Genomic DNA, 72,089 nt, shown 5'->3' on the forward strand with positions numbered 1-72,089 from the left:
CAAGCTTAGATACTAAATCTTTGAACTATGTCGTTTTAACTTAGTAAATATACTCAATTCAGTTTTCACTTGGTAAATATATCATCCCCATAGAATTTCTTTCCTCTATTATCGTTTAATCATCAATTTTTTCTTTCCTCGATTATCGTTTATTACTTCCCCCAATTGAACATTATTATTTTCAATCGTCACGCAGGTCGAAGATAATCAATATTCTTGCTTCCCTATCAAAATTATTGCTCCAATTTTGAATCTACAACTTCAAGGGTTAATTGTAAATCATCCGATTGCAATCATTAGCTAATAAAACAACATTTCATAAAGTTTAGTATCTAGGCTTAGGTGGGGTTGTAATGTATATATTCACTTTTCCCTAATTATAAATAATATTATTTATAATTAATGTATTTTACATTTAATTATGGTAATATTTCTTATAATTAATACTTAAATTAATGTTTCTTATATATGTCCTTAAGACACGTATTAAAAAATCCCATAAATTTAAAAAGCCAAACAATAGGACTACACCCCGGGACGAACAATAGTTATCCTAAGGTGACACGTATAACTCCTCAAATTTAACAGTCGCCATCGAAAATACGTTTTTTTTCGTAATATTTCAACGGAAAATCTTCGAAAAAGTCTCAAAGTTTTTGGTTCAATTTACGATCTAGTCCTAAATTAAATTTCATTAACGAAAAAGGACAGGTTACCGCCTAATGTAATCACTTTAACCCTCTTTGACCATTTCAGTAGGTTACTTGATGAGGTGGCGCACCAAGTGGACTTTTGGCTAACGTGGCAGCTGATGTGGCATTCCTCTATTATTTGAAAAATCAAATTTTTGGGAGAAAAACGGGAGGAAGGTGTAACAACGTAAATTTCCAAAACAATTTTTCATTTTTAAAACATACTTTTATTCATAAGGTACTATCAAAACATAATGTATCCAATGTTATCATAACAAAACATATCCCAGAATCTCAAGACATAAACTTCATGAGTGTGTACGGATCATGCCGGCGCCTTCCCGCGATCCTCGCTAGTACCTGAAACACATAACACAACAACTCTAAGCATAAATGCTTAGTGAGTTCCCCAAAATACCACATACGCACATACGCCACTCAAGGCTATAAGACCTTCTGGTCGCTGTGTCTCAGAGGACTTCCGTCCCACAACCCTGGTAGACCTTCCGGTCCTACCCATAATGACCTTCCGGTCCATATCATGTTGACCTTCCGATCCTTAGCATTCATAACATACATACCACATCCATATCATATAACAGCATACAACACATACATCTCATAGCATATAAGACCTTCCGGTCACACATAGGTAATACTCCAGGTACAGTATAGTGAGAAGACTCACATCGTATGGTATCGGATAACCTCCCGTGCTCGGATACCCGATCTAGCCTCCTCCTATCAATAGAATAACATCCCTGATCAATACTCTCTCATCATCTCGTCTCTAATGATGGGTAGAAGACCATTCTACCCCTCCCAGAACTCTCTTGAATCAGCTTGACCAAAACCCTAAGGTCAACTGAAGTCCATGGGCGACTCGGTGAGTCCATGCGGGTCCTTTGAATCCTTCTAGCCTCACTTGGAACGTCGAGTCATCCCTTCACTCGACGGGTTACTCTGTCACGAATCACGGGGCAACCCCGACTTGACTCGTCGAGTCCACTTATGAACTCGGCGAGTTGCTTCCATGGCAACACTCAAATGACCTTCTGAGGTCAGATCTGCTTCTCTAACCTATAGATCTGACCTTCCCAAACACGGTAACCACGTAAAGGCTCAGTCTTGACATTCATGCAACGCACACAAGGCTTTCCTTGGTGAAATGGCTTCTAAAATGGCAACATAGTCTCATTCCCTCCATGAACCAACATAAAGCAGAATGGATAAGGCCCTCTGGACCTCTAGAGGTCCAGATCCAGAGTCTAACACTCAAAGGGACAACATACTCAACATTTCAAGCCAATAAAGGGTATAGAAAACCCTAAAATTCAAGGATCTTAAACCAAACAGAGAAAGGATCGATTTGCTACCTCAACACTGTAGATCCAAGCTTGGAAACCACGGATTAGCAACCCTATTGTCCTCCTCTAGCTGGAAACACCTTCTTCTTTGCAAAACAACACCAAAAAGGGTTGAAATGGCTTTCTCTCTCACACAACTCGTTCAAGCTCTCTAGGGTTTCTCTCTCTGGACTGTTAGCCGCAATTGAGGGATATAACGACCCTTAAATAGGGCACAGGCCCAAAGATTTAGGGTTTCTGTCCACAGCGCGGACTCGTCGAGTCCACCCATCGACTCGTCGAGTCCCTTCATTAATCCAGTCAGCAAATCGCGATCCTACTCGACGAGTCTAGGCGTCGACTCGTCGAGTCCCTCCTTATAACTCAAAAAGAAATACTCAAATCGTCATGCCTGGAAATCCGGATGTTACAATTCTCCCCCACTTGAAATAAATTTCGCCCTCGAAATCGCTCCTCACCCACATAGATAAAAACCAAACACTCGAAAAGCACCACTGAGAGGTTCTCACACCAAAACGATATCCTTCCCCATGAATACCTGGATCCGACCAGGAACTCCAAATTTGGAACAAAACCGGCCCCTCTGTTGCTAAAATACCCCTTCCTGACCTTCCCAGAATCGGGAAACTCTAGTGGCCTGGCCTGCCGCCAGACCCTCCACTCACGCTATCACCATGATATTCGCTCTTCGAACATCAAACCCTGATAACTCCCTGCTCCTCTGATTCTCACAAGACAAAATCCGACAATCGGCTACCGATCACTCATACCAACGTACCAAAACAGTCCGAATCACGCCCCAAGAAACGAAAGGGTTTACATCCCACCAGGGCTCATCCACTGAACTACTATCAGAATCCATCCGAACAATAAACTTTCAACATCCTGTTCTATGACACAAGAGAATCGTGCTCGCTCAGAAGTCCTCAGACATCTAAAATCATAAGCCTCGGCTGCATCCCTCATATCCCTTTTTAACACTGAGTACCAGATCTGATCTCGACCCAACAGTTGAACCTCCAGGGTCATCCATTGCATTATCCCAACCGTCTCCATGGTTTTCTTCTTACTATAGCCACATCGGCCCAATGTGACACACAAATAACGAAGTTCACTTAACCCTAAGCGAATGCTACCTCCCTAACTGGAGATCGACTCAACCCCGACCTCTGTCATATGTTACTCATTGTTCCATGCGACTTGCGGTACCTTCCGTACCTGAGTACTGACCCACACAGGTCTAAGACATCAGATGACAAACAATACTCCTCAACATGGAACTCACCTCCGAATCCAGAATCTCATCTCGCCTATCCAACGCACCACCAGAGTCAAACTCAAACTCGAGAGTTTGGTCCGACCCAGAGTTGGAACCACTCGTCCCAACGAAGCACTCAACTCAGAACTCATTTCCCGTAACCCATGCGTACCTCACTTATCCCATTATTTCGGATTGCGATGACCATACCTTACTCAAAACATAATGACTCCCTATCATTGAGGAGACCCCGGTCTCGCCCCTGGTCCGACCACCAGGTTCCCAAAAACTCATAAATTAGGGCCACCCCATGCCTAAAACTCTTCTGCGCCATGCTCTGATCAAAGAGTACCTTATCATGACAACTTCTCGCTGACTAGTGTGTACTACGTCTTCCCGTAGCATCACATCAACTTCTCACTGACTGGTGAATACTACGGCTTCCCGCGGTATCACCACAACCTCTCACTGACTGGTGAGTACTACGGCTTCCCGTAGCATCACAACAACCTCTGACTAGTGAGTACTATGGCTTCCCGTGGCATCACAACAACCTCTGACTAGTGAGTACTACGGCTTCCCGTGGCATCACAACAACCTCTGACTAGTGAGTACTACGGCTTTCCGTAGCATCACAACAACCTCTGACTAGTGAGTACTACGGCTTCCTGTAGCATTACAACAACCTCTGACTAGTGAGTACTACGGCTTCCCGTAGCATCACAACAACCTCTGACTGATTCACAATCTGGGGATCAATCATAGATAGGTGCATGCACTTACCCAAATGATGCATCACTATATATGGCGGCAACCGTCATAACAAAACACCCTTCCCTGCTACGATCCATATTCTTGGACAATCTCACTTGCTGTCATTAAGCGAAAGGGCTCCCACTGGAATCATCGATGCTTGACCCACCACTTGCCGTCTCCACTCAAGACTCAAAATTATCCGAAATCCAATGCATTAAATTTGGATACCTCGATACACCTCATAGGACCTCATGACGTCTCGTCTCATCCATTGATCTTCCTGTTCCACAACCTGAAATTGGTTGTCTAATCAACTTCTGCCCTTTCCAAGCTGAATAACAACCCTATTATTGAACCAGAATTTCTCAACCGCCGAACTCACCCTACGAGCCAACCATCTCGAATTCACCATTATGACCTTGAAGAATTCTCGTTCACCCCAAGGTCTCCGATCAACGGCCACTTGCCGTGGAGGCACTCATCCTTTTCAAACATAACACATGCATTATCTCGCTCTGCACCTCGTCTCAATCACCAACAACCTTGGGCTCAATGAATTCGCACCGCCGGTCTCTATATCCAGATCTCTTAACCATTCTCGATCGAATCTCTGATCCCCTCAATAAAATACCCGGTTCTCCCCCACTTAGGGTTCGAACCATCCCCAATCGGCGTGCCAGCAACCAATCACACCGACTGTTTCCACCAGTAATCACCGCACCTACTCTTGGAAGGTGCTACGCAACGCTCGATGATCTACCGATAGAGATCGAGCAGCTCCAAATGCCCTGAAACTCAAATGAAATCCTCAGAACTTCCCACCATGTCTGGAAGTAATGATCTACCGTACTCCTCATCATCGACTCCTCAACCAACGTTCCATCACGCCACTTATCATAAGAGCAGAAACCATATTTCCACTCTTAATACCCATCAAAGACAATAAGGGCCACCGCCCTGATATACTCCTTTGGATCGTCTGACGCTGCAGCTAACACATGCCCTACTATACTCAATTAGGGTGTATCCTGGTCCTTGACCATCTCAGCCCCCACTGACGACCTGTTCAAACTATATCTTTATCTCGCGGCAGATCTACTGCCATATACTCTGGTTGGAGATCACCATCCGTGCAATCCCACAGGGCTCACCCCCAAACTCAAAAACCGAAATCTCATTACCTCTTACGTCTCCCACAGGAAACGGAAATAGCACCACTCGGGTCACAGAAAGTGACCTCTCCACCATCGGCCGGTCGCCCAGCCCAGACCGTATTCTCCCATAACGCACCATCCCTACTCATCCCTGAGTCTTGCGACTTCAACTGGCATATCACCAACAATCCCTCGGAGCTCACTCGATTTCCCTTTTCAAGGGATGCTCCACTAAAACTAGTTCATCAAGGCCTTCTTGTGACATCCGCCTAAAATGGATTCGGGTCAACCCAACCCAATTGGAAATTTAATAAACCCTACTCAAGATTACTTGACGCTAATAGGATCAAAACCCACACACTACGATATAAATTGATGTTAATAGCAACATAGTATAGTACAACGTTATAACTATAATCAAATTAAATTTTGATACCATATTAAAATCAAATCAAAGTATAATGCTCTAATTAAATTAAAAGAATCAAACTTGAATGATATAATTAAACTTCAAATCAAAGTAGATTGTTATAATCAAATAATAACCTATCTTTTATAAAACTCCATTTTTATAAACTTTCCATTAAATTTTATAAAACTCTATTTTTATAAACTTTACTTTAAATTTTATAAAACTCTTATATTAATTATATAAAAGATGCTTGTGTTAGTGGGAAATTATGAAGACCACCAAAAGCAAAAAGATTATTCCCATTGTCTCCCACTCACACCTCCCATCCACTTTCCTTTCCTTTTTCTCCCAACATATTATTCTCTTCACCACTTAAACCTTCTCTATTCTTTCTCTCACTCTCAAACTCGAAATTCATCCAAGAGATACTCATATTCCAGCCAAGAACAATCTATTATACTCAAATCTCCATCCCTCTTGAAGCATTCATCAAGGTATGTTGTTAAAAGTTTCAAATTCATACAAGAAATAAATTAAATCCACCAAAATATCTAAAACTCATTTTATGCATAAACCTGATTTTTCTCAGAATACCATCAATAAAATAAGAAGTTCTGGAAATTTTCAGAAAATAACTTATTTTTATTGAATTATTATAATTATTGCAATAAAGTAGGGCAATAATTCACATAAAATACTTGTTGCATTCAATAAATTATGAGAAAATTCTGGGATGACCTATATATTGATTAAACATGATATATGAAGTTTCATGCATTTATATTACTGTTTACTATTATTTATGATTTTATTGATTAATTAATAATGAAATATATAAAAAATACTTCCCATAGTCACAAATATCTGAAACTTATACACGGGGCTCTATATCATGTTATAAAACTATGGTTAATTTTACAGAAGTTTTGGGAATAATTTACTATTTTTCCCGAATTTTGTGTTGTTTAATCATTAAAATATTAAATAAATACTAAAACAGTTCAGAAAAATATAAAAATTTTACAGTAATTCATATTGTATGAAATAATTATTTCCTAATAATTTCAAAATTTTTCAATACTGTTTACTATTTAAAACCATTTTCCTAAGTATTTAAGCATGTAAAAATGCATTTTAATGATTATTTCATATAAATAATTGTTAAAATATGTAAATAATTATAATTGGGCAAATTATTATTTTAATAAGAAATTATTAAAATTTGGCCTAAATTGAAAATATAAATTAATTATGCAAAGTAATTAATTCAATTTAAAATTCATTTAACAAATGAATACCTTAATATTCTCATCAAAATGAATTATTGTTAATTCATCTAATATAAGAATATGTGTCTAATTATTTGTATTAATACTCCATTCTCGTTTAGCAGTTCCTAAACCAAAACTATTAATTATATTAGGTTCTACGTCATTTTGACCCGAACCGTCTATCGTACGACACACGCATTTCGTTTTGGGACTAAAGTGAGTAATCTACCCCATATTTTATAATTTTCAATACTTTTGGGGTGTATCATGTGGTTCTAATATGTTCCAACTTCATTTTATTGTTTTATCACAATTGAGACATTGTTGGGACATTTATACGTGAGTCATTAATTGTATAACTATTGTTTGTTTACGCTACATGTACTTGTAGTGCATTATCATTTTTAGTCTAATCTCTATGACTATGCCCGTATTCTTGAGGTACGTTATGGACAATAATAGCGCTATTGGGTTGACCACCCCGCCTTGGGACGCTAAGGTGATTGATCGCACGTGGTTGAGTGTGTTTGATGATTAGATGCTCCATCCTATATATATATTTATATATATATATATATATATATATATATATATATATATATATATATATATATACATATGTATATATAGGGTGAGGACTTATTGTTGTTGTTATCATTTGTTAATCAATTTTTGATTTATAAACCGTTATCTCAAATACAATTGTTTGTCGACTTCAAAAGAAAACAAATTTCAAATTATAAATGTTTCAACTTCACAATTTTCTCTACTAAAATTAGATTACTCACCAACTCTCGTAGTTGACCTGTTTTTACCCATGATGCAGATTTGAAGAATGAAGATTGATGAAAAATAGGTTGTGCCTTAGAAATCCACAAGACAATTTAAATTTGATGTAATAAATGTTGTTCGTATTTGGATTTGTATTTGTATGTTGTGGATCTTGTTTGCATACTTAGTACTTAATTGAATCTAATCATATTATAACATAGTTGTCATGAGACTTTGAACAATATATCACGCCTTGATCGATTCCGACAAGGATCGGGGTGTGACAGATTGGTATCAGAGCCCTTGACTATAGGGAATTAGGTTAATTGCCTTGACCTAGTCTATAGCCTCTAGGGTCCTCTCGTATGCTAGTTTATAAAATGCACACACAACTGCATGCAATTTGCACTTAGAAACTCCTAGGAATACCTTTGTGTGTTAATTGCTCCCTTAAGTGCATACGTATTACTCCTGACACTTATATGTGTGCATACACTGGTGAATATTCTCGTCTTTCTCTGAAAATCGTACACATATTCAAGTAGTTTTGTATATACATATATATTCCTTAGAGCTCATAGGAAATTCAAAGTCATCCACTCTAGTTGGGTAGGATCATAGTAATGGACGCGTAGTAACTGGAAGGGGGAGGTGCCGGTAGCCCGAAAGTCCTGACTAGGTAAGCATTCGTATACATCCCAATCAACCGAGGGACCAGTTTGCTTATCTGGGGACCAAAGGCGAGAGTTCCCAAACCTATAGGCCAAAGCGCGTCATTCACATTACTTTTGAGCCATCAAAATACCCGACCTTATCAAACGTATCCGAAAAGATACACTCCAAAATGGCCAACTCATTGGACTATTAAGTTCCCTAATGGGCCTAGTAGTGGGAAAGACATGTGAAAACTTAGTTTTGTGGGGGCCCACGCAAGTGCTACATGTTTCACATTTAGTAACCATGGAAAGCCCAAAAAGGTGCCCAACACTCCTAACCATGGCCCAACAAGTGTATTACAATTATTTTACCCAACAATGTCTAAAAACTTTATTTCCATAATCAATTTACAAATAACTCACAAGTCCGTATGCGTGTTTCTCGTAGATGGCATTACGACCCCCATACGCTGCTCGCAACAACCGAAGGCTAGCTGCCCTTATCGCCAAGGAGGTAGCAAACGTCATCCCAACAATTGCAACCCAACTTCATTCTCTTCAGCCACAAGCTCCAGCAACCACTCCTCGTTGCTCGTTCAAGCACTTTTGTAACTGCAATCCGCCTTACTTCAAAGGCATCGATGGTGCCACCGCACTCCTCACATGGATTGAAGAAATGGAGAGTACTTTCATCCATAGCGAGTGTCATGAGGACCTGATGGTCCGTCATGCTACAGGGTGCCTCCAAGGTCATGCTCTCACATGGTGGAACCTAGAAAAACGGGCAAAGGGAGAGGTTGTTGCCTTGGGAATGACCTGGTCAAAACTAAAGGAACGCATGATGGAGAAGTTCTGCCCTGACAGCGAATTGCAAACTCTCGAGGATGAATTCTGGAATCTGAAACAGGTGGGAGGCGACAACGCGACCTACACCAATAGATTCCATGATCTCTCGAGACTCCTACCTCACATGGTTCAACCTATGAAAACTGCAATACGTCGCTACATCAAAGGGTTACCACGCCAGATCCGTGATTCGGTGACCAGCAGCAGGCCATCTACCCTAGAATCCGCCATTGAAATAGCAGGTCAACTCAACGAGGACAATATGAATGATGGTGTCCTCCCACGCAAGGGTTCAAAGATGTCAACTGAAAAGCCGACCCCTGAGACCCCCCTAATTGTCAAGTCCGAGTCCTCCCACCGACATGACAAAAAGAAGCGGAAAAGTCATCACCACAACCATGCTGTTATTACCCCTGCTACTCCTATCACCCAAGTCACCCCACAAGCCCAACCGAATAAAAAGCCGTATACCGGACCTCACCCCCTCTGTAACCACTGTAACTATCACCATATGACCACCAGCCCGTGTCGCCTCTGTACGAATTGTGGTCGCTATGGCCACTTGGCGGACACATGTCGTGCACCAAAAACTCAGCGACCACTCTATCTACCCTCAAATCAGCAAACACAAACCCGGTATCCAACTGGAACATGCTTCAACTGTGGTGACCCCACCCATTTCAGAAACGCGTGTCCTAGGCTAGTCAATATCATCAACACCCAAGCCCAGGCAAATCCAACAATGCAGGTTCCAGCTCCCAAAGGCCGAGCCTTTGTCATTACCGCAACCCAAGCAAAGACCGATAACAAGGTCGTAAATGGTACGTTTCTCATAAATAACTGCTACGCGTCAGTACTTTTTGATTCAGGTGCCGATAAAAGTTTTGTGTCTTTGGAATTTGAGCCCATACTTCACACACCTCGCACGATTCTTGATGAATACTTTACCGTAGAAGTCGACGATGGAAAATACATTTCACTCAATGCAATCATCCAAGATTGCACTTTCGATTTTTGCGGTCATAAATTTTCTGTCAATTTAGTTCCTATGGAACTTGGTAGCTTCGACATCATCGTAGGAATGGATTGTCTATCCCAAAACCATGCTGAAATAGTATGTTACGATAAGTTCATTCGTATTCCTCTCGCCGACGGTCAAAGTCTTCGTATTTATGGCGAGACTCATTCGAAAAAGCCTAGTCTTATGTCATGTACTCAAGCTCGATCATATCTACGAAAAGAATATATGGCTTTCTTAGCCCATGTGGTGGAAACAAAGGTCAAAGAAAAGAAGATCGAAGATATTCCGATAGTACGAGACTTTCCCGACATCTTTCCTGATGATGTATCTGGACTCCCTCCAGTACGTGAGCTAGAGTTCCGCATCGAACTTGTTCCTGAGGCTACTCCCATAGCCAAGTCTCCATATCGGTTGGCTCCAGCCGAGATGCAAGAATTGGCAAGTCAGCTCCAAGAATTAACCGATAAGGGATTTATCCGCCCTAGTACTTCACCCTGGGGAGCCCCGGTTCTCTTCATCAAAAAGAAAGATTGTTCGTTTCGTATGTGTATCGATTATCGGGAGTTAAATAAATTAACCATCAAGAACCGATATCCGTTACCTCGGATCGACGACCTTTTTGATCAGCTTCAAGGAGCTTCATGCTTCTCAAAAATTGACCTTCGCTCGGGTTATCACCAACTTCGAGTACGGGAAGAAGACATCCCCAAAACCGCTTTCCGAACCCGCTATGGTCATTACGAGTTCACTGTTATGCCTTTCGGCCTAACAAATGCCCCTGCCGTATTCATGGACTTGATGAATCGGGTATTTAAACCTTATCTCGACCGTTTTGTTATCGTCTTTATTGATGACATCCTCATTTACTCCAAGACAAAGGCAGAGCATGAAAGACACCTTCGCATAACTCTCCAAACGTTGCAAGGAAATCGGCTCTACGCCAAATTTTCGAAATGCGAGTTTTGGTTAAACGAGGTACAATTCCTTGGTCATATTGTAAGTGACAAGGGTATTTTAGTCGATCCCGCAAAAGTTGAAGCAGTCCAGAATTGGAAAGCCCCACGTACCCCCAAGGAAATTCGGTCCTTCCTCGGTTTAGCCGGTTATTACCGGCGTTTCATTTCAAATTTCTCAAAGATTGCTTTACCGCTTACTTCTCTCACTTGCAAGGGTACACCATTTGATTGGGGACCCAAGCAGGAATACGCTTTCCAAACCCTTAAACAAAGTTTGTGTAACGCTCCGATTCTTACCCTCCCTGAAGGATCCGAAGATTTCGTGGTATTCTGCGATGCCTCCAATCTCGGTCTAGGTTGTGTTTTGATGCAAAAGGGAAAGGTTATAGCTTACGCATCACGACAGCTCAAAATCCACGAAAGAAATTATACGACTCATGATTTGGAGCTCGGTGCCGTGGTTTTCGCTCTTAAAATTTGGAGGCATTACCTTTACGGCACTAAATGCGTAATTTTCACCGACCACAAGAGCTTGCAACATATTCTTAATCAAAAGGAACTCAATATGAGGCAAAGACGATGGGTCGAGCTCCTAAATGATTACGAGTGTGAAATACGCTATCATCCGGGCAAGGCAAACGTCGTAGCCGACACGTTAAGCCGAAAAGAACATGCCCATGCATTTCATCTAATATGTTCTCCTATCTTGTCCAATCTCAGCGACCGAATTCGAGGAGCCCAACACTCGGCAATTACCGAAAATGACATGCCCACGGGAATTGATGGGGAGTTGGAAACTAAATCTGATGGTATTTTCTATTATCAAGATCGCATCTGGATCCCAGATCGTGACAATCTTCGTATATTCTTGATGGAAGAAATCCATAAAACCCGATATTCCATTCATCCGGGCACTGGCAAGATGTATCATGGCCTGAGAACCAATTATTGGTGGTCGGGAATGAAAAAGGATATTGCTTTATTCGTGGCCAAATGTCTTACATGTTCCAGGGTCAAAGTAGAACATCAACGACCCTCTGGATTATTGGTCCAACCAGAAATCCCCAGGTGGAAATGGGAAGCGATCGCCATGGATTTCGTAACCAAACTTCCCCGTACCACAAAAGGACACGACAACATTTGGATAATCATTGACCGTTTGACCAAATCCGCTCATTTCCTTCCCATCCGTGAAAATTTCAAAGTCGAAAAACTTGCTCGGATTTACATCAACGAGATAGTTAGTCGGCATGGCATTCCTCTCAGCATCATTTCAGATCGTGATGGGAGATTTCTCTCTCGGTTTTGGCAATCACTTCAAACAGCCATGGGAACCCGCCTCGATCTCAGTACCGCCTATCATCCTCAGACCGATGGTCAATCTGAGAGGACTATTCAAACACTCAAAGATATGTTGAGGGCGTGTGTCTTGGATTTCAGAGGAAACTGGGACTCTCATTTACCGTTGGTGGAATTCTCCTATAATAACAGTTATCATTCTAGCATCAAGATGCCACCATTTGAGGCATTGTATGGCCGTAAATGCCGATCTCCTATTTGTTGGCATGAAATTGGTGAGTCCCACGTGATACGCGCAACAGTGGATTCTCCAATCGTTGGTCCTGAGCTTATCCAGGAAACAACCGACAAAATCACTCAGATTCGCGATAACCTTCTCGCAGCTCGTAGCCGACAAAAGAGTTATGCCGACAAGCGACGCAAACCGCTTGAATTTACCCTGGGTGACATGGTCATGTTAAAAGTGTCCCCATGGAAAGGTGTGGTTCGATTTGGACGCAAGGGTAAATTGGCACCACGTTACGTAGGCCCGTTTAAGATCATAAAAAGGATCGGACCAGTAGCCTACGAGTTGGATCTACCAACAGAGCTTAAGAAAGTTCACCCAGTATTTCATATAGCCAACCTCAAGAAGTGTTTAGCAGACGAGAACCTTCATGTTCCTCTCGAGGATATCCAACTCGACGAGACAATGCAATTTACCGAGAAACCCTTGGAAATTGCCGACCGAAAGGAAAAGCAACTCAAAAGAAGTCGCATTCCCCTGGTTAAGGTCAGGTGGCAGTAGGCACGTGGACCTGAGTATACATGGGAGCGTGAGGATCATATGCGTACCAAATACCCACAACTTTTCTCTTAAGGTACTCTCTTCTTAAATTTCGGGACGAAATTTCCTAAAGTAGGGGAGACTGTGACATCCGCCTAAAATGGATTCGGGTCAACCCAACCCAATTGGAAATTTAATAAACCCTACTCAAGATTACTTGACGCTAATAGGATCAAAACCCACACACTACGATATAAATTAATGTTAATAGCAACATAGTATAGTACAACGTTATAACTATAATCAAATTAAATTTTGATACCATATTAAAATCAAATCAAAGTATAATGCTTTAATTAAATTAAAAGAATCAAACTTGAATGATATAATTAAACTTCAAATCAAAGTAGATTATTATAATCAAATAATAACCTATCTTTTATAAAACTTCATTTTTATAAACTTTCCATTAAATTTTATAAAACTCTATTTTTATAAACTTTACTTTAAATTTTATAAAACTCTTATATTAATTATATAAAAGATGCTTGTGTTAGTGGGAAATTATGAAGACCATCAAAAGCAAAAAGATTATTCCCATTGTCTCCCACTCACACCTCCCATCCACTTTCCTTTCCTTTTTCTCCCAACATATTATTCTCTTCACCACTTAAACCTTCTCTATTCTTTCTCTCACTCTCAAACTCAAAATTCATCCAAGAGATACTCATATTCCAGCCAAGAACAATCTATTATACTCAAATCTTCATCCCTCTTGAAGCATTCATCAAGGTATGTTGTTAAAAGTTTCAAATTCATACAAGAAATAAATTAAATCCACCAAAATATCTAAAACTCATTTTATGCATAAACCTGATTTTTCTCAGAATACCATCAATAAAATAAGAAGTTCTGGAAATTTTCAGAAAATAACTTATTTTTATTGAATTATTATAATTACTGCAATAAAGTAGGGCAATAATTCACATAAAATACTTGTTGCATTCAATAAATTATGAGAAAATTCTGGGATGACCTATATATTGATTAAACATGATATATGAAGTTTCATGCATTTATATTACTGTTTACTATTATTTATGATTTTATTGATTAATTAATAATGAAATATATAAAAAATACTTCCCATAGTCACAAATATCTGAAACTTATACACTGGGCTCTATATCATGTTATAAAACTATGGTTAATTTTACAGAAGTTTTGGGAATAATTTACTATTTTTCCCGAATTTTGTGTTGTTTAATCATTAAAATATTAAATAAATACTAAAACAGTTCAGAAAAATATAAAAATTTTACAGTAATTCATATTGTATGAAATAATGATTTCCTAATAATTTCAAAATTTTTCAATACTGTTTACTATTTAAAACCATTTTCCTAAGTATTTAAGCATGTAAAAATGCATTTTAATGATTATTTCTTATAAATAATTGTTAAAATATGTAAATAATTATAATTGGGCAAGTTATTATTTTAATAAGAAATTATTAAAATTTGGCCTAAATTGAAAATATAAATTAATTATGCAAAGTAATTAATTCAATTTAAAATTCATTTAACAAATGAATACCTTAATATTCTCATCAAAATGAATTATTGTTAATTCATCTAATATAAGAATATGTGTCTAATTATTTGTATTAATACTCCATTCTCGTTTAGCAGTTCCTAAACCAAAACTATTAATTATATTAGGTTCTACGTCATTTTGACCCGAACCGTCTATCGTACGACACACGCATTTCGTTTTGGGACTAAAGTGAGTAATCTACCCCATATTTTATAATTTTCAATACTTTTGGGGTGTATCATGTGGTTCTAATATGTTCCAACTTCATTTTATTGTTTTATCACAATTGAGACATTGTTGGGACATTTATACGTGAGTCATTAATTGTATAACTATTGTTTGTTTACGCTACATGTACTTGTAGTGCATTATCATTTTTAGTCTAATCTCTATGACTATGCCCGTATTCTTGAGGTACGTTATGGACAATAATAGCGCTATTGGGTTGACCACCCCGCCTTGGGACGCTAAGGTGATTGATCGCACGTGGTTGAGTGTGTTTGATGATTAGATGCTCCATCCTATATATATTTATATATATATATATATATATATATATATATATATATATATATACATATGTATATATAGGGTGAGGACTTATTGTTGTTGTTATCATTTGTTAATCAATTTTTGATTTATAAACCGTTATCTCAAATACAATTGTTTGTCGACTTCAAAAGAAAACAAATTTCAAATTATAAATGTTTCAACTTCACAATTTTCTCTACTAAAATTAGATTACTCACCAACTCTCGTAGTTGACCTGTTTTTAACCATGATGCAGATTTGAAGAATGAAGATTGATGAAAAATAGGTTGTGCCTTAGAAATCCACAAGACAATTTAAATTTGATGTAATAAATGCTGTTCGTATTTGGATTTGTATTTGTATGTTGTGGAACTTGTTTGCATACTTAGTACTTAATTGAATCTAATCATATTATAACATAGTTGTCATGAGACTTTGAACAATATATCACGCCTTGATCGATTCCGACAAGGATCGGGGTGTGACACTTCTGGCCCCATACTCATTCACCTCTGATCTCAGTCTAGACAATCCCCACGGGATAACCGGTAAAAACCAGAAATACTAACCGCCACATATCATGGTACTCAAACCGCGTGGCCACCTCTCGATCTGCTATGAATCATGGTACCTGGACCATGTTATCTCCTCTTAATCTTCTACGAGTCATGGTACTCGAACCATGTTCCCTCTTCTTATTCCACCTCACATCATGGCACTCGAACCATGACATCACCTCTCGACCTGCTACAACTCATGGTACTCGAACCATGACGTCACTTCTCAATCCGCTACTTATCATGGTACTCGAACCATGACATCACTTCTCAATCCGCTACTTATCATGGTACTCGAACCATGTCATCACTTCTCAATCCGCTACTTATCATGGTACTCGAACCATGACATCACTTCTCAATCCGCTACTTATCATGGTACTCGAACCATGACATCACTTCTCAATCCGCTACTTAAAATCCTCCGGATTAGCCTTCCGGATCGCCACGGTCATCTCGTCATGAATCATACGGCGAATCTCATCATTGCTAACACCGCTGCTCTCCGGTGTGTGTGGTGTACCAACCATGATGTCTCTGAAACACAACACGAAGATACCAGAGACTCGATCGAGTATACTCGCACTCGATCACCCAACCCTACTTGTTCCTTGGTACCCTAAGGATTCTTACTTGGATTGCTCACTGATCCGGTGTTTTCAGTAGTACGGGCCCTATACTACCTTTCACACCGCATCAATATTCATCCCAAGTCCTCCTCCTAGGATCCCAGATCACAAGTACTCTACACCTCGCTAAGCATAGGCTACCCTTCGGTAGACCTCTCATAAGCTCCTCACTGCTACCTACTCACTTTCGAAGCATCACATAGCAGCAGTAATTTCCTAGGCTAAGGCATCACAAATTAGGCAACTCTAGTCCTAATATGAATACCTAGCCTACTCTAGCATGCATAGCATATCATATCATATCTCATAATACATAATGTAAGGGTATTTTGGGAAATCACCGTTCGGACGATGGCTGATCGTACACACTGCTCCTTTCTGCTTTTCTCAAAGTCTTTTACTCTTTTAGAAAAATTGTTCCTTTTTATGAAAAACCTTCTCAAATCCTCAGTTTGAGTTCAGATACGCCCAAAGGTGCATCCAAATCCTTCAAACCAAGGCTCTGATACCAACTTGTAACAACGTAAATTTCTAAAACAAATTTTCATTTTTAAAACATACTTTTATTCATAAGGTACTATCAAAACATAATGTATCCAATGTTATCATAACAAAACATATCCCAGAATCTCAAGACATAAACTTCATGAGTGTGTACGGATCATGCCGGCGCCTTCCCGCGATCCTCGCTAGTACCTGAAACACGTAACACAACAACTGTAAGCATAAATGCTTAGTGAGTTCCCCAAAATACCACATACGCCACTCAAGGCTATAAGACCTTCCGGTCGCTGTGTCTCAGAGGACTTCCGTCCCACAACCCTGGTAGACCTTCCGGTCCTACCCGTAATGACCTTCCGGTCCATATCATGTTGACCTTCCGGTCCATACCATAATGACCTTCCGGTCCTTAGCATAATGACCTTCCGGTCCTTAGCATTCATAACATACATACCACATCCATATCATATAACAGCATACATCACATACATCTCATAGCATATAAGACCTTCCGGTCACACATAGGTACCACTCCAGGTACAATATAGTGAGAAGACTCACCTCGTACGGTATCGGATAACCTCCCGTGCTCAGATACCCGATATAGCCTCCTCCTATCAATAGAATAACATCCCTGATCAATACTCTCTCACCATCTCGTCTCTAATGATGGGTAGAAGACCATTCTACCCCTCCCAGAACTCTCTTGAATCAGCTTGACCAAAACCCTAAGGTCAACTGAAGTCAACGGTCAAACTTTGACCCGACTCGTCGAGTGCACATGGGCGACTCGGCGAGTCCATGCGGGTCCTTTGAATCCTTCTAGCCTCACTTGGCACGTCGAGTCATCCCTTCACTCGACGGGTTACTCTGTCATGAATCGCGGGGCAACCCCGACTCGACTCGTCGAGTCCACTTATGAACTCGGCGAGTTGCTTCCATGACAACACTCAAATGACCTTCTGAGGTCAGATCTGCTTCTCTAACCTATAGATCTGACCTTCCCAAACACGGTAACCACGTAAAGGCTCGGTCTTGACATTCATGCAACACACACAAGGCTTTCCTTGGTGAAATGGCTTCTAAAATGGCAACATAGTCTCATTCCCTCCATGAACCAACATAAAGCAGAATGGATAAGGCCCTCTGGACCTCTAGAGGTCCAGATCCAGAGTCTAACACTCAAAGGGACAACATACTCAACATTTCAAGCCAATAAAGGGTATAGAAAACCCTAAAATTCAAGGATCTTAAACCAAACAGAGAAAGGATCGATTTGCTACCTCAACATTGTAGATCCAAGCTTGGAAACCACGGATTAGCAACCCTATTGTCCTCCTCTAGCTGGAAACACCTTCTTCTTTGCAAAACAACACCAAAAAGGGTTGAAATGGCTTTCTCTCTCACACAACTCGTTCAAGCTCTCTAGGGTTTCTCTCTCTGGACTGTTAGCCGCAATTGAGGGCTATAAGGACCCTTAAATAGGGCACATGCCCAAAGATTTAGGGTTTATGTCCACAGCGCGGACTCGTCGAGTCCACCCATCGACTCGTCGAGTCCCTTCATTAATCCAGTCAGCAAATCGCGATCCTACTCGACGAGTCTAGGCGTCGACTCGTCGAGTCCCTCCTTATAACTCAAAAAGAAATACTCAAATTGTCATGCCTGGAAATCCAGATGTTACAGAAGGGGACTCGAACGTGTGACCTTCAAATTGAAAATCATGCTCTTAACCAATTGAACTGAAAGACTTTTATGAATTTATTCCATACAATTTACATTTAATGTAATAAATTCTGAAGTCAAATTAAATAAAAAGGATGCATGTTGATTCGAACCAGTGACCTCCACCTTCAAAACCAAACTCCTAAACCTTACCTCCCCACCCCATACCTTCCTTTTTACAAATATATATTTCTCCCTATTCTCTTAACACTGGAAGAACCACCACCACTTCCAGGCAACCAATATCAGAGCACGTCCCTTGAAGTCAAAATCTGGCCACTTCACATGACCTTTTTAGGAAACTCTTCCCCCTCTCTTAACGTACATAAATACAAAATCCTGATCTCCACCAACCCTAAAGAAACCACCTGAATCTACAGTGATCCCTTATCTGTCTGCATTGTCATAAAAAGCTCCTCATTCTTTGGATTTTTCACGATAGTCGTTGTTGTTGTCACTGTGTTTTGAATCGCGTTACAGAGGAGGACCATCGACGAAGACGATTTGGGATTTGAACCTGCTTCTACGATTTGCATATCCCTCTTCTCTGATTTACCGGTTTAGGGTTAAGTTATGTTTTATTTGCATGTTTAGGGTTCGATTTTTGAGGTTTGAGTCATTGAGTGATAACTGGTGGTGGTAGCAGGAGGTGTTAGGGTGATAGGGGGAGGTGTCAGACTTTAGAAATAGGATAGAGAAGAGAGAGATGGGTCTGTGAGATAGATAAAGAGCGAAGGAGATTACCGATCTGGTGGAAGACAAGAAACCATACTTAGAAGAAGTAAAAGCAGATGAAGACGAAGATTGTGGAGGAACAAAACCTACTGGACAGATGCTTCATCGGATTTGTTTCTCTCCGACGATATCATTAAATTTACAAATTCACAGAAGCAGAAAGGAAACACGGGAAAGGAAAGGGGGGATATTTTTTATTTTTTTAATTTAAAAATTATAAAGAATAAAAGAAAATTATAAATGAAATTTGTTTCCACGTCAGCCTAGCTCGCCACTTGGCATGCCACCTCAGCAGTAACCTGCTAAAAAGGTAAAAGAGGGCTAAAGTGATTACATTAGTCGGTTTTTTGTTAATGAAATTTAATTTGGGACTAGATCGTAAATTGACTCAAAATTTTAGAACTTTTCTGGAGATTTCTCATATTTCAACTATTAAAAATTTGTGAATGTTGATATTTCTTTTGTGTATAAAGAGCCCTTTCAATTGACACTTGATATTTTTTCATTATAAAGAGAAAAATAAAATTACCATTATAGCCCCCGGCGAGGATCGAACTCGCGACCTTTCACTTACGAAGCGAACGCACTACCACTATGCTACGGAGGCCTAGGACGCTCTAAACCAAGAATCAAGGAATCTATAATGGATGTATAAATACCACAGAATTAGAATGAGTGTTGTCCTGTCAAAACCCCCGTCTTCATCCCCTAGGGTTTAGACAAAGACGCAAAGAGCACCAAGATATGTGTGGAATATCGCTTATTATCTCCGGTGTTCGTATCGATTTATCGTCTCTTCTTCCAGATACAACCATTTGCTCATCTCTTTCTGGAGAAACTGCAAATGTAAGCAATTTGTAAACATTAACTGTTTTTTATGATTCATGTTCAAGGGTGTAATAAATTGGGGTTTTTTCTGTGATTTGATAAATGCATGAAACAAGCATATTTGATTGTTGGCCGTCGTAGATTATATCCCAGATAGTTTGCTATATTTTCATATCAGTCATTTCAAGAACACTTTGCAGAATTGGGAATACGACCACATGGTCCTGACAAGTGTCATTTGATCGAAATGTAAATACATTCTTATTTGAGTTCACTGGTGGAGCTCCAGTTTTTATTTTCTGTAGATGATATCAAAGCAGCTCTGAGGAGAAGGGGCCCTGATAGCTTAGGTAGCAAATCGATATTCCTTCATGCAGATGAGGAAAGGACTCTTCAATCTTCAGTAGAAGAAGAAAAGGCAATTGAAGGATCCCACTTTATAGAAATTCCTGTATCGAATAATACTTCATTTGGAAAACTTATATTTGTTGGTGCTACATTGCAATTACGAGGAGTATATCCCATCACTCAACCTTTGGTGGACAAATCTGGCAATATCCTAATCTATAATGGTACACTTTCTTATGATCTTATCATCTACTACATAATCATCTAATTGCTTGGTTATTTAAATCATATTGATGGTTGTCAATTGTTTATTGTACCTCATAGGTGAAGTGTTTGGAGGAATTGAGCTCAATAGTGATACCAATGACACTGAAGTTCTCATGCAGTCTCTGAAGGAATGCTGCAATTGCCTTTCTCATGAACATGAAGGCACATGTGGGAATGGGAAATATTCTGTTCCAGAACTTCTTTCAAAAATCAAGGGTCCATGGGCTTTAATCTACTGGCAGGTAACTTTTGCGTGGTAAGTTCCATTTGTGTTAAATAGTACTGAAAGATGTAGTTTATGCCTTCATCTGACTAATACTTTATAAATTCTTTCTTGAATTTTCGCATCCAGGAAAACTCAAAGACAATATGGTTTGGTAGAGATGCACTTGGAAGGCGAAGTCTTCTTGTTCATTGGCCTAGTATAAAAGACTTGCGGTTCATGCTTTCTTCTGTTTCACCACCTTCTGCCATTGATGAACTCAACTTCTGGGAAGAGCTACCATGTGGGGTCTACAGCCTGGCCATGAGTGCTTCTAAAATGGATGGAAATCTGGTGGGTGAAGTGAAAAGACATAATTGGACTGATCCCTTGCTGGAAGAACTGATTGAATGGGAGAGAACTTTTTTTGAACCCAAACCTGAAGATTTAACAAAAATGTTTTCTAGTGAACGAGGTAAAGTGTTTTTTTTTTTCTTTTTTAAAAAAAAAAATGCTTCCAAACTTGAGTCGGTATCATTGCAACAGGGCATCTGCATCAGAAAGTTCTTGCTGCACTTACAGAATCTGTGAGGCGACGAACAATATTTTCAGAAATTCATCTGGTTTGTCTATGAATCTTTTTTTTTTTTTTTTTTTTTTTTTTTTTTAAATTGTTATTATTGTATTTAATATTCTGGCTCTTTATGTTATTATTATGTTTTTTCAATTTGCTTTTGATTTGCAGGGTAATTCACCAGTTGCTGTGCTTTTTTCTGGTGGATTAGATTCTATGATACTTGCAGCTTTATTGGATCAGTGCCTGGATTCAAAATGTAGGTGTGATTAGCTTTATGTTCAGTATAATAAGAACTGGTTTAGGGATTTTCTTTTTATTTTTTATTCACCATGCTTGATATCTTATCATACCTCTTTTGGCAGTTGAAATTGATCTGTTGAATGTAAGTTTTGATGGTGAATTAGCTCCTGATAGAATCTCTGCTATGGCTGGTGTGAAAGAGCTGAGAAAAATCGCCCCTTTGAGAAGGTAATTGGTGCTTTGACTTTTTTTTTCTATTGCCCTCTGACTTTGACTTTCTTGTAGTTCTTTCATAATACAAACAGCTTTTGAATGCAGATGGAATCTAGTAGAGATAGATGCAGAATTGTCGAAATTGACCACGGAGACAAAACGTGTCTTGTCACTTATTTATCCTTCAAATACATACATGGTACATTGATCTGTTAATTGCACACTTTTTTTAGTTTAATATTATTGTAAGGTTTCATGAAAGTGTTAAACTTATTTTTGGTGTTACAGGACCTTAATATTGGGATTGCCTTGTGGTTGGCAGCTGGTGGTGATGGGTGTGTGAGTGAAGAAATAAATGGAAATAATAATTCAAAGGTTAAGTACAAGTCTGATTCCAGGATCCTATTGGTTGGTTCTGGTGCAGATGAGCAATGTGGTGGCTATGGGCGCCATAGAACTAAGTTCAGAGAAAGCAGGTTACTTCCTATCAGTCAGTATCTCATACTGTAAAACAATCAAAGATAAAATAGTCAAGTAAGTTTTGATGATTATCTGTGGTGATGTGTTTAGTTGGGGTGGACTAAATGAGGAAATGAAGTTAGATATGCAGAGAATATGGAAGAGAAACCTAGGTAGAGATGATAGATGCATTGCTGATAATGGCAAAGAGGTACCACTTGCTTCTTTGTTAAGTCGTTAAAATCAGTTCTTTATGTATTAAGTCAAAAAGAAACACATTTACTTGAACTGAATTTGAATGGACATGTTTGGTTTGTTGACTTCAGGCTAGGTTTCCTTTTCTGGATGAAAATGTAATAAGGATACTGCTTGATATTCCACTATGGGAGATTGCAGACCCTGGCCAACCAAGTGGAGTTGGTGATAAGAAGATCTTGAGAGAGGTATAATAAGTGTTTACTTTTGTTTTTCCCATTTAATTAGATTTTATGGAATCTATTATGTGTGTATTTTCATTTAAAAATGCAAATATGGAGTCTATATGTGTTATATTTTTCATTAAACCATTAACTTGTTTGTTTGTTTTGTTTCTTGAAGGTTGCAAGAATGCTTCATTTGAATACAGCAGCTGTTCTACCTAAAAGAGCTATTCAGGTAGGTTGTGTTGTGTTTGACAGATTAGCTGAAAAGCTAGCTTATAAGCTGCTTTAGTGGTCTCACAAAATACACACTTTGATGATAAAGATATTGTGTTTACTTTATATAGTTTGGGTCGAGAATTGCACGAGAATCGAACCGCAAGAATTATGGAAGTAATCGTGCTGCAAATCAAGCTTCAGCTGGAAGTGCATCCATTCAACCCATCTGATGTTTGTGGTTCTTTAATATTATTAAACATGATATAATAGGGCCATAGAGTTGAATGCATTATGCATTTTGGAGGTTTGAAGATTCAAAACATTTTGTATACCTGTATAATTTCTTCCATCCTATCTCATACATTATTAATATTTTTCAGCAAAGCTTGAATCGAGTTTGATTTATTGATTTTAGTTTTGTATATTTTGGTTATATGAGTCTGGAACTCGAGTGTGAATCATTCTCAAACTGAGTCTAGTACTCTAGTCTAGCTCGAATCAATTTGTTTGCAGCCCTCTCATAGTATCTATGGTAGTTGTTAGGTTTGTGACTTGCAAATCACTTTTATTGTTATTTTGTGAATTCACTTATGCACACCAGATGGAGTTTCCAAGATTACATTGCTCTTGAGGTTTAAGAACATGGGGTGGTTGTGCTTTATGTGGGCGTGTAAATAAGGAAGTTTGGTGAGAGGGTACATAGATCTTGATTAGTTTTGGTCTATAGCTAATCGAGATTCAAGCATTGTTGAAACAAGGGATTTGGATTCCACTTGTCATAGAAAGGCCGACAAGTGCAGATAGGACACGGTGTTTAAGCAAAACACGAAGAGAATCTTGTTTTATGATGGGGTTGTATATATATATATATATATATATATATATATATATATATATATATATATATATATATATATATATATATATATATATTATCACTTTTGGATGGGGTTATTTATGAGGTTGCCCAAGAAGAGAGTGCGATTGGTTTATGACAAAGGCTTGAGTCATTATATATGATGAAATCTTTAACAATCGGCTTTTATTAAAGCAACATTTGTTTTCTTTTGGCATGAAAGAAGGGTCGGTGTTGAAAGAACACATTGACGAGCTCAATTTGATATTGAGGGACTTGAAGAAAGTCAAAGTCAAGATTGAGGATGAGAATGTGACATTAATTCTTTTGGTTTCTTTGTCAGCATCATATGAAAAGATGTTAATTCGTTTGTTGGTCGAAATCCAATAACTTTGGAGGAAGTTTGGTCAAGTTTGCACTTTAGGGAGCTAAGCTCATGGTATCCAAGAGTGCTCCATTGTCTCAACCAAGTGGGGATGAATGTTTCGAGTCTTGTCATATATTTGTCCGAAAAGAAGGAACGGAAGGTCAATATCTCATGGTAAAAGGCGAAACATGTGATATGTTTTTCCTTTTTAAGGAAACGACCGAAATGTCATTAGAATTACTCGTAAGGAGCTAGGAATACCAAAAAAAGACAAGAAAAAAATAATACAAAGAGAAAGAAATTAAAAATGTGTTGGGCATTTAGAAATCAAGTAATTGCAGTATAATTTGACCAACTAAAAATACCTAGGTTCTTTTTCCTTGCGTCGTTCTATAAATGAGATAGGATTTGAAATTCTCCGGCCAAAGATGCATGGTTCTTATTGTCTAAGGTTGGTGGGTATACCCTAAACCGCACACTGTGGTGGCCAATGTGGCGCCGCAGTGTGCAATGCACACAAACCCCCCAATTGCCACTGCGGTATGGCCACCTCACCACAAGCCCTTACCGCACCTCCTTTGTTCCGTTTTGTGTCCGTTGACCGGTTGTGACCAATTAAAAAAAAAGTGGAGTAAAGATGTGGTATAACACCCATCAAATTTGTGGAGTGAGAAAAAAATGACATGATGATGATGGGACACTGTAATAATGTGGTAACTGTGGCATGACACTCTATGGCCTAATGTGTGGACTTTTGGGTTCCAAAACTTTTATATGACCCAAGGGACTACCGCCATAATTGTTTCGTGAGTTTTGGACAATTTTTTTTTGTTGCCATTAATCCATGATTTGCAATTAAGTATGGCGAAACTAGTCATGGGAAGAACAAGTGTCTAAAGAACAAGCGAATAAGAACTCCTACGGAAGTCGTATGACCCATTTCGTCCCTACAGACATGAAATGATTATATTGTCCTTTTCGATTTCATTTTCACATAATTTTCATGTTTATTCTTGGTTTTCTTTATTCTTTTATTGAAATAAATGTAAACAACCCTTTCTCTCCTTTATTTCTCTTTCAAGAACTTCTCGGCGACCCTCGACATCTCACCACCACCGACATCGAAAATCACTGACTACCACTGCTAACTATCGACTACCGTCAGAAATCACCACTTCTCTCTCTCTCTCTCTCTCTCTCTCTCTCTCTCTCTCTTGGTTGGGAAGGTTATAGTAGTCAAAGCCGTTGGAATTTTTAGTTTATACATTGGAAAAATCCGTTTTGTTATTAATATACTAGGAAAGGGGCAAAAGAATAACCGAAAGAAATGAAATCTATTAGTTATTCGTGTTACCTCTCTCTCTTACCTATCTTATTTCTCAATTTCGGCACCACTGCTTACGATAGCACCTCCTAAATCATGTAATCAACACTAAACTTCGAGGAAAATCAATCATGAAACAAACGTTTTATTGGTACTATTATCATTGGATGATAATAGTAAAGTCCAAATTTTGGATGATAATAGTACTGATAAATATAAATTTGTTATTATAATAGTACTAATTAATATCACCAAAAATTTGGATTTTACTATGCTAACTATTATAAAGAAAAGGGTATTTTATGTCAATTTCTCAAAGACACCGTGTCTAATAAAAAATATTTAAAAAGTTTGTTCTTAAAGTATAAACCCTCGCTCCGTCGACCTTGTGAACTTAACTCTCTCGCGCGCTCTATCTCCGCCACCGTCAGTAGTTACTCCACTGCCTCAGTCTCCGGTGAATGGAGAGTAGTTGTAGCACTAACGATGCCGGAGAGTGGAAGGCGGAAGAGGTCATAGCTGGTAATGCTGAAGCTCTTCAAGCTCTTCGAGAACTCATAACATATCCTCTTCTCTACTCTCGCGAATCCAGACAGCTTGGCCTTAAGGTATATCTATACTCTACAAACACACTTACACGCACTTCTTCCTATCTTTGATCACTGTTTATCTTCTTTCATGTAGTGGCCTCGCGGTTTGCTGCTTTATGGTCCTCCTGGCACTGGAAAGGTATTCAAAGTTCTGTACTATGAGAGTTTTTAGGGTTATTTTTCTACAAATTGATTTATGATCGATCCTCCTTCTTTAAAGTGCACTATAGTTTTCTATCAAACAGCTAATTGACAATTTCAGAAGATATCAATCCTAACCTTTTCAATGAACACTACGTCAAAATCTACAACAAATAAGGAAGTCTACTTCCGTCAAATTGGAAGGATGTAGCTTTTTATTTTCTTTGATTTGTTATTTTTTTGTTGATGCAAGACTAGCTTAGTTCGAGCAGCTGTTCGTGAATGTGATGCACACTTGATAGTTCTCAGGTATTTCCGTTGACCTATATAGAATCATGTTCTGAGACCATAGGATAAGATGTGTTGATTAAACTTATACACCTTTTGGTTGTGAAATTTATTGCAGTCCACACTCTGTTCATAGAGCCCATGCTGGTGAAAGTGAGAAAATATTGAGGGATGCTTTTGCAGAAGCATCTTCACATATCAAATTGAGAAAACCTTCTGTTATTTTCATAGATGAAATTGATGCTATCTGTCCTCGTCGTGATTCTAGGTACATCAGTAAGCTTATACTTCTTGTGTCCCACAAGAATTTCAACTTTATATTTCTTGATTATCCCACAAGAATCACATTTTTTTGTCTCAAAACACAGAAGACAGCAAGATATCCGTATATCATCTCAGCTTATCATGCTTATGGACTCAAGTGCCACATCATCATCAGGGACAAAAGTTGTAGTGGTGGCATCAACCAACAGGTGATAGCCTTCATCAACCCACTCTCTTTCTTTTAGTGGATCCATTGAGTTTTCAACAGATCAAAATCTTGTACTCTCAACTCTTCTTTCTTTCTTTCCTTCTTTCACATATACAGTTTAAAAAAAAACACCTTTTTTTATAACACACATGATCATTTATACAAACCAATATTTGCCAGGGTGGATGCAGTTGACCCTGCACTAAGAAGGTCAGGTCGATTTGATGCTGAAATCGAAGTGACAACTCCAAGTGAACAAGAACGACTTCAAATTCTCAGGGTAATAATATAAATATGTAATATAAACACTACTTTTGTTATCTTGTTGTCAGATATATTAATAAATGGTGTTCATTTGCATCTTCAGCTATATACAAAGAAAGTTCCCCTGGATCCCAGTGTCAAATTGGAAACAATAGCATCATTATGCAATGGCTATGTAGGAGCTGATTTAGAAGCATTATGTCGCGAGGCTACAATGTGTGCACTAAAAAGATCTTCAAATGGGATCAATGAAGATAATGTTTGTAGCTTGTTAATGGATGATTGGAAGATTGCTAGATCCATTGTGGGCCCAAGCATAACACGAGGGGTAACTGTGGAAATTCCCAAAGTATCTTGGGATGATATTGGTGGACTAAACGATTTAAAGGTCTGTATTCTGTAAAGATACTACATTGCCATAACTGTGTTTTGCTAATTACTAACAAATAACAATGCATTGTTACATTCATCAGAAAAAACTGAAACAAGCTGTTGAATGGCCTTTGAAACATTCTGATGCCTTTTCAAGATTGGGTGTGTCGCCAATGCGTGGGATTCTTCTTCATGGACCTCCAGGATGCTCTAAAACTACTCTTGCTAAAGCTGCAGCTCATGCTGCTCAAGCCTCTTTCTTTTCTTTAAGGTTTGACCGTGTTTTATACAAAACATTGACCATTCTTACAATTTAATTTAATTACTTATTTTTTTATTATGTTTCAGTGGTGCAGAATTATTTTCAATGTATGTTGGAGAAGGTGAAGCTTTATTACGTAATACGTTTCGTAGGGCCCGCCTTGTTGCACCAAGCATCATCTTCTTCGATGAAGCCGATGTCATTGCAGCTAAACGGTAACTTTTTTTAAAAATAAAAATGTAAAAAATAATAAAAGTAAACACTGAAAATTTGTTTTATTTTTTAAAAAATTGTGAAATAAACAGAGGAACGGGTTCGAGTGGGAGTACAACAGTTGGAGAGAGACTTCTATCTACTTTACTCACTGAAATGGATGGTTTAGAAGAGGCTAAAGTATGTTGTTATTTTTTTGTCATAAATATTTATCAACAGTATTCGAATAATTATGCTTTTTTTGTTCTTCCCATTTTTCAGGGAATACTCGTTTTGGCTGCCACGAATCGACCACATGCGATTGATGCTGCCCTAATGCGACCTGGACGATTCGATCTCGTAAGTCTGTCTCTTCTCTGTCACTATCACTATCAGTCTGTTACCGTTACTGTCACTGTTAAAATTAACATCTAAGTTTAAAGGTTTTATATGTACCGCCACCGGATGTGGAAGCGCGATACGAGATCCTCCGTGTGCATACACGTGGTATGAAAATTGGGAATGATGTTGATTTAAGACAAATAGCAGAAGAAACCGAAAACTTCACAGGTGCAGAATTAGAGGGTCTATGTAGAGAAGCCGGGATTGTAGCTCTAAGAGAAAACATAACTGCCAGCATCATACATGATTGCCATTTTCAAACTGTTAAAAGCTCGTTAAAGCCAGCATTGAGTAGAGAAGAAATAGATTCATATGCATCTTATATGAAAAAACAAACACGCAGGTCTAAATCTGATCACCCGCATGCATCCACAGGTGACAAAAAAAACCACAAGCACATGAACAGCTGGTTGTTAGGGTTGTTAGTTTCTGTTACAATTGGTGTCATGGGCATCATTGTACTTTCGGGTACGAGAGATTATCTTACACATTTCTTGCAAATCCCGGCTTCCGAGACATTGGTGAGCACATAACATTAGTTTCAAGTGAAAGCAACATGTTTTTTTATATATAATTAAATTTTGTTTCATTAAATTGTTTAGGTTTGATGAAGTATTGACTAGATACCATTCATAATTCATATCACCAAATTTATGCTTTTTTAACGTTGTTTCCAACTGTAAAAAATGTCCACGTTTGTTTCCATCATTGCATACGCTTAATTCATGTTATCAAATCACAAATATAAAAAACTTCACATACATTCAGTTAATACTTAATAGCTCTTGATCATTACAATGGATGGTGTTGTTGATCCTGAATCATCCTCATCACACACCAACTTTCGGGAGCTCATTGATGTCTTCTGTTTCAAGGGGATCTCAAGTGTATGCTCGGGTTTTTGGTTTATTAATGGAAAAAAATACCAACTTTTTTACACGGGAATTCTCTACTTATTGATCATCATGCCACTATACTACTTCCCATCGGTCACAGCACTCAAACGCATCTTTGTTCTTTTACGATGCATCTTTGTCATTTTACAGTTTGTTTGTATAACCTCCAACATAAATCTTGTACACACGGTGTTTATTTTGGGCTCCACGTTCATGATCATTGGTGTTACGGGTATTTCTCTTTTTGTGATAATCGTTTACGGGCGGAGGAAGTGGTATCAAGGGCATTATGGTAATGTTTTGCTCGTGGATCGGATGGTTATGGGTATTTTAAATGTTTTATGTATTATTTTGGTCGATGGATACACAATGTTGTGTGAGTGGTGTTTAAAAGAAGCGAGACATGTTTGGCGAATATCGGGTATTGTGCTTATTGGAGTTTTAGGTTTTTCAACCACAATAAGTTGCATTTTGCAACTCATTGTGCGGTGGCAAGAGTATCATAGAAGACAGGTTCGCAACGACCAACTTGATTGAAGTAGCTTGATTTTAGGAGCAAGTAGCAAAATTTTGGGACATATGGAGTTCGAGATTCTTTCCAAAATGTTTCTTTAAAAAAAAAGAGTGCATGCATCAATAAATGTATCATCGAGGGGAACGAGACTCTGTCAAACCGATGTGGAATTATAATATGTTCTTGAGACAGATGTTCGATGAGCGAGACTAGATTGGTATAATTCAAAAGGAGACTAGACTAGATTGGTATAATTAAGGTGGAAACCTGAATCTCCACTTTTAGTCGGATCTGTGTTTCCAACAATATTAGTAAACTGTAATCAGTATCTTGGTATTTTACATTACATAAGTCTTATATGATCATATCACAAGTTTGTTTGGATAAATTGTGTCTATCATTAGTTATAGGACATGGTAACGTAATGGTGTATCGTAAATAAGACTAATGAGGTGTTTGGAATTTGCTTATTTAGAACAACTTATGTTTTTTCAACAAAAATGTTTATTAGTTTTGAAATGGGAAATGTTGGTGATTTTAGTGTCATCAGGTCGTTTTGTGTAATTAGAACTTACATGTGAGCTAAGGGACTTCGTAATTTGTACTATAATATATGTTTGGGTATATGTGGAGTGCACGCATGTATAAGATCGAATTAGAAGTTGGTTCTTCAACAGGTCGGGGTCCGGGGTTTCTAAAGGGGCAACGCCCTTTTGGCGGGGTCTAGGGGGCAGCGCCCCTAGCGGAGTCCAAGGGGCAAAGCCCCTGGTTGGGGTCCCGCTTATCATTTTCTATATAAACGACTCTCATTTTGAGGATGATTATGGTAAAACTGACTAAGATCGTCAATTTTGGAAACCATTGATTTCCTCATTAATTTTGGATTCTCTTGACTTGTTTCCAAACAAACCCATGACGGCCAACCCTAAAACAAAATCTTACTTATCATTTTCTATATAAACGACTCTCCTCTTGAGGAAAAGACACGGCCTTTTTAGCTCTCGTTTTCTTCATACGAACTCAGAATATTCTAGCAATTTGGTTTACGTTTTCTGTTCGTAGATTCGTAAGTGTCCATTGGGATTATCCTAGGCTGAGTTTTCTTATAACCCAGGCATATGGTAGAAATATCAGTTCGGAAAGTGTTTACACGATCTAAGGAATATCCAGATCTCCACTATAACCCTACCTAGTTTTCTAACACGAAATACACAACTTATCTCGGTTAATGTTTTATTCATCCCCCTATGTTTCATCCACATGAGCACTAAAGAAACTTTGTTGTAAAAAATCATCGAGGGGAAGGGGTGTATTCTTTTGAAAACAATCGTTTCTCGCCTTCCAAATACTCCAGAGTGTACTATAACAAATTCCCTTTAGAGTTTTCCTATTTTTAGGACATCTACCGAAGTAAATATTGAACAGTAAGAAACAAAATATGCATGTGGCCAAAATTGAATCAAAATTGTTCATGTGAAACTCATTACTATGAAAAAAAAAGTGTTTACGAAAGTTATTTATAATTTAAACAAGAATTTATAAAAGTTTATTTAACAATTTACAAGTGTTTACAAAAATAAAAAATTATAACGCCATAATTTTTAAGATAAAATTATAATAAAAAAAGTACCTTTAGTTATGTTGGAAAATAATAAAAATTAATTGAATTTAACTTTTAATACTTTTAAAGTTATTGAATTTATATAAATAAAAGTACGTAACTTATAATTATATTACATTATTTAACTCCTTAAAGTAATGAAAAAAATATATCCTTCTGAAGAAATGTAAATCAACCTAGGAAAACAAACTATATTTTGTTAGAAACAGTTCATTTTATTCGTAGTTGGCAAACAAAAGATTTGTTCATTTCACGATACTTTTCAATTCCATTAGAATTTTGGCATATTTTTTTATTTATTTAGCTGGTTCAGATTTTTTTATTGGAAATGACTAATATATTATAAAAGAAAAACCACCCAAACTTAGATTGTTCAGAATTAATTTATATTTCTTAACAATTTACTAGAAGCTCGATACGAGATACTCCGTGACACGAGGCATGAAAGTTGACAATGATCTTGACTTAGAGACAGACAGCACAGAAAAACAAATCTTCACATGGACGTAATCAGAGGGTTAAGCCAGTAGAAAAAAAAAATTGTTAATTAAATGTTAATGTAATTTCATTAATGTGTTTAGGATAATTAAACCAGTACGTAGATACCATGTATAATTCATGTCACCAGATTTATGCTCTTTTAACGCCATTCATTTCCCTATGCATGATTGATTCATGGTACAAATATCTTTTACCAAATAAGCACACAGCAAATTAAGAGCTTCATATATATACATATGATTTAGTTAATAATATATATCTTGTAGCTAATTAATTACAATGAATGATATTGATGTTGATGCCGGATCATCCTCGTCAGAAACAAACTTGAAAGAGCTGGTTGATGCGTTTTGTTTCACAGGGCTTTCAAACGTAAACTCAGCTGTTTGGTTTATTTATGGCAGAAAATACCAATTCTTATACATAGGAAACGTCTATCTATTCGGCAGCTTCTGGTTCATCATGCGACTATACTCCTTACCACTGACCACACTACTGGAATTCCTCTTTGTTGTTTTACAAAAAATTTATGTAACCTCCAACATGAACCTTGTACCGTTACCCATGTTTATTTTGGGCTCCGTATTCATCATCATTGGTGTTATGGGTATTTCTGTCATTTACGTGTGGAAACATGGTAAGATTTTTGCCTTGGATGATGAGGATGAGATGATGTTTAAGGAGATTTTACATTTTTTATGCATAATTTTGGTGAATGGGTACACGATGTTGTGCAAGGGATTTTTAAAAGAAGCAAACTATGCATGGCAAATATCGGGTGTTGGGCTTATTGGGGTTTTAGGGTTTTTGGCTATAATATGTTGTATTTCAAGACTCATTGGGCGATGGAAAGAATATCGAAGGAGTCAGGTTCGTGTAGTAGCCACGAATGAAGTGACTTCATCATGATTTTGAAATTTGGGACAAATGGAATTCTGGACTTTCTTTCCATACGAAAAAAAGAGTATATAGACTCTTATTGAGATGAAACTGTATCTAGCCGATACAATAAGTGTTAAAATCTTTGAAGAGTTGTTTTAAATATACCGTGTGTAGTTATCAATCAATCATAAACAAACTATATCTATCATAATCTAGCTCATGCAATTTAGTATCATATCAAACTAATTTGATTTTTTAAAATATTTTTTATCATCTATGGTTTATATGATTTGTCTCATATCCCAACAACAGATGTATCCCATGTCGGGTAAACAAGGCAAGTCTTTTCATTGAGTGTGTGGTTGCTAGTATTTTGTTTGATTATATACATTTATGTATGACACATTAATCCAAGAAAGAACAAGAGCAAGAGCAAAGGTAAGGAGAAGAAAGCTGAATTTATAAGGACAAAATATTCTAGTTTAGTTTATATTGGAAGTTGGCACTATTCACAACCTTATTTTGTTACCTTGGTTTTTATTTTCTCATGTTCCAAGAGCATATACCTGCAGCTGGCTCCCGTCCACAGCCACTGCAAATACACCCGAATCATCCGCCACCAAACATGACACTGTGGCTCCTGATTCCACAAACATTAAAAAGATATTTATAGAAATATTTGAGTTAGTTATTAGGCAAAAAAAAAAAAAAAAGGAAATATACATACCTGTGCAATGGGTGAGATAACCAAGCTTAGCACCTGAGGACAATTCCCATATGTACAGAGAGCCGTCACATGTACACATGATTCCATACCCTGCTGATACACCAGCTACGGTGCTACTGCACACCACACAATTACTTATATCACATCATTTCATTTTATTGTTACCTAATTGTTAGACAAAAATGAATGTACCTTGGATCCAAAGCATTCAGCAGAATCAGCTTGTTTTTGGCCAGCAATGCTAGACTCCAGCATCTACAATCTTTTAATGGTTTTTCATCATTAAGATGGTGATTTGACTTTGAGACAGATGAAACAAGAAGAACAAGAGACAGATCTTCATTATCATGATTGTCTGTTTGTGTTTCCTCTTGTTTCTTTTTACAACCACTTTTTGGACACCTGAACGTATTAATTGGAAGGAAGGAAAGAAATGAAGTTCCTGGAGCTGAAAACTTTGATACCAGGATTCTTCTTGTTAGATCCCTGTAAACAAAAAATCAAAATGTCTGTGGTTCAATTCAACTTCATTTCAGGGAAGGAAAATAACATGTTAAAAATGAAGGTGCTTGCTTACCACAAGCAAAAATCTCCAAATGCAGTATGACCAACAACCAGACCTGGGAAATTTGGTATTTTTTTCATAGAAACTACACAACTAGACATGCAATCAGATGCTGGTAAATAGCCGTGTTCTGTTGCTGCACTGGAAGAGTAAAAAAAAAAACAAATAGGCAAATCAGTCCTTGAATTTAAATTTGTAATGAAGGTGACATGGCATTAGGCATATCTAAAATATTATATAAAGAAACATACCTCCATGTTGAGTTCATGGTCCATAAATTCATTCTTCCACTTTCTTCAGCAACAAGGAGGTAACTAGGTTCACACACTAATATGCAGCAAACACTGTTGGTTGTTTTGAGTTTGCATACTACATGAACATAGCCTAGTTTTACTTGCACAATTTTAACTGCATTCTTCTCAAAGCTATCTGGTGTACATGCTGAAAACTGACACTTCACACCACCCTCCCTAAGAGTATTAAATTTAAAATAATATATATACAAAAATCAAACAACTGAAATATCTACATGAACAACATCTAGAGTTGTGTAGCAAACCTGCAGTAAGGAGATGTGATGTTGTTCAGTAAAACAAGGCATTTCCCATCTGGAGTAAACTGCATAATCTGGTGAAAGAAAAACAAAACATGTTGTATCGGTGAAGAACTGAAAATGCATCTGGTTGGACTATAAATATAGAATACTTTGACTTTGACTTTGACTTACTTGGTCACCAGATGCGTTTCTTGAAATTGGTGAGATAATTCTTGTGTGACCAATGAAACAAGGGTGTCCTTTCTTTTCGCCTTTAATAGATGCCTTGTAAACGAAAAGTGTCCTCTCTTTTTCCATCAGATACCCACATAAAACACATATCAAGACCTCATTCCCTTTTCTTCTCAACATTACCATTGAGATTGGGGTTGGATGCATATAGCAACCTACAACCTCAAATACGTTCTGTAGTTCATCATTATGCAATTTATTTATGCATGAATCATCTTTCACTTCCATATCATCATGAATCATTTTAGACATCTCACATTGAGTTGAAACAAAACTCAGTCGACTTTTTGACTTAGCATCAACTGCAGTGGTCGTTCCTGAAACAATGGATGCTTTACATGGTTGTACTGTACCTTACAGAAAACATGATGGTGAATAAGAATGTCATGCTTTATGATGCATTCCATGAACAACATAACTTCCCAACTGAACACACACAAACAAACCTAAGAACTGTGAAACTTGGAGCTTGGGTCAGATTCGGAACAAGATTACAATTCTTGGAAAGAATCTAACAAGATTTGAGGTAAACTTCTCAACTCCAATAGCAATTTGTACAAAAGATGATATATTGAAGGATTAACTAGGGCTTCTAAGTATTAATATGCTTGTTGGATTTGTGTATTGGAAACTGTTAAGGATATCAGAAGATGATTTATAAACATAAATGGATTGCTGTGCATGTTGAGGGAATAGGGATGATGATGATGATGATTCTAAGACCTTTAACTTTGGTTGACTTTGGTAAAATAATGAAGAAACATGAATAAGATGTGAAATTGGTTCAAGATACGTTTATTGCTGATGACTATAATAGAATGGAACCAAAATGTCAACAACTTCAAAGTACATTGGCTAAATAGTAAGTTGTCAAACTAAGTTTATGGAAATAATGATGAAAAGGTTGATGGGGCCCCTTAAGTTGGTTGATCGTCAAAAAAAAAACGTGTATTCAGAATTGAAGATTTGAAGAGCATATGAGTGTTGACATTTTGGTAAATAGTCAACTTCCGATTATGGTACCAAATTTAGAAAATGTTAGAGATTTGCCATGAGAAATAACATTAAGTTAAAGGACATGTGATTGATACAATGTTGTCTTGAAAAAATCAAAGAGATAATACATGTATATATGCAAATGGATATGCATGTGTATAAGCATTTATTATAATTAGAACTAATAAAATGACAAGCCATATGTGAATATATATGAAAATATATAATCATGAAAAGTATGTTTTCATAATGAGATATAAGCTTGAGAATTTGGAAGCAGATTAAGTTATATGGTACGAATGTATGTATACTAATAATATGTGTCAATTTTATGTATACAAACAAGCATATTGTGAATAAATGTAACTACAAGTCGGTTGGTATTTATGGACATAAAAAAAGGAGAATATGATTGTAATGGTGAAGTGTCATTATAGTGAGATAAATAAAACATGGTATCCTACATGACTTGTAGAGGTATAATGGAGGAATGCCTCTTTCATGTTACAATGATAGCTACTCAACTTCTACCCTCCAATCATGGAGTTCCTCTTTGACCAAAGTTTCTCTCTATTATGTATTGTTTTTCTATCGCAAGGAATGTGAATGTGTGATATGGGACTTTTTCATATTATTAGCTAAAAGAAGGCTCGACGCCCTAGAAACTGGACCTATGTTCAACTTCATCATATGGTAAAATCATGACAGTATATATAAACAAGAATTGGCTCCAGAACACTACCTTCTATGTGACAAGGAGAGATTTTGACATCTGTTAGCTTGGGATCCTTCCTGCTTGGAGATATGTTGCCCAAATCATAAGTATCCATGATTCTGCCACCTCTCTGCGGACTCTTCTCCAAAACCAACTCTACATCTTCATCAGACTTGGTTTTTCTGGTAGTTTTCTCAACATTACATGTATCTTCACTATTAGAACAAACATGGTGCCCTTCATGGGTGCATGATAAATCTACACCACAAGTACTTTCATCAGCTCTATCAGCATCTTGAAATTGTCTGGCCTGAGATGACTCCATGGGTTCACATTGATGATTCTCAAAACTATCAGGTGCAATAGCTGTTGAATCTTCTACACCTTGTTGATTCTCCAGCTGAAGTTCCTCAAAAGATTTGGCTGCCAATTAAGTAAAACAAGCCCCCCATGAAAAATAAAACCCTTGATAAACTGACACTACATGTAAGTTAAAATTTTAATTGTGCAGATGTAATGCTGACCTGGAGGTTCATCTTTCGGACATTGATTAGTTCCCTTTCTTTCCTTCTGAGACATTTTATAAGGATCTTTCTTTTTCTTTCTTGAATAAGTCTTAAGCAGAGGAAGAGCCCGGGGAAGCAGTAATGTCATCATTGAATTGGTTATCTCATGTCCAACTGAATCTGAATCACTCTTGTAAGAATTATCACTCCCAATACCAGTACCAATAACCATCTCATCTTTTGCCTGTGACTCTGTTACACATTTTTCAGAAACTAAAATTTGGGCAGCATTTAACTTTTCATTTATACAACAGTTGGTTTCTTCAGGGATCACCTCTGCATAGAAAATTGCTGTCATCTACTACACAAACAGCCAAAAATATGGTGATAAAATTGGCAATGTATGTCAATACCTAAGGCTGAATCCAAAGTATCAGGTGCATGGAGGTCCAAATCATCTAACATCTGTGAATCTTTTTTAGCTGGTGGGTCACCCTTTTCATCTGTTGTTTTCATAATGTTGTTATTTACTAGACAAGGCTAAAGAATAAGCATTCCATCAAAACACCAACAGCCAAATATATGGTAACAAAATTAGCAAATAATATCAATACCTAAGGCTGGATCCAAAGTATCAGGTGCATAGAGGTCCACATTATCCATCATCTGTGAGTGTGAACCTTTTTGAACTGGTGGGTCTCCCTTTTCATCTGCTGTTTTCGAGGAAGTGGGCTTTCGTGTGCAGGTAGATATCAATACATCAAGCTGTGAAAAAACATTTCTGTGCAACATTAACTAACTACCAGTGAAATTATGTATAATACACCAAATTAGAGCAGAGATAACTGGTTAGGATGACACTTACATTTTCCTGGTTTTTGAACAAGTTGATACCTTCTTTGTTGGATATAAGATCTTTGGAACCAATAGAATTGCTTGCTTCTAGGACAGCAGGACACTTCTCTTTTTCAAGATTTTCAGAAGAAATAGAGGAATCTAGCTGCAGTCCATCTTCTGTTGAAAATAAATGAGATTTATTATCTCCATTGCAAGCCATCTTTTCCAGGCCTGCTTTATTTTCATTTGAATTCGACGAATGCAAAGGAATCCTATTGTTATGATTCTCATGGCCAGTTTGTGTCAGATCTTGAGGTCTCTCTCTTTTATGTTGGGTCCCACTAACTGATTTCACATGAGCTTCTTTACGTTTCTTACTTCTTTTCTCTTTACCCTCGGTTTTAACCAAGTTCATTTGCAAGTCAGGGTCTTTACATGTCTCTGCAGAATGCACAGTGCCTTGAGTATGAAGTTCATGTGTTCCTTCAGACTGCTCATTGCCAAAGCAAGAAGATGGTAAACTTTTCTCAACAATTTGGCTGGCATTTGCCTTCAATCCCCTCAATAACCTTCCAACAAGTGGGTTTTTGAATCCAAAAAGCTGCAATGTTAGAAGAAAGGAATTGCAGTTAGCACAATATGATTAATCACTTAAGAAGAATATATACCAAAGTTAGCACTATGATATACACTACACTAGAAGAAACCAGAATAGTTAAACTACCTCTGCACCATCTATCTTGCATGAAAATCTCTTCCCTCGCCAAAACTTGATGCGGACACAGCTCTTCTTTTGAAAGCCCTCCCATGCAATATCTGGAGTTTGCCCAGAGCAAGATTCCCCATCCGTAGAACTAATCTGCAAAGTTATCTTATTTGTGGATTTCATTCTTGTTTCTTTTCAATAATAAGGGTCCTAGAAGCTGGAAATATTATTGACTTATCCACTCACCGCAAATTCAGGTCCTTTAAGCCCCTCAAGAATTGCCATCTTATAGGTATTCCCATTACACGTGCGATGAGCTACATATCCAACTGGATATGGATGTCGATCTTTTCCCTGAGAATACAAGAGAGTATATATAAAATATTGATGAAAAATACACCCCATCTCCTCAGAAACTAACTTCCAGCAGAACCATTTGTTAAATTAAAACATCTGTAATATGAGGAAGAGTGGAATTAACTATCTTTGTTCATTCCAAATCCTTCTTCCTATAATATTGTACTCATTTTAGCCACTCTAATAAACATAATATAACTTTTTTTTACAAAGATAACCTTTCAATATGAATGTTTTATGCCCTCTAATAGGCTGCTACCTAAGAACATATTCATCAATAAAACTACTTTGACTTAACTGTAACACTATGCAAGTTCATGCTGATCAAAACCGATTGCCCTTAGTGCCATATTTAACCATCTTTCTAAGCTCAATATAAAGCAGATCCTCTATGTTGGATATTACTAGCTCAAAATACAAGTTATACCATCATATTTAGCACTATAGCTTATTCAACTATCCTTGTTACCAAAAACGGAAGAAATAAGACCTATTCCCTTAAGGCCAATATGCGAACAGTGAATCAGACATTCAATACATACATGTGCCTCTGAATCTAACTCTATCTTGTATCCAATTATGTGATGTGGCACGAATTAGTCTGCATTCCAACAGATCATATTCAGGGTTGGTTCGCTAGAAACTGTATCTGGTCTTCGGTTAAAATAAATCAACTATTAATAGCTTAAGATACGGTAAATTTTCATCTAGATGTACTAGATATATCTCTAATTTGTCTACATTTGCCCTAACCTAATCCAATTTGCAGCGGATTCTGCCTTAGGTCAAAATCAAATCCATTCTACGGCTTAATCATGATCGATAGCTCCAAATACAAGTCATAAAATTAACATACAGCTCGCTCATAAATAACTATACATATGAAGCGGTGAAAACGTGAAAGATGGAATTAACAAACCCTGGATGAACTCCAATACTTCTTCTCCCATGGACCTTGATATAACTTTCCGATTGAAACAATATCCAGATCGTCTGATTTCTCGTCGACGACCTGCTCCGCCATTGTATTGTGCCAAGCGAATTACTGTGTATGTTGCTCGTGTGTGTGTGAGAGAGAGAGAGAGAGAGAGTGTGTAAATGTAGCGGGAAATAAAAAAGTAAAATATGGTGTTCGCGTTTCCCTCCAAATCGACGAGATGGTCACACACTCACATGTGCTAAAAAAGCGCCGTTGCCGGGGATCGAACCCGGGTCACCCGCGTGACAGGCGGGAATACTTACCACTATACTACAACGACTTGGTTGAAAGTAAAGATATATATTTCTTAATGTTTCATAATAGTTTTTATTATTCATGCAATTTTTAAGGTTTTTAGAAGGCTTATAGGATATACCTTAACTGCAATTAATTTAAAAATATAGGATATACCTTAACTGCAATTAATTTAAAAAGCTATTAAATTGCAATGACTATTCCACATTTACTACATAATATTTTTAGGTTTTCTTTATAAAGAGTATTTAAGTAATACCATGTACTAAATATATATTTTTTGTGAAAAGCCAACTTTTATAAATACATAAGTCTAGCAATTCACTAGATTAGAAAACAACAAGATTACATGGGTTTTCTAACCGATCAATCCAATTAACACAATAGTTAGACATTCTAAAACAACAATAACGATAAGAAAAAAAAATATTATCTATAATACCGTTCCTCCTCAAACTACATTTGTCAAACAACATTTCATTCCTAAAAAGTCATACCATCCGACACGTAACAATACACACCACTTCCAGCTTGGACTTCTTCCAATTAACCAAATTAATGTCATCCACCCAAGAGAGCTAATCAAAGATGGACCAAACTCTAGGCACCAAAATGACACACCATTTCTCAATAGAATTCTACACCTCCACCGCAACAGAGCAAGTAAACTTCGGATGATTTATAGAATCATTTTCGAGTTTCATATCAAAACCTCAGACTAAATTTTTCATTTTTAAAATAATATAACATCTATTTTTAATAAAGTTACATTCAGGATAATCATTTGTTCATAAATCATTATTCATGAAATCAGAGTTATAACGAAGACAATACGGAATCTCGAATCATAAAGTTGTTGATGTGTGTACAGTCACGCCTTCGTAATCCGATGAGTACCTGTAAAATAATTTATCCACAACTGTAAACACAAAGCTTAGTGAGTTCCCCAAATATCGCATACAACACAACATAACAATCAGCTACGGGTTATCAACAACCTTTAGGACTATCTGTGATATTGTCATATTTATACATATATTTAGGCATTATTTTAATACATTTTAAGCTCTATTTTGGTAAAATGCAAAGATATTTGGTACTTATTACGTTAAAATTGTATTTTTCAGCCAAAAAGGCATTCTGGAAGATAAATGACTAAAACCGACAAAAGTTGGATACTTTGAGGACTTGAGCTGAACTTGGAGCTTACAAGAAGAAAAGATCATGCAAAAGCAAGTCTCGTGACGTGGTCTTATGAATACCACGACGTGGTGTCGAGAAAGATTTCAATTCTATACATAATAATTCACTACTACAAAAAAGCTTATAGGACCCGGTTAAATCAATTAAATAACCCGGTTTTGAACCGGGTCTTAAAGTCAGCGAGTCCTATGTGAAAAAAGTAATATCGGTTTTAAAATCGGCTCCTATCTAGTATTCACATGGGTCTGTTTATGAAACATCCCAAAATACGACCCAAAAATTTTTTGTTTTAATATTACTAAAATCACATCATCGAATGTCATACATACTAAGAACCATAGAATGAATAACTCAAAAGTCAAGTAACTGTGTCAAAAAAAATACTGTATCAATCATATCAAAATATCTTAATAAAACTCCCAGGATAAAACTGAAACTGTGGTGTGTGCCATGCCATCATCCCGAGCTCTTCCCTTTACTTGCGGAAGTACCTGAAACCAAAAACTGAAACTGTAAGCACAAAGCATAGTGAGTTCCCCCAAACTACCACATACCACACAATAACATATAAAGCATCTATTGGGCCTTGCCCACTGCATCAGACCGAAGTCCGGAAACTGCATCGGACCGAAGTCTGGAACTAACCAGGGCCTTGCCCTCTGTATCGGACCGAACTCCGGAAACTGCATCGGACCGAAGTTCAGAAATTGCATCGGACCGAAGTCCGGAACTAACCAGGGTCTTGCCCTCTGCATCGGACCGAAGTCCGGAAACTGCATCGGACCGAAGTCCGGAACTAACCAGGGCCTTGCCCTCTGCATCAGACCGAAGTCCGGAACTAACTGAACATAGCATAGCATAATCATAACTACTAGCATCAACACATATATTACATACTACATCGGACCGAAGTCCGGAACACATAACACAAAATCATACTTGAATCACAAAGACATCAAGCACACTGAACTACTGCATCAGATCGAAGTCTGGAACTACTGCTAACTAAACGGGTCGGCATTGTGGCCGTAGACCCGTTCCTACTGAAAGGAAACTCACCTCGTAAGCTGGATACTGGAAAAACTACTCGGGAACTGTCTGCTGCTGCTCCGGTATCTCCCCGGCTACAATTCCCATAAATATACTCAATCAAATACTGATAACTAAACTGATGGTGAAATGACTATTTTACCCCTGGTCAAAGTCAACTTCCTGGTCAAAGTCAACTTCCAGTTGACCGGACTCGCCGAGTTGGGCCGCCAACTCGCCGGGTCCCTTTCATCCGTTCTCGACCTCTACTCGCTTCTACTCGTCGAGTTTGGCGAAGACTCGACGAGTTCTTCTTCGATACATACATCGAGTCTAACTTCATCCGACTCGCCGAGTTATATGAACAACTCGTCGAGTTCTCCTTCATCATATGAACACGTCCAGTCTGCGACTCGCCGAGTCGTAAGAACAACTCGTCGAGTCTGAAGAACAACTCGTCGAGTTAAAGAACAACTCGCCGAGTCCCAAGCATGCTATTACTATACAGTCGATTCTAATCGATTTCAGTGCTTCCAAATCATAGATCTAGGCTCTTAGGGTTGGTTTTACACGTAAAGTTTCCAACTTTACGTGCATGCATGAAGAAATGAGGCTAGAACATCAAAATAAGCTAAGAATGGGGTCTTAGGGTTTGGAAATCGACCTTGGGTGCATAAAGGCAGCTACTTTGAGCTCCTACAGCTCAAATATACTCAGATCTATGATCCATTTCCTTATAGGAGTCCCAATCTCGAGTTTGGATCCAAAAAGTCCCAAAAAGAAGCACATCTAAGCATACAAGACTATCAAATGGAAATAACAAGCAAGGTACAAGCTTTAGTACCAGGATGTGAGGCTGATGATCAAGAGACTCTGGATCTTCTTCTTCTCCTTTGGATCTTCCTTCTTTCTTTCTCTTCCAAAACCTCCAAACTAGCACAAACACACTCAAGCTCAACAATGGGGGCCAGGGTTTACAGGGGAAATGCTCTAAAGGTGCTGGAGGCTGGGGTGGGAGGCTATAATGACGTTTATATAGGGTACAAACCCTTGAAATTAGGGCTTCATCCAGACAGGCAGACTCGCCGAGTCCCTTCATATGGACTCGCCGAGTAGCCAACTTAAAATGCGTGAACATCCCGACACTACTCGACGAGTTGGGCTACAGACTCGTCGAGTATCCCTTAAGAAAATGAAAATTACTTTATTTAAATCACATACCAGAAATAGGGCGTTACAACTCTCCCCCACTTATCTTAGACTTCGTCCTTGAAGTCTGCTGCTGCTGAATCTATAAATAAATCTGGATAATGCTCCCTCATTTCCTCCTCGGCCTCCCATGTCCACTCTGAACCCTTTCGGTGCTGCCACTGCACCTTCACTAGCTGGACTACCTTGTTCCTCAGAGTCTTCGTTTTCCGATCCAAAATCGCAACTGGTCTCTCGATATAATTCAGGTTGTTATCAACCTGAATATCCTCCAAGGGTACAACCGCTGACTCGTCCACCAACCACTTCCTCAACTGAGAAACATGGAAAGTGTTGTGGATCTGGCTAAGCTCTGCTAGAAGATCCAACCGATAGGCGACCTGACCCACCCGGGCCAAAACCCTAAACGGACCAATGAACCTGGGGCCCAACTTGCCCCTCTTTCGGAACCTGATAACACCCTTCCAGGGTGATACCTTCATGAGGACCATATCGCCCACCTGAAACTCCAAATCCGAACGCCTCCTGTCGGCGTAACTCTTCTGCCGACTCTGCGCAGTCTGCAGTCTGCTACGGACCTGCTGGATCAACTCTGTGGTCTTGAGTACCACCTCTGTACTCCCCATGACGCACTGACCGACCTCACCCTAACAGATTGGGGTCCTGCACTTTCTCTCGTAGAGCATCTCGAAGGGAGGTCTGTCTATACTGGAGTGGTAACTGTTGTTATACGAAAACTCCGCTAACGGAAGATACGTATCCCAACTGCCACCGAAATCTAGTACACATGCCCGAAGCATGTCCTCGAGAGTCTGAATCGTCCTCCCGCTCTGTCCATCCGTCTGAGGGTGGAAAGCGGTGCTGAAAAGGAGACGAGTACCCATCTCGTCATGAAACCGCTTCCAAAATCTGGAAGTAAACCGGACATCTCGGTCTGACACCACCGAGATAGGCACTCCATGCTGTGCCACTACCTCGCGCACATAAATATCAGCTAGCTTCTCGGCCGATATACTTTCCTGAATCGGTATGAAATGCGCGCTCTTGGTCAGCCGATCCACTATGACCCAAATCGAATCAACTCCACGTGCGGTCCTGGGAAGCTTAGTGATGAAATCCATGGTGATATCCTCCCATTTCCACACGGGAATGTCTAACGGCTGCATCTTGCCGTGGGGTCTCTGATGCTCTGCCTTGACCTTCCTGCAGGTCAGGCATCTCTCCACGTACCAGGCTACGTCCCGCTTCATGCAGGGCCACCAATAGTCGGGTCGAAGATCTATGTACATCTTCGTCGCCCCTTGGTGAATGGAAAACCGAGACTTGTGGGCCTCATCCATCAGTACCTGCCGTACTCCTCCCCAGTACGGTACCCAAACTCTCCCATGAAGGGTCAACAATCTTCGACTGTCGTAGTCAAAGGAAGCTACTCGGCCCACAATCCTCTCACACTTCTGTCTCTCCTCCTTCAGGCCCTCAACCTGTGCATCTTTGATCTGCTCCAACAATGGAGTAATCACCTTCATCCTCAGACAAATATCCCTGATCGGGGCGGCTACCGCCTTGCGGCTAAGGGCGTCGGCCATTAAGTTGGCCTTGCCCGGGTGATAAAGGATCTCACAGTCATAATCCTTTACCACATCTAACCATCGACGCTGCCTCATGTTCAGATTCGGCTGATCCATGAGGTACCTCAAACTCTTGTGATCTGTGTAAATGATACAGCGGACCCCATAGAGGTAATGTCTCCAAATCTTGAGGGCAAACACTACTGCCCCCAACTCCAAGTCATGCGTCGGATAGTTAGCCTCGTGAGGCTTCAACTGTCTGGAGGCGTAAGCTATCACATGGCCTCGCTGTTGGATTAATGTCTAAGTCCATAACTATAATTGGTAAGACTTGACCCGACCCGGCATGGTCCATTTGGGTTGCATGGCATCATGCATTTGGATAGACTATAATGAAAGAAATAACACTTAAGGTTGGTTAATATATTATAAGTTCTAATATATATTAATAAGGTTATTTAATTAGTATTGATCAAGAATTAATTTGGAATTAATTATGTGATCAAAAGGAGACTAATTAAATATATGGGTTGATTGTGTAAATCATTCATTCTTATATATGTGGGCTTGTGATCCAAGATTCCTTATGTTGGACTAAGTCCATGGGGTGACCCATGGATACTCCATGGAGGTTAAAATCCATGGAGCATAAGGAATGGGTAAAGTTATGAGTTACATGGTGTAACCCTAATAGCCACCATATAAAAGAATCCCATGGCTCAAGAAATCGGGCACTAATGTGTGAGTGTGAGGGCTAGACGATTTCAAGGAATGTTCAAGTTTCTCTCAAGTTATTCCAAGTGTATTTGGTGTTGTGTGAACCATTTGAGGTGTCACACTTGGGGCACTAGGCACTCAAGCTTCATGAAGACATTCTACATCAAAGAGGTATGTATTCTATCTTGTTATATTTATTATTTTGTATGCTAGATTAGGATAATACCTTGGATGTTCATAATTGTATGTATAATAGAGAAAACATAGATCCAAGGTATTTAGGGTTTCATGTACACTTAGGAGTGTTAGAATGCTCATAACCCAACAGTGGTATCAGAGCCTAGGCTTGTTTTCTTGTTATACTTGCAAAAGTAGCTGAAAAATCGAGTTGGATGCATATATTCGATTGTTTTGGCTGGAATTGGACTAGGAACATTACCCTAAGATGTTTTTGTAAACTTGTTTTTGATGTGGTAATGTTCATGCTAATCCAATTTCTAAGATAATTGTCATAATTTCAAGATTTGTATTAGTTTGTATGTTCATGCTAATTTCTTGAAGTTGATGATTTGAATTATCTTGTTCTTATGAGGTTCTTAGATTAATAGAAAAGTTGTGTGAAATAGTTGTTTTCAATCCATTTTAATCTAAGAGTTGATTCCAAAGTGTGTTTTTGTAACTTGTCCTCAAGTTATATGAAAAGTCACATTTAAGAATCATAAAACTCATAAAAGTTGGCAAAGGTTACAAAATGAAGAGTCTAGTTCTAATTAAATGGTTTTATGACTCCATAACTTGTCCTCAAGTTATGGAGGTTCAAGAGTCTCTTCATTAAATTAAAAAAAAAAGTGTAACCTTAATTAGTTCCATAAGTTACAATAAAAAAAAGTTATTTTTTTTATTAATTAGTTTAAGGTCTTCCATAACTTGTCCTCAAGTTATGGAACTTGAAGAGTTTTTTTTTTTTTTTTTTAATTAAAACTACTTTAAACTCATAAGTTATGGAATTAATTAGTTTTGAATAGTTTCAAAACTTGCCCTTAAGTTTTGGAATTTGAAAAATTTTCACTTATGAATACTTTAATTCCAAGTTAGCCCTTAGAATTTTATAAGTTTAAAATTCAACCCTTATACTATTATTATAATTTTAATTATATAGATATGTATAAGATAAAGTCGTCTTACCATTAGTAGGCCTCATTCACGAAGCCGGTCTATAAGGGGGGGTATAAGGTTACTGCCTATAAAATGGCAGTTTAATGGGTGTCCACTCTCACTCACCGCTTCCTTGACCGGTGGAGGGTCGTTAGCCGAACAGGTAGGACAAGGACTTTAATTCTCCTTTCATTATAAGTATAATGATAAATACTAAGTAACTAAACACTTATAAATTCCCAATCTTAGTTACTTAGGAAAATGTGAATAAGGTGCTAATCCATGAAATTACACTTTGCACTTTGTTTAAGTTGTTAGTGGAGCGTGTGTGGTTAACCGGCACACTAAACTGGACTTAACAAGGTAGGCAAAGGGTAACTTCATGTTTATCATAGTATCGTTGGAGCGTGTGTGGTTAACCGGCACATCGATTGAGGGGTAAATATTAAGGGTACCAAGTATATTTGCATGGTTACTTCACACCTTGTTTTGTGATCCTCGGCATCCCAGTCACAAAACCTGAAGGGCACACTCGAGATTGAAACATGCCATTGAAAAGTTCAATGAATCTCAAAAGAATCTAGGAGTTTCAAAACCAATTAAAACCTAATAATACATTTCGTTTATCTTGGTGGAAATTGGTGAATCGTCATTCACCTACCTTCAAATATTTTATAGCTTGGATTACGGCATCCCACTTCCAAGTTATAAAATAGTTTGTTGGGTCCTAGCCTTAATATATCATATTGGGTGTTATATTAAGGACTTAAATCAACTTTACGTGAATTTCTCCCATTGTTGATGTCTGGTTTAGACAACAATGATCTTCCCAAACCAAGCTTTCCTAATGAATATGACTTCCCGAGTTTGGCTCATGGAAGTCATACTTCTCTTCCTCCACCTCCTCCAATTATTCTCCCTAACCCACAAGTTCAAGGTCACTCAAGCCCTAATGGCAAGCAAGGTCTATGTGTGATCACATCTTAGAGATGAAGTCACATATTGACAAGCCGGGAGAGTTGGGTGTCAAAGTCTTGAGAAAGTTGGATGTTCAATCACTTTCTAAGTCACATAGTGAGTTCCTTTGGGACTACTATGAAATAGATTATGACATGAACCTTAATGATCATATCTATTTGCTTGGTGCTGCTGAATCAACAATGATTTGGAACGATAGTAAAGCAAATTTGATTAGAAGATCAACTTCCAAAAAAATTTATGGACAGTGACAATGGTGACACTGGAAATCCAGAAAAAGCATTCTCTTCCCAATGGAAAGGGATTGGCCATAGTCAACCCGGTTGACCAAATGGTAAAGAGAAAGGCTAAGTCTGAGATAGTCTCAGTACCAAAGGGTCCATATGTTTATTTTGCCAAAGGAAGGGGCGTTGATTGCAAAGCTGCCAAATTTACCTAAGGATGTTAAAGTCAATAAGTTTGACTTTACATCAGGTAGAGACCATTATCTAACTCTGTTAAGTTCTATTCTGAGATCCTCATTACATGATGTGACTGGGTCACATGTTGATGTTTTAAGAATCAAAGAATAGAGAGAAATCTTAAAGGAAGTATATGTTGATTCTGATCGCGAAGGTGGATTTCGATCGCATCAGAATTTTGAGCAGTTGCTTAAGAAGTTATGATATATTGCTAAGGAATAGATAACAACAATTTTCCATGTGGATTGTAAGGATAAGTTTTTCCGCAAAGTTTTAAAATAAAAGAAAATTGTTTAATTTTATTTATTTGAAGTATCCTTACAATGGCATTTGTGGAAAATTGTTGCTTATATGATTCCACTGACAGCAATATTGGAAAATGGATTTGATTCTTTCATTTGTGGTAGTGTCTAAATTTACCAAATCAGGAAAGTTCCTCATCACCCAAGTTTCAATTGGACCGAAACTTGGAATCATGCAAATTGAATAGTATGATGAATGAGAACTTTCAAGCATTGGAAAATCAAGACTAATTACTTGTTCACATGGATGTGTGAGTCAAGTGAAGGACTAAAGGGATCGAGTACACATTCTTGTGCACTGGTCATGTCCACCACAAAGCTCGTTAAGACTATTTGATTTACTAAAGTTTAGTAAATATGGTTATACTTACAAGTTTAAGTATAATTCTGAAACATTGGAAAAGTTTCAATGTGAGACAGAACGAATAAGAAGAATCAAAGTATGGCAGAAAGATAAAAGTTTCTCAAATCTGAAAAGATGGGAGAGTACTTTAGTATCATGTTTATGATCATCTTCATGATTAAGATACCATATCACAATTGGTCCTCTAAAGTCATCTTAGTGCATTCTTATGACTAAGAAGAGGAGTCATGAATTGTTGAAATGGTTAAATCAAAAAGATGAGTCATACTTCGTTCCAAAACAATTCTTAGAGTCATACTCCAAAATTGTAACTTGAGTGACATATCTTAAAGAGGGTTTGTTAACACTAGTCAAATGTAAGAGTAAAAGGTTATCTACTCTTGTACATTTGAAATTGGTAAGTTGTGATGTTTTGGATAAAACAGAGACCAACTTAGGCCAATTGTGTAAAGTGTTAGTCTTGATAAAGAATCTGCACTATCTCTTGAATATTTGACAAGGGAGTCTTATATGTCAAGAGGACAGTGGGAGTCTTAAAGCTCTTGAAAGTTTCAAGACTTAATCAAGAATAAAACCTAAAGTCCTTCACTAGCACACGACTTGAGGTTTATAACCTATCGTGTTGAAAATTTTGTGCCTATTCAAGTTGGCTTTGCATAGGAGTTCTGAGAGTTCTCAATTGGTTGCACAACTACTTGGAAGCAATGGCAGGCACCTGAGCTGCCAAATGGCAAGAATTTAAGATTGCACAAGTTTAATCAATATGAGTTTGGATTTGTCACTAACCTTGTCTTGTGATTATGGTTTTGACAAATTCACATGGATAAGAACACATACACTATTAAATCTAAGTGTCATAAGGTTTCTCTCCGATTCATGAAAATGATGGTGAGGAAACACTTTCACTAAGTAGATTTTAGCTAGATAGAAAATGTGATATTTGCATTCTCAAAGTCGTTAGTGGAGCATGTGTGGTTTACCGGCACACTAACATGGACTTGTGAGAAGTGGCAAAGGTCTAAACAATTGAGACTATGATTACGGCATCCCTTTTCATAGTTCTAAAATTGTTTAGACACACATGTGAGCTATCTAAGAGAGGTGTATGATTTTGATAAAGTTTTATCAAAACAATCTAGTATCAGAAATCTGAACTTTGGTAAGAAAGTCAGCTGATTTCTGAGTACATGTCAAAGCTAGTGGGAGCATAAGTGTTATGCTAATAATCATCATGTTAGTGGGAGCATGATAATTATGACAAAGGTTGCAAGTTAGCAATGTTAATTATAGAAAACAAAAGTTTCAATTCGTGAGGTTGCAGGGGTTGAAAAAGTTGTTTTGCTATAATTAAGGGAGAGGAAATTATACTTCATTTCAATTCTAAAAGCTTAGATTGAGATTTTAATCGTATTTAATCAAGGATATATATATGAATTTCATGTTGGAATGGCTCAACATAAGGAAATTCTATATATGGGTCCATTATTTGCGTTCTAAAATTCGATTATGATTACGGCATCCATTTTCATAATCTGAATTTTGAGAACTTGGCAAATTGAAATGGAAATATTATAGCAAAAGACTGGTTTAGTCTTTATGTGAGACATCATGAATCGTGTCCCATATGCTTCGGATATAGGATCGATTACATGTGCTATATTCATCCTTTCTAAAATTTTCCAAATGCCTGGGGCATTATGAAGGGAAAAGGTATAGAATTGGATATGACTAAAATGATTAAGCAATTGTCGAGGACAATCTAAGGTTTACCAAAGATTGGTTGCTCAAGGACAGTTGGAAGTAGAATGTTAATTCTGGAAGGACCATATTGACATAATCTGTAAAGAGGCAACTCTTGTTCAGAAGTGATAGTCAAAATGGAATATGGAAATGTTTCAAAGTTAGAAATTATTCAATCTGTGTAAGATTAGGAAACTTAATGAAAGAAGGATGTTTCCAAGGAGTTGATCTCCTTTGGAATGCTCTGTAATGATTGTTGTCAAGTCTTTCTGACCTCGTGCATAATCATTAAGAGGATCAATGCATATAAGTTTAGAATCTAACAGATTTCAGTAAATGGCATGAATTTGGAATTCTTGCATTTGCAGTAAGGATTTGGGACTGTGAAAAGAGGATCATTGGAGTGATGTTCAATTGATCTATTTTACAAAGTAAAGATCATAGACAAACATAGTATGCATACTTGGTGTATGGCATGACTAGTGTTTAGAAAACATAGTGTACATGCTTGGAGCATGGGACAACTATTGTTTTAAATTCAAGTATAAAGTTGATAAAACCGAAACAATGAGTAATGAGTAATCAGTATGGTGATAAATAAAAGTGTTTATTTATATTCATAGGGTTTGATACCATATTTGATTCATTTATTCTTGTGTTTCACTTTGCATGTTTTGACTTCCAGAATAACTAAGTTGCTCTTCCTGAATGATTAAGTTATTCAAACCATCCACAGTCGGTCATATGTTGGAAGTAGATATGAATCAAGACTGTCATGGGTTGGTTTGTAGAGGTCCAAGTTGGTGGACAAAGTGGTGCTACAACACTCATGAGTGCTCATAAGTTCTGAGTATTGGATTCAACCCGCGCTCATTTGAATCACTTCATGGATTTTATCACGAGTGATCATGAGACGATAATATCTTATATTCTTCAAACCTAGAGATATGAGTTGTTACTATGAGTTGGTTATACATTGATTGCACGAAAACGCATTGGTAACTCGATGTTATAAAACGTGCCTTTGTGTATGATTCAACAAGTAGTAGAACAAGCCATATGAGTCGAAGTTTATCCATTCCTTTTACCTTCGGGATAAAAGCGATATCTGTGGGCCCCTCGATGATTTAAAGATGATACATGTGAGTGCTTGGCCAAGCCAGGACTGATTTGATTTGTTCAATCAGTCAGTCATCATGAATCGGAAATCGGGAAACAACAAGTGGACAGAGAGAATGATAGATAATCCATGTCTCAGTCCATATGATATCTAGAATGGAGGAATATATGATCCCTTATCTAATGGACAAGTTATTGACAAAGGTCAGAGTTCATCGACAAGGTCAGAGTTCGACAGAAGCTTTTGAGAGCTACGATTGCTGATCGGTTCCTGAAGTCATACGCAATAATAGTTTTAGACTTATCCAAGTGGGAGACTGTTGGATTAATGTCTAAGCCCATAACTATAATTGGTAAGACTTGACCCGACCCGGCATGGTCCATTTGGGTTGCATGGCATCATGCATTTGGATAGACTATAATGAGAGAAATAACACTTAAGGTTGGTTAATATATTATAAGTTCTAATATATATTAATAAGGTTATTTAATTAGTATTGATCAAGAATTAATTAAGTGATCAAAAGGAGACTAATTAAATATATGGGTTGATTGTGTAAATCATTCATTCTTATATATGTGGGCTTGTGATCCAAGATTCCTTATGTTGGACTAAGTCCATGGGGTGACCCATGGATATTCCATGGAGGTTAAAATCCATGGAGCATAAGGAATGGGTAAAGTTATGAGTTACATGGTGTAACCCTAATAGCCACCATATAAAAGAATCCCATGGCTCAAGAAATCGGGCACTAATGTGTGAGTGTGAGGGCTAGACGATTTCAAGGAATGTTCAAGTTTCTCTCAAGTTATTCCAAGTGTATTTGGTGTTGTGTGAACCATTTGAGGTGTCACACTTGGGGCACTAGGCACTCAAGCTTCATGAAGACATTCTACATCAAAGAGGTATGTATTCTATCTTGTTATATTTATTATTTTGTATGCTAGATTAGGATAATACCTTGGATGTTCATAATTGTATGTATAATAGAGAAAACATAGATCCAAGGTATTTAGGGTTTCATGTACACTTAGGAGTGTTAGAATGCTCATAACCCAACACTCGCTGCATCAAAACCGCTCCCATACCTGTGATCGAAGCATCACAGTAGACTACAAAGTCCTCTACTCCCTCTGGCAGGGTAAGAATCGGCGCCTTGCACAATCTTTGTCTGAGGGTCTCAAATGCTGCCTGCTGCTCAGACCCCCAGCGGAACACCACCGACTTCTTGGTCAGTCGGGTGAGCGGAACTGCTATCTTGGAGAAATCCTGAATGAATCTCCTGTAGTACCCTGCTAATCCTAGGAAGCTCCGAATCTCAGTTGGAGATCTCGGGACCTCCCACTGCATCACGGCCTCTATCTTGGCCGGATCCACTAGTATACCCTTCTGGTTGACGAGGTGTCCAAGGAACTGCACCTCGCACAACCAGAACTCGCACTTGGAGAACTTCGCGTAAAGTCTCTCCCTCCTCAGCGTCTCTAGCACCTCTCTCAGGTGCTCCTCGTGCTGCTCCTGAGTCTTGGAATAAACCAAGATGTCATTAATGAACACTATCACAGACCGATCCAACATCGGTCTGCATACACGGTTCATGAGATCCATGAACGCGACTGGAGCGTTGGTGAGCCCGAACGGCATCACCACAAACTCATAATAACCATAGCGGGTCCTAAAAGCGGTCTTCTGCACATCCTCATCCCTGACCCGCATCTGGTGATATCCTGACCGTAGATCAATCTTGGAGAACCAAGATGCTCCCTGAAGTTGGTCAAACAAATCATCTATCCTCGGGAGCGGGTAACGGTTCTTCACCATCACCTTGTTCAGCTCACGATAATCTATGCACATACGGTGCGACCCATCCTTCTTCCTCACGAACAAGATCGGGGCTCCCCACAGTGAACTACTCGGCCTGATGAAACCCTTGTCTAGCAGCTCCTGCAGTTGCGTAGACAACTCCTGCATCTCTGGAGGAGCCAACCGATACCACGCCTTGGCTATCAGAGCAGCACCCGGGTAGAACATAGCCCTCTCCGGGTAGAACATAGCCCTCTCCGTGAACATACGAGTGATCTCCATCACTGACTCCCCATCTTGTCTCAATGTCAAAAACTCCTGAGCAAGCCGCTCCCGCTCAACACGTGGAACGTAGCGGGTGCGGAACATATCCCGGAACTACTCCCAAGTAACAACTGCTCGCAGATCATCCGTGTACGACCCTGTCGTCAATCTCCACCAGTCCTTTGCCCCAAGCCTCAGCAGGTTCAGGGCACACCTGACCTTTTGGTCAGCAGGACATGAACACGTGAAGAAACATCCCTCCACGTCAGATAACCACCTCATAGCCCTGATCGCATCCTGTGTACCATCAAACGTCGGGGGCTTCGTGTTATCGAAGTCCCGGTACTGGAAAGCCCTACTGGCTCCTTCTCCAACCCTTGCCGCAGTTACAGCCGAAGTGGCTGCAGCGGCAGCTGTCTCTGCTAGAGCTGCATATCGCTCATCAAATTACTTGACCATCGCGGTCTTAATCGACCCAAACATCTCTGGCAGCTGCGCTCGGAACGCTGCAGCAATCTCGTCGTGCATAATCTCCTGGATCCTGGCATCCAACTCCTCTGTCCCTATCTGTACCACGGGCTCAGGTGCTATCGGCACCTCCGACCCTCTGTCTCCCGATCATGATCCTGATCCTGATCCGGATCCAGTAGTAACATGTCTCGTCACCACCATACTGAAATATATATATATATATATATATATATATATATATATACTCAAGTCATCAGATAAATAACATAATATCGGGAGACCAAAACCCACAAACCCTAGGGGTTGTGACTTCCTTGCTACGTGTATGGGTCCTGTGCTTTCAGTAGTACCGGCCCATACTACCTTCCACACCTACCCATATTTGTCTCAAGTATCACCACAACACCCTAACACTATCATCAACATAATATGCGCTCAACCCTTACTCCTAGGGAAACATCGCTTATCCCACAACTGATCTCACCGCTCCTCACAACCCACACATCCATGAAACTTTCATCAACCCCTGCAGTGCTAGTGCATGCTAGTCGCACATAACACTGGACCCAATAGACTTTCGAATACCCAATCCTATCCGAAGACTGGATCAAACATTCTCAGCTATAAGATCTTGATTACGCACAACCGTGATGCCTACACTAACGACTACAATAATGATGTCAATTCCATATACAAGAAACCCTAGGCTAGTAGGCATCATATAATCGGGCAAGTCTATCATGCGATTCCTGAAGATCCCTAGTCTAGCACTAGCATGCTGTTCTAACATATCATAATATCAATAACTGTATAGTATTTTGGGGTTTACTTACAGGCTCCGGCTGATCGTACCCTCGGCATCCTCCATCCTTTATTTTGAAAACCATTTTAGAATTTTATTCCGAAAATTTCCTTTATTTGAGACTGGGTTCACACGTGTGTTTTCCCCAATTCACTCAAACCAAGGCTCTGATACCAACTTGTAACATCCAAAAATTTTACGCCAAATTTAAACTTTTCAAGCATAAATAAAACTCAATAGTATTGTTTACAAAAATGTTTTCAATTCATTATTCAATCAGAGTGTCCCAAAGGCCAGATCATAAGGATGATGAGCGGTACGGTCACGCCTTCGCCTTGCCATGAACTCCTGAAGTACCTGAAACAATAAACTGAAAACTGTAAGCCCGAGGGCTTAGTGAGCTACCCCCAAAATACCAATATCACACTGATAATACCATATCCGTAATAATCAATCAATCAATCATTATGCATACTGGGCCATCGGTCTGACTGGACCGCCCTATAGGGCCTACAGTCCAACTGAATCTATACTGAGCCTTCGGCATGACTGGACCGCCACGTGGGTCTACAGTCTTCCCGGACCGCTCATAGGGTGTGTTGGCCTTCAGCACCAAGCAGAACCGCCTCAACCCAAGCAACAAGCAAATAACCATGTGCGCATAACTAACATATACTGGCATATACAACCATCAAACATATCTGTCTCACTGAGCACCAAACATAACAATCTCTCATAACTAGAGCACTGACCTAGCAGGTCACTAACATGTCAATCCCTACGGATCATAAGAGCATAACATACTGTCTATCCTGATTCTGATCTAACAGATCATATCCACATGTAGCATACCATAACGATAACAACTAAAACGACCGGCCTTGGTGCCTTAGACCCTATCGATATAGTGAGGATAACTCACCTTGCAGATGTCGACTTGGTAGATAAACTTCAACCCTCGGATCACTGCCACAAACTCCACCACCTATTACCATAGTATAATCATACCCATAAGCCAACTAAACAAACCCTGGTCAAAGTCAAAGTCATCAGTCATGGTCAACAGTCCATGTTGACCTTGACTCGCCGAGTACCCCCGGCTACTCGCCGAGTTCCTTGAAGTACTAACCCACTCGCCGAGTCACCTGAGTGACTCGTCGAGTTCCTTTGGCTTACGATCGAGACCATAAGGCCACTCGTCGAGCTTCCTTCTTGCAGCTCGACAGTTACCCGCGCATACATAATTTGGGGCAACCTCATCCGACTCGCCGAGTTGTTCATCCACTCGTCGAGTCTACGACAATCTTCATTGGACTCGCCGAGTTGTTCTTCCAACTCGCCGAGTTCATGCCTATCTTCTTATGACTCGCGGAGTCGACCATGCGACTTGCCGAGTCCCTTCAATCCTTTTTGCCATACAGACTCATTTGAGCCATGCAGCGGCTCCAAACTACAGATCCAAGCTTCTAAGGCATGCTTTTCACGTAAAGTTGCAAACTTTACGTGCATGCATAGCTAAAAAGGCTCTTAATGTCAAATCCAAGCTCACAATGGGGGTTTCATACTCAAAGAGGCTTCATACATGGCCAAATTCGGAGCTTTATGACTCTGGAACCCAAGAAGGTTACAAATCTGAAGTTACAACTTCAGATCTAGCTCATATCCTACATTACCATCTCAACCAAACCATAAAAACCCTAGATCTCAACCAAAAGAGGTCTAGAAAGAAAAAGGAGAAAAGGTGACGACTTGATACCTCCAAATGATGCTATCTGAGGTAGATTTCTGATTTCCCACACTTCCTTGCTCCTAGCCTTTAGTTCCCCAAGCTCCTCTTCTCAAAAGATCTCCTCTCCAAAGCTTTACACACACAAGAATGAAATACCACACAAATTAGGGTTTTCTGAGCTCTCAAAGGACTGCAAAGAGGCCAAAGGAGGCTTATGCTTCCTTAAATAGGGTGCAAAACCCCGGGATTTAGGGTTTCCTCTGCCAGCTCCTACTCGTCGAGTCCCTTCATGGACTCGGCGAGTAGGTCACTAAACACGCGTACCAAGCCCGTTGCTACTCGACGAGTAGGGAAACCAACTCGTCGAGTAGGCCTTGAAACCAATTATATTCTTATTTAAACAATACCCGAGAATCGGGGCGTTACACACACACACATATTGCTTAATAAAGGGGTAAAGACGGTTCTATTTCCGTCTGTTTTGTACTAATTATGATGTTTGTGGGAACTTTTTTAGGTAAATGAATTAGAGAGTATGGTAGAAAGTAAAGTGAACACTACAAGAATAATAGGCAATAGAGGCGACACATTTAGCAGCGACGGACACTTTTAGCAGCGACAACAAACAAACGCGTTTTTTGTCGCCGCTAAAAGTGTCCGTCGCCGCCAAAGGCTTATGTTGGCGATCCGCGTCATTTCAACCCTAACCGGCGATTTAAGTGATGATCCAACGACTAGAAGGACGTAGAAAATTCCGCATTGTTTTCCCTCCAGTGTGTCGCCGCTAAAGGCTGCTCGTCACCGCTATTGCATGTTCTGGCGATCCGCGTCATTTCAACCCCATCCATCAATTTAAGCGATAATCCAACGACGTAGGAAACCCTAGATTGTTTTCCGTCCGATGTGTCACCGCTAAAGGCTGCCCGTCGCTGCTAAATGCGTCGCCGCTAAAGAGCGCCGACAATTAAATCCTTTGCGTCCTCAGTTTCTTTCCTGATCTTCTGTGTTTTCCCTTCTTCTCTCTGCTCACCACCGTCGAACTCATCGGAATTTCACTGACATCTTCAATATTTCACCCCTCTTCCTCTCCATTTTTTCTCCTTTTCTTTTCCTTTTCTCTTCTCCCTACTACATTTGTGTTGGTTGTCGGAATTTTGAGATCCCCCACCGTTCTCGCCGGAGTATACCGCCACCACCACTGTTCATGACAAAATTTTGATAATTTTGATTTTTTAGATGTGTATTTGTATGTGTATTTTGTGTTTTTAGATGTGAATATGTATTTGTATTTGCATTTGTATTTATATGTGTATCTTGAGTGTATTTTATATATGTATATGTGTTTTTGTATGTTCATTTGTATGTATATGTGTATTTTGTATGTGTATGTGTTTTTGTATGTATATGTGTATTTTGTATGTGTATTATGTATGCATGTGTATTTGTTTGTATAAAAATACATATAAATAGCGGCGACACACCTTTAGCAGCGACGCAAGGCAATAGCGGCGACCAGTGGAGCATTAGCAACGAACCAACAACAGCGACCCTTTAGCGGCGACAGATCACTGCTAATACCTTAAGCGGCGACATTTTTGACCTTTAGCGGCGACGCCCGTCACCGGTAATACTCTAATTTCTTGTAGTGGAAGGAACAAGAGGAGATGCAAGTCCATGTTGAAAATACGAAAGAATTGAAAATGGAAGTTCGACTCCATGGAAAAATGTTTGGACTTGTGAAGCAATTCACCCAAAACGGTAAACCATACGACTCTTCATAATAGTTTTGTGTTTGTGGAATATGAAACCTTTTAGTATTATGTTTATTGTTTTGTGGAATGCGTGAAATTTATGGATTTTTGTTTAAAGTTTGTCGAAAATGTTTTTGAGCTTCTTAGTTTTAGGTTTATTGGTTTTAAAATCTGGATATTTTGTATATATTGTTTTAGATTTTTGTGCTTTAATATATAAAAATTAAAAAGTTATGGATTCTTATGAAATTTAAAATGATTTTTATATTGCTTTTTACCGACGGTCTAACGATGGAAATAAACTCCATAATTAGTATCAATCAGTTACAAATATGTTCCATTGGTATTTTTGTCCACAGCTACCAAAGTGTGTCAATAATCCATTACTAATTACACACGTAAAAATATGTCAGAAATTAATTAGTATAATAAGGTTGATGGGTGTCATACCCCATATATACTACATTTTTGCATTGTTATTTTATTTTTTCCTCACTCTACAAAACTGATGAGTGTCATACCACACCCACACAATACACATTATACACAAAGTACAACCTTTGAGGGTTATACTGTGTGGTGAAACCATAACACACGACAAGCTTACCGCAGTGGAGTAAGGGGATCAGTGTGGTGTTTACTGCACACTGCAGTGCCACCTCACACACCACCGTGTGCGGTATCATGTGCACCAAGGCGCCTAAACATTACCAACAATATTTTACTGACAGATCTGGATCCGCACAAGTTTCATCAGTAAACACATTGCTTATACCATCTGGGGAAGGGCCCTAGATTGTAGCATTGACATTTCAAGGATCAACACCCTATAATCGATTTTTTTAAAGACAACCCACTTTTGAGGATCATTGCTTCAAATCTTTTAAGAGAGAAAGAGCCGGACAGAGAGAGTAAAAGTAGAGAGGAATAATTAAATGTTGAGAGGGGTCGTTTCTTAAAGAAGGGGGGACTATATATGCTCATGTGTGTGAATAGAAAGTGATACTAGGCTAGCTTTAGCTTTAGATAGAGTGGGGTGAGGCAGTTGGCGTGAAGGAGGGGAGGGGTGGGGTGGGGTACTGGGGTAGGTTGGTGTGACCCGTATATTAATATAAAAAATAACAAATAAAAAATTTAATAAAATTATGGATAACATAATCGACCAAAGCCAAAATTAAATAGAACCACTAAAACAAAACAGATGGAAAATTTTGATACAAAACCAAAGCATTATATAACGGTATAACATATATATGATCGCTCAAATGTATAATTAACTCTACATTGAATAAAATAATGGGATCGAACTTTTGAATTGCTAAAACTAAAATGAAGACATTCCTCTTTGAATTTTCTTTTGCTCAGTGAATATCCAAACAAAATAATTCATGATCAATAATTAAGAAACAAAAACGAAATCATAATTGAAAACTTAAAAAAAACTATCTATGAAATATTAACTTAAAAATGTAGCACCTTGATTTTAAGTTCTCACTTATGAAGGTTTAATTTACCTTCGACTTCTATATAGGTTAGCTAGAGATCGGTGTACCCCTCTTGATGCTATCCATATGGGTGGTTTCAAAAACTGGCAAACCGCTTGAATAATAACCCAAATCACAGTTTGTTAACTCAAAAAGATCAGAGCTTGAATCACTATCTCCATCATCATCAAGAATGAATCTCTTGAATTCTTTAATCTCCACCGTCGGATCATACTTCTGATTATGATCATCATGTTTTACATCACAAACCCTAACTTTCTCTACTGACACATTTTCAGGACTTCTTTTTCTGTCAGAAAACCCACTCTTGATCTTGAGGTTTTCATTCTTGTTGTAGTTTTCATTAAAGGGTACTTTGGTAACTTCATATGTAGGCTTGTGGTCTGAATAGCTTCTGAGATCTTTATAGCTTGTCCTCTTTGTGGGTGCCTGTGGCATGTGATCATCATATGCATGTGGTGTTGTTGAGTAATTAGCAGGTTTTGTTTCACTTGCAATATTGCTGGTATTACTATTCCCACTCCTGAATAGGCTGATGCTACTCCTCCTCTTTCTTCTCCATCCACTAGGACTCTCATTTTCATCTTTAATAGATTGTGTCGATGTGGTTGACTTTGACTTCGACTTGGACTTCTTGGAAGATGTTTGGTTGAAAAGGGAATTCAAGAAATGAGCCAACTTCCCTCCTGGTGAGCTTGGTTGCTTATACTTCTTCTCATTCTTGATCATCATATGGTTCGGATCCATCATCATAGCTTTTAAAGGTATCGAGTTTCTTCCGTTCTCCATCATCATGGCTTGTAAAGGAATATTGGAGTTTCTTCTATTGTTCTGGATATCAAGACTCAGTCTTCCAACACTCTCTCTCATGTAATTCTTATGAGAGAGGGTGGTGTTCGTGTCTTCAAAGTAACGGGAGGCTTCAAAGACATTGATCTCGTCTGAACTGTTCCTCTGATGGAACGGTTTCTTGTTCTCCTGTAGAGGTGGATTAATGGTTTTGGGCATGGTTGAAGTTAAAACAAGAAGATTAGTGTTTGATGAGTGTTAAACCCTAGAAAGTGAAATGCAAAGAAGAGAGTTTTCATGAAATAATTGAGCGTGATAGATGGTTGGATTGTTGATCAAGTGAGAGAAGGCATGTCTATTTATAGTAATCATTCTCTTCCATTTGTTTCCATACGTATAGTTATACAATTTTTATTGCATAAAATACAAGTTAATATAACTCGAGTTGGTAACCGAAAAACTAAAAGTTCTGTGGCAATGATGGTTTTTGGTTAGAGAAAAGACATCCCATATAAGTGGAATATCATCAGTCAGTGCATAAAAATATTTCAGTAGTCACCTAAATGAAAGTAAATTTGGATTTTGTGAAACATTATTTAAAAATTTAGAGTAAAAAGATTTAGAAATAAGATCAAAAAGCACAAACTTCAATCATAACTCTTTTTGTAGTGGTATATGAAGGCCATAAGTTTGTGCTAGGTGTTGTGGGGTCAAAGGGTTTTATTTTCATAGGATTCTAGTTATATTTTCAAATTTCTACTTCTATGTCGAGGACTCGCTTTCAAAGGTGGATGTTGGCCATGCATTGTGCCAATAATTCCCCTTTAGAAAATCTTGATAAATTTATTAAAAAAAGTGGGAGATTTGGATCTTCTTGACTTACTTTTTTCAAAGCTAAAATTTTATAATCAAAACAATATTTTGTTTTTTAATGGGATAATAATACTTTGTTTTCATTCGGTTAATAGCACAGTATTATTTTGGATTCATAAATCACTTACTCCAAAAGAGATTAAATAACTTCGTTTGAGATAGAATCTTTATGGAAAATGGGAGATTTTGGTCCTATTCCTGTGTCCCAAAGAATATGAAGTTTGCATACCTTTCTCCCTACAAATTTTCCAAAAGCAACAATTTCAACAAATTAAGAAAGTCGAGTATATACTGTAGGGGAATCTAAACGAAATAAGGTAATTGAAATCTGGATAACAAACACGAATCGTGTAAACACTTTCCTTGTTTGATATTTCGACCCTAAATGCCTTGGGTGTCACGAAATCCAAACTGGGATAATTCTTGATGTAACAATTCTGATTTTAGGCACAAATAACAGAATCAATTTTGAGAAGAAGATGAAGAAGAAAACGTTTCCAATTTTCTGTGTTTCAAAAAGAGTCGTCCTTTTCCCGGACTTATCCACTCAACGGATAAACGAGAACAGTTTACATCTTTAAAGAATGACCGATTAGTCCTTGAATTTGCATCTTTAAAGAATAACAGATTAGTCCTTGTACTGTTCTAGGGTTCGGTACTAACAATGTTTAGTAAATACAAGTGTGCACTCCCACACCTCCTAACTTGTATTATAACTAAAACATTATTCTTGAAACACTTGTTAAGTCCATTACACTAAAATATATTTGGTAATAAAATCACCAACATATACTATATATAGCATTATACTGATAATAAGATAACTGACAATACTATACGCCATAATTTAATCTTTATCTTTATGATTTATAAAACATACAACGCTTTTCAAAATGCTTGCTATCTATCGACCTAGCTTGCGGATGATATGGCTTGCCCGTGTGGCCATAATCCTTTTAATATTTGCAAATGGTTTTACAAATCATCCACTCTAACCCTTCTAATATTATTTTATTCTATCTAACTATATTTTTAATCAGTTATATTTAGTAAATTATTTAATTACTTTATCTAATATTTATCAATATAAAGTATTTGTTACACTGATTATAAAAGCTAATGTATGACAATTAAAACTTTAGTGGGATTATTTAATTACATTAATATGGATGGTATAACAATCACCAATTTGCTCACTTGGTGATACTTGGCATGGTAAGCTTTTCCTCATAAATGACTCAAAATCTCGGGGCCTTCTTCAATCACGGATGACCAGAAGGAATAAGCAACACGTCATTTGCAAAGCAAGATAAATCGAACCCGTATCTTCACTAAGGTGTTGTTTGTTTTTTCGAAGCGAAAATTCATGAAGTCTGCGGACCACCTCTGCAATCCTCTGCAGCAGAAGAGGTGGAACAAACGGCTGCAGCCCATAATAAGAAGCATGTTTGTTTTTTAACATCTGCAGACTGCTGCAGTAAACTGAAATTTAAATAAACTAATTTTATAAACTTAAAATAGTTCTCAACACCGAAATTTTAATAATTATAGTCTTAAAACATTGAAAGAGTACTAAAAATAACATGTAAAAAAACAAAAATATAAAACTTTAAAAAAAAAACTTACAAAAATATAAAAGAAGCTAACAGCTTTATTCTAGAAAAAAAAACTAATTTTAAAAAACATAAAAAAGAAAAGAAGAAAAAAAAATTAAGAAAGTATTGCAAACGATGTGTACAAAGTTCGTAAAAAATTACACACGTTAAAAAAGATGAAACTAAAACTGAAACTGAAAATATTATTAACGGAAACGGTAAAAAAATTAAAAAAATCAAAGTTTTTTTTTTTTTTAAAATAAAGTTAAAAAATTTGTGAAAACTATAATAAGAAATTGTATTAAATCCGTAAATAAAAGTTTTTTTTTTAAATGTTTAAAAAAAATAAGTTATACCAAAATTCTAAAAAAAACTTCAAAAAATTGAAAGTTGAAGAGGTTTAAAGAGGCAAGTCAAGTGCTGCGCCACGCAGCACACACGCAGAGGTTTTGCAGTCTGAAGTCTTCCAAAAAACAAACTATTGCGAGAGGGAAAGTGTTGCGCGTGTGCTGCGCCGCGCAGCAGAAAGTGGTTTGAATAGGTTTTTCAAAAAAAACAAACAACACCTTAATGGACCACAATCGAATAAGTCTGCTTTCAAAATGGAGATGTTCATTTTAAAATAAAAAATATACACATGGATTATCACAAAGTTGAAATTGGGGTCATATATATAAACTTTATAATAGGTGCTTTATTACTTTCTAATAATTAAAATCACCTAGTACACAAAGTATGCATTCTTAAACAAATAAATGAATTATTAGAGCGACCCTTTAATTATATCAACAATCATGGAATGGCATGTTTCAAGCATAAAAAAAATTAAAATTGAAATATTATGGACTTATGGTATAAAAAATTATATATTGTAATTCAATTAAGGATTATCTATTTATTTATATAATACTAGCCCTGCAATGGGAGCTAATAACGATATAGACACCGTGTTGTAATAATAGAAATGACGAAATGGAAAGGGGTGGTAACATATACCACACCACACTTCATTTCTAATTAGTACAAAATTTTATTTGACGTGTGTTTTTCTCTATCTTTCTGTTTGTTTCTTTCGCAGGGTCTCTCAACTGGACACTTCTTGGCTTATGCTACATAAATTTCATATATTTCCGAATATGCTCACTTGGAGAATCTTCTTGAAGACAGCCTCACATATGTTTGCCAAAAAATTGGACGCATCTCGTTTTCCCAGAGGAGTATTAATATGCACCTCAGAGCTTACTACTGACTAACGTTCCCCTCATGAAGGATCTAGATTCATGGACTGAAGCACATATATTTTTGCCCGTAATACCCTGTTGGTGTGGCCTTATTCAAAGGTTGAAGTTACAGTCGTTCTCATTTGGCGAATTTCAGTTTAGTCATGAGTTTTGGTTTACAATACAAATCTCCACTTTAACATTAGTTTGTCTAGTCTAGCTCACTTCAAAATTTCATCCTACTTTCATTTTATGTATGTACTGATTTCGCCCAGCTCCCTGCTGGCTTTCTTTAATGCATTTTTACTTGTTTGCCGTTCAAAAAAAAAAGAGCTGTTTGTGAAACGTAAATAATAAAAAGTCAGTGTGTTTGTAATAATAAAGTGATTTTGTGGTATTTAAGAATTTTAGGAAAGATTCACGAATTATTTTTTGAAGGGACGAATTAAACTGAATATAAAGCGCAATTAACAAAACCGATTACAAGGTAATGTATACAAATCTTGCCGTTTCTATAAAAAAAAAGATAAAAATGTTATCAAACACCTCTTTTTTAACTTGTTACTACCAAACTTAATCGAATTGTGCAAACTCCAAATGAACCTCCATGTCGTCGTCATAACAACTTGCAAGAAATGTTTCTTCCGTTTTGAGAGGTTTTATAGATTATTTCAATAAAAAAATGGAAATATAAATGGAAATATATCGCAAGGTCATTCTTAATTTCTCACAATATGAGTGATATTTTGTAATGTTCTAAGAGATATGACATGGATTCGTCAAATCGTGCCATGGTAGCAAAGCTTGTCTCCGGCCACACGTTATAAAATATTGTCTTACGTCAGAATATGTATATGAAAATTTGAATTAAAATAGAAAATGTTTATATGTGATTAGAAGTTGGCATATAAAAAGGTAACGTTTTATAAAATATTGTGGGTTCGTCATGATTCATAAAATATGAAACTCCACATTACCGCCACGATCATACTTCACGTCTTTTAAAACATCTATAAATTATAATAAATAAAATTGAAATATGATAATTTTGTGCAATGTTTTATATTTACTTGATTGGCCCATTTTGTTTTGATGAGAGACAGGGGTAAATTAGTCAAAGTAGAAAATTCTAAAGAAGATCTGTCTCATCAACCCATATCACTTTAGGGTTTTGGGCTTTGATGTTTGTATTTAGTACGTGGGTTGTGTCGCTACGTGCACTAACACGTGGAGTGCATTGTAATGCTTTTTGGATACACTTTCTTTTTCTTATTTGTTATTTTGTCAAGAAAAAAGAAAAGTAAAATTTGAATGTCCCCGTTATTTTTTTGGCTAACGATATTTTGCAACAATTTTAATTTACAATAAAATGATTTTGTAGGGAAATATATACAACCAACTGAATACTGCTTCATTCAAAGAACAAATTATGTAGAAATTTAACAAGAAATATTTATTTTCTCTTTTTACAACTTACATAAATATGACAACATGTTTAAACAAGTCAATGTTAAATAGTTTCATATTTTGGTGAAACATAAAAAATATGAAACGTGACCTATATATATATATATATATATATATATATATATATATATATATATATATATATATATATATATATATATATATATATATATATATATATATATATATAGAGAGAGAGAGAGAGAGAGGTTAATATGTTTCTTACATTTATTGTGTGCTAGAATGCACCAATAGTAATTTAGTAAAATTAAATAATTATTTAATTAAATAAAAATAGATATAAAATGATTTCTATAATTGTATGTATACTGAATGATATATCCATAATTATAATTATTTTTTTATGGAAACTAATTAAATTCGTCATTAATGTCAATAATAACATTCTTTCAAAATGAATTTGTATTTAGGTTTTATGTATAGATTCGTGTTTTGTTTTAAGATACACTCACTTAAAATATAATAAAGTTGCATTGAATATTAAGAACGAGAGTGTATTCTACTAGAATACACTCTCATTCTGTTAGAATACAATCTCATTTTTCTTGATACGAATTCATTCTGAAAAAATATTATTGTTGACATTAATGACGAATTTAATTAGTTTCCATAAAAAAAGAATTATAATTATAAATATCATTTAATATACATACATTATGAAAATCATTTAATCTCTATTTTTATTTGATTGAATATTAATTTAATTTACTATATTCTTATTGGTGCATTTTAGCACACAATAGACATGAGAAACATTTGAATCTATCTCTCTCTCTCTCTCTCTCTCTCTTTATATATATATATATATATATATATATATATATATATATATATATATATATATATATATATATATATATATATATATATATATTGTAACGCCCGTGTTTCGAGGCTAAGCATTGATGCGATGATGTAATAGTCTAGGTCAACCATTGTAACCCATTTTAAAGTAATAAATATGAATTAATTGAATATTATGTGAATTATGTGCTTTTGTGTGCTTATTACTTGTTTATAATAATATAATAAATAAATGATAAAAATAAGCGTCAAAAATAAAATGTTAGATAAACCCGATATCTACGAAGAAAGTTGTAGTGGTCGTGACAATGATTACGAACATATGAAGAACGCCGAAATCCGAGTTATAACGAAGAAGTTGTGACATGTCGAAGTTTCGCGACAGAATCGGCACGACACTGCGTGACGTAAATAGTGAATTTACGATAGAGGACTTTTTAGCCTTGGTAATCTACATGAAAGTCGTAGTGTTCATTAAACCGAGAGCATGCATAAAAATAACGCCTAAATCTGACTTCGTATGAGGAAGCTGTGATTCTTCTAAGTTTGGATCGGCAGTGCACCGCCCGGAACTCGAATATTAGGTCGAGCCATTTTTAGCCGACACAACCTAAACAAGAATCGAAGATCTCGTTAATAGTAGCGTAACGATAAAAAGACAAACGAAAACGGACGTCGGATGAAGAAGTTATGGATTTTTAACAGACTTTCCTGTTCCGGACCGTTAAAAATATAACTTTAAAAATAAAGTCAAAATTAACCAACGAAGTCTAAACGAAAGTTGTAGATTACGATCCCACCTACGTGTGGATATAAAGAACGTCGAAAACGGAGCTCGTATGCGTGAGTTATGAATTTTTGAAGTCGGGACTCGGATTTGCGAAACTGATGCGAAATTGATGACGTGGCCGCATCTGGGCCGTCGCTTGCTGATCACGGTGACGCTTCGGATCGTGACACGTCACACCTCAGACGCCCAGCGTAGTCGAGGAACGCCCCGTGTCCGAGTACGCACCGCGTCGGAAGAGGGTTACACCCAACGATCTTCGGTTGCGCGGTTCCGGAGCATGCCACGATGACCCAGCCTTTTTGCGACACGTGTTGTACGATGAACCATTACGCCCCGCGTACAAAGTCTCGGTACGCCCAGCGTACGTCCGAAGTTCGGCTATAAAAGGGGCCGAGGGCTGCCTTCATTTTCACACCAAATCTATCTCTCTCTCACTACTTTCTCTCTCTAGCCTCCCTAAACCCCCCTAAGGCCTAAGAAAACCCCCTAGCCCCCGAAGGAAGCCCCGGAGAGCCCGAAGGATCCAAGAAAAAGAGTTTTTTGGTTTGAAACTATGTCGGCGCGGAACCCGGTTTTCAAGCAAACTTCTCGGTTTCGTCAAAGAAGATTATTTTAAGAAGCGAAGTGTTGTTCGAATCACTCCGTATCAAGTGAGTGTATAGTCACTTTCATCTTACACATAGATATGAAGTATTTTATATAAATTATGTGCTATGTGTATATATATGTTATCTGTTTACCTGAGATGTTTGCTGGATGAAAGATCTATACTTCTTTCTTTCAGATTTGAAACTTTTTCCTTCAGATCTACACTTTCTCATCTCAAATCTAAACTTTTTCTTCAGATCTAAACTGTATACTTTGAGATCTATGTTGGATGAAAGATCTGAACTTCTTTCCTTCAGATCTGAACTTTTTCTTCAGATCTAGACCGTATATGCATTTTATGCTATGAAAATTATGCTGGATGAAAGATGTAAACATTTTTTTCAGATCTAGACTGTATATGTATTTTATGCTTTGAAAAGTTATGCTGGATGAAAGATGTAAGCTTTGTTTTACAGATCTGGACTGTGTATGTATTTTATATCTACAAATATGTTGGGTAGAACAATGGGTAGATGAAATAAATGATGTGTGTTAAAATGATGAGAGGCCTCGATGTTTACGATGATTAAGATGATCCAGTCGTCTAGCGGAGTATAGATGACGACCACAGACTTTTCTAGGCAGTCAAGTGGAACGCTAGCAGGCTCACAACCTGTAGATGTTTTTGAAGATGTACTCCACCCCCCATGGTTTCCTTATGTGACATGTATGGTTGAGGAATCCCCTTAGCAGTAGTGTCCATCCCGATGAAATTCCTTAGGATAGGTCCCTTATAATAGATGTTTTATGGACGTAAAGTGAGGATAACGGGAACGGGTAATCGGGTTAGTGATTTGATGAAAATAAATAATGAAATTATTATTGTGGGTTGAAAACCCTATATGCTCACCAGACTCCCCAGCCTGACCCACTCAGTTTCTTGTATTATAGGTAGTGGCAAAAGCATAGTCGGATGACTTGACGAGAGATTATAGATTTTAGGCCAGTAGAAAATACATTGAATATTGTAAGGCCTATGTTGTTTTGAGGCCAGATTGTGTTTTGTGGCCTAAGATATTTTTGGTTTATGCTTATGATATGTATCGATGAATGACATCCCGAGTTTTTGTAATGTAATGAAAATACATTTCTTTAAGAACTGCTTCGATAAACTTTTATCATATTTTGTTTTGGGAACAAATTCCGCAACGCTTTTCTTAAGAAGCTACTCTGATTTTTATTAAAAGGCATAAACGAAATCGGTCTTTTCTGGCCGTAAAAATGAGGATGTCACAGTTGGTATCAGAGCATTAGTTTAAGCGAACTAGGAATTTGTAGGATTTCTAGACTTAAACTTAGAATGCTAAGCGATGATCGTGAGATGAGTGTCTTCCATATTTTAGACACAAGCACTAGTTTATTTTAGGAAAGATGCCTAAAATGTTTTTATGTGCTAAATGCTTTATGCTTTCCTTATGTGCTATTATTTATTCGGGTCTATGGTCTGTTGCCGACCGGATCTGGAAACCTTATGTGTTTAGGATTCTAAGCGTTCGAGTACGATATTAGAACTAGCATGTAACGTTTCGGAGTGATAAGGAGAATTTAAACGTCTATCGTGAGTAAAGATTTAAATTCACCTAATTTGGTGTATAGATCGAAATGGCAAGAACCCGAAGTGGAGCTGGAAATGCAAATGGAAACAGGAATCAGCGACCTCAGCGCCAAGGGATTGAGCAAGTGCCAATCGTAGAAGCTGCACTTGAGCTAGTCACAATGGCTGGAGTTCTAGCCATGATTCGGGCTATGATGGCTGAACAGAGGGAAGAAATGAGACAATCGTTGCAGAATAACATAAATGAACCTTCAATGCCTGTTGAACAACCAGAACTGAATGACGAAGATTCTGAAGAAGGGAATAACAGCCGCACTGTCAGTCAAGTGGAACCCCCAGTGATCAGGAGGAACAACCATGATGAAGGAGTCGAGAGGAACGAATGCAAGTATAAGGACTTCACAACTTGCAAGCCGTCAACTTTCACGGGGAAGGAGGATCCAATTGGAGTCATGGACTGGATTTCGAAGATGGAATTGGCCTTTATAACATGTGGTTGCAAAGGCAAGTTACAGACCACATTTGTAGTGCGTCAGTTCATAGGTGGCGCTGTTCGCTGGTGGAACACTCTGGGGAAGACCCTAAGCCCCAATGAGCCACTGCAGCTGACTTAGGCAGAATTTTTGGTACACTTCAAGCGTAAGTACTGCTCAGCCCAAAATCTGCTAGAGCTAGAGAACCAGTTCCTGACATTGAAGAAGGGAAACATGTCTATTGATGAATACACCAATGCCTTCACTGACAAAATGGAGTTTGCTTTGCGCATCGTTCCAGACGAGCTGACGAAAGTTGATAAGTATGCAAAGGGACTTCCATGGGAGTTATAACATCCCAAAATTCAAGACCAAAAATTTCGTTTTAATTAAGTAATTATATGAAACCATCAGTATAAAAACATTCATGTTAATATCTCATGTCAAACCAAAGTATCAATAATCAAAACATATTATCATAAAACCATATCAGAGTGTAATCCCAAAGATCTCATGTGCGGAAAACATAGCGTGATGCGCTGCGATCAAGCCGACTCCTTTCCTTTGAAAACGAGTACCTGAAACCAAAACTAGAAACCGTAAGCACGAAGCTTAGTGAGTTCCCCCATCATACCACATACCATACTACTAACATACTGTCAGGCATATCTGGGTGCCCGACCTACCCCTTCGGTATCTTTCAACCGGTAACCACCTAGCATATCTGGGTGATGTCCTCCCCTTCGGTCTCTTTCAACCGGTAACCGCCTAGCATATATGGGTGCTGGCCTCCCCTTCGGTCTCTTTCAACCGGTAACCGGGAGCTAACCTCCCCTTCGGTATCTTTCAACCGGTAACTAGGGACTATTTCACCCCTATCACTACCACATAATAACATAGCATAACATACATGAATATATTGTCAGGCATATCTGGGTGCCCGACCTACCCCTTCGGTATCTTTCAACCGGTATCCAGGGACTATTTCACCCCTACCACTACTAACACATATGTCATAGCATCCTAGCACATAAAGCATAT

General features: G+C 37.9%; 4 protein-coding genes and 2 non-coding genes across 12 annotated transcripts; 2 read left to right on the forward strand and 4 right to left on the reverse strand.

Annotated features, from left to right (window-relative positions):
* Window positions 1-20,034: 20,034 nt before the first annotated feature.
* Window positions 20,035-20,106, reverse strand: TRNAT-CGU (transfer RNA threonine (anticodon CGU)). The gene has a single exon. It is a non-coding gene; the product is annotated as a tRNA-Thr (tRNA).
* A 71-nt stretch (window positions 20,107-20,177) lies between these two features.
* On the forward strand, window positions 20,178-23,685 carry LOC145103681 (Asparagine synthase family protein). Of its 2 annotated transcripts, XM_079040967.1 has the most exons (13): window positions 20,179-20,345; window positions 20,617-20,899; window positions 21,000-21,184; window positions 21,295-21,619; window positions 21,691-21,767; window positions 21,890-21,977; window positions 22,084-22,189; window positions 22,280-22,373; window positions 22,463-22,650; window positions 22,745-22,844; window positions 22,960-23,076; window positions 23,231-23,287; window positions 23,400-23,685. In XM_079040967.1, exons 1-13 carry the CDS (start codon window positions 20,244-20,246, stop codon window positions 23,499-23,501), a joined length of 1,824 nt encoding a protein of 607 aa, XP_078897093.1. In that variant the 5' UTR covers window positions 20,179-20,243; the 3' UTR covers window positions 23,502-23,685. The 2 variants fall into 2 exon arrangements, 1 of the variants encoding a protein (XP_078897093.1); XR_013706796.1 differs by lacking the exons at window positions 23,231-23,287; window positions 23,400-23,685 and having other exon boundaries at window positions 20,178-20,345; window positions 22,463-22,664; window positions 22,960-23,075.
* Window positions 23,686-26,207: 2,522 nt separating this feature from the next.
* On the forward strand, window positions 26,208-29,466 carry CDC48B (cell division cycle 48B). 3 transcript variants are annotated; one of them, XM_079040968.1, is made up of 12 exons: window positions 26,208-26,426; window positions 26,503-26,547; window positions 26,803-26,858; window positions 26,956-27,105; window positions 27,206-27,310; window positions 27,490-27,589; window positions 27,677-27,961; window positions 28,047-28,216; window positions 28,294-28,422; window positions 28,513-28,600; window positions 28,682-28,759; window positions 28,843-29,466. In XM_079040968.1, the coding sequence occupies exons 1-12, from the start codon at window positions 26,280-26,282 to the stop codon at window positions 29,332-29,334; spliced, it is 1,845 nt and encodes a 614-aa protein (XP_078897094.1). In that variant the 5' UTR covers window positions 26,208-26,279; the 3' UTR covers window positions 29,335-29,466. The 3 variants fall into 3 exon arrangements, with proteins under 3 accessions (XP_078897094.1, XP_078897095.1, XP_078897096.1); XM_079040969.1 differs by having other exon boundaries at window positions 27,209-27,310; XM_079040970.1 differs by having other exon boundaries at window positions 26,241-26,426; window positions 26,808-26,858.
* A 4,029-nt stretch (window positions 29,467-33,495) lies between these two features.
* LOC145103685 (DNA binding protein) lies at window positions 33,496-40,528 on the reverse strand. 4 transcript variants are annotated; one of them, XM_079040975.1, is made up of 15 exons: window positions 40,331-40,528; window positions 39,301-39,408; window positions 39,073-39,207; window positions 38,377-38,949; window positions 38,126-38,276; window positions 37,925-38,014; window positions 37,530-37,847; window positions 37,033-37,428; window positions 35,235-35,611; window positions 35,067-35,134; window positions 34,759-34,977; window positions 34,520-34,648; window positions 34,135-34,428; window positions 33,943-34,058; window positions 33,496-33,855 (listed from the first exon to the last, which is right to left on the reverse strand). In XM_079040975.1, exons 1-15 carry the CDS (start codon window positions 40,433-40,435, stop codon window positions 33,761-33,763), a joined length of 3,174 nt encoding a protein of 1,057 aa, XP_078897101.1. In that variant the 5' UTR covers window positions 40,436-40,528; the 3' UTR covers window positions 33,496-33,760. The 4 variants fall into 4 exon arrangements, with proteins under 4 accessions (XP_078897101.1, XP_078897100.1, XP_078897099.1 ...); XM_079040974.1 differs by having other exon boundaries at window positions 35,235-35,641; XM_079040973.1 differs by having other exon boundaries at window positions 33,943-34,055; window positions 35,235-35,647.
* A 70-nt stretch (window positions 40,529-40,598) lies between these two features.
* TRNAD-GUC (transfer RNA aspartic acid (anticodon GUC)) lies at window positions 40,599-40,670 on the reverse strand. The gene has a single exon. It is a non-coding gene; the product is annotated as a tRNA-Asp (tRNA).
* Window positions 40,671-60,572: 19,902 nt separating this feature from the next.
* LOC145103688 (protein BIG GRAIN 1-like E) lies at window positions 60,573-61,922 on the reverse strand. Its single transcript, XM_079040977.1, has one exon. It carries the CDS (start codon window positions 61,819-61,821, stop codon window positions 60,841-60,843), a length of 981 nt encoding a protein of 326 aa, XP_078897103.1. The 5' UTR covers window positions 61,822-61,922; the 3' UTR covers window positions 60,573-60,840.
* Between the last annotated feature and the right edge of the window lie 10,167 nt (window positions 61,923-72,089).

Source organism: Lactuca virosa, chromosome 4 (genome assembly GCF_052849685.1).
Source record: "Lactuca virosa cultivar CGN04683 chromosome 4, Lactuca_virosa_CGN04683_v6, whole genome shotgun sequence".
Taxonomy (NCBI): domain Eukaryota; kingdom Viridiplantae; phylum Streptophyta; class Magnoliopsida; order Asterales; family Asteraceae; genus Lactuca; species Lactuca virosa.

Excerpts from the sequence above, each read along its gene's own strand:
- CDC48B (XM_079040968.1), top strand. The coding sequence starts at position 26,280 with ATGGAGAGTAGTTGTAGCACTAACGATGCCGGAGAGTGGAAGGCGGAA. Across the intron at positions 28,601-28,681 it reads ATGGTTTAGAAGAGGCTAAA|GGAATACTCGTTTTGGCTGC; the intron begins GTATGTTGTTAT and ends CCCATTTTTCAG. Across the intron at positions 28,760-28,842 it reads GACCTGGACGATTCGATCTC|GTTTTATATGTACCGCCACC; the intron begins GTAAGTCTGTCT and ends CTAAGTTTAAAG.
- LOC145103685 (XM_079040972.1), bottom strand. The coding sequence starts at position 40,435 with ATGGCGGAGCAGGTCGTCGACGAGAAATCAGACGATCTGGATATTGTT. Across the intron at positions 39,409-40,330 it reads AGTATTGGAGTTCATCCAGG|GGAAAAGATCGACATCCATA; the intron begins GTTTGTTAATTC and ends TTGTATTCTCAG. Across the intron at positions 35,135-35,234 it reads GAAACGCATCTGGTGACCAA|ATTATGCAGTTTACTCCAGA; the intron begins GTAAGTCAAAGT and ends TTCTTTCACCAG.
- LOC145103681 (XM_079040967.1), top strand. The coding sequence starts at position 20,244 with ATGTGTGGAATATCGCTTATTATCTCCGGTGTTCGTATCGATTTATCG. Across the intron at positions 21,620-21,690 it reads AATGTTTTCTAGTGAACGAG|GGCATCTGCATCAGAAAGTT; the intron begins GTAAAGTGTTTT and ends TCATTGCAACAG. Across the intron at positions 22,190-22,279 it reads AAAATCGCCCCTTTGAGAAG|ATGGAATCTAGTAGAGATAG; the intron begins GTAATTGGTGCT and ends TTTTGAATGCAG.
- LOC145103688 (XM_079040977.1), bottom strand. The coding sequence starts at position 61,821 with ATGCCCAAAACCATTAATCCACCTCTACAGGAGAACAAGAAACCGTTC.